Source organism: Carassius auratus, chromosome 22, assembly GCF_003368295.1.
Source record: "Carassius auratus strain Wakin chromosome 22, ASM336829v1, whole genome shotgun sequence".
NCBI classification, from domain to species: Eukaryota; Metazoa; Chordata; class Actinopteri; order Cypriniformes; family Cyprinidae; genus Carassius; species Carassius auratus.
Window position 1 is genome coordinate 29086397 of NC_039264.1, and position 72089 is coordinate 29158485.

Sequence of the window (72089 nt, forward strand, 5' to 3'; positions counted from 1 at the left end):
TACAACAGGAACGTGCTGTAAAAATGACTTTCTCCAGATCAGCATAAAAGCATTATTTATTTACACATCCACTTTAAGTGTACTGCATGTAGACTAAAACGAGCACGGTCTCACTCGTCCTGTAAATATAATTCCATAAATTTGATACATTTATTGTATGCCATATTTGTGTAGCTACATCCCAAACATCAAAAACTTCCGAATATCTGCTGAATGCAAGCGGTTTACACTCCTTTGTGTTAGCCGCGAGGCAAGGATACAGTTTCTGTGCATTTACACCTTTTAGTGTTTTTGAACAAAAACAGCATATCAGTGCAGCCAAACAGAACAGCGAAAAATGCTTGCGTTCAACGGATATTCTCAAAAATGGCGCTACGGTGATGCGGAGATACAGGAGATTTGTTTTTTAATAAAGTATTTATTAGTTTTCGTTACATACAAGTAGTATTCTCGTCGCTTCATAATGTTAGTTGAAGCACTGATGGCAGATGGACTATTCTGATGAGGTCTTTCGAAAGAAACTATATTAACTGCAAAATTGCTAAATATCAAGTTAATAGGGCTTGGGCGCCGCGTTGCATTCTGGGACGTGGCGGTCCTGCTGGCAGCCTCGCGAATGTAAACATCCATCAAGTCGAACGAGAAGAAGCAGAGTTAGGAGAAAGAGAAAAGATGGTAAAATCGTGAAAAGGTTGTGGGATTTATAGGGATACGCTAAATATGGATGCCAGGGACCGGTGTGTGGACAAAATCGGCAACATTAATGGTTTGGATCCATATGAAATTCCCAACAAATAGTGGAGTTCCGACGGAGACTTGCTGCCGCACTTTTGCATTACAGATATCTTCAGCTACCTTGTTTGTTTTGTGAGCGCCTACACTTCAGAATAGTTCCGAAGCTACAAGTCATTGAAGTCTCATGTACAGTTCACAAATGGATGGGTATTTTCCTGTAAAAATCCCGTTTGCTCTTCAATCGGACCGGTCAAGTCTCGGTGTTGTTGTCCTGTCGCTACTCCTTGCCCTTCCAGCGAAACAGATGTTTTCAAAGCATCGTTTTGCTTACTTGAAAGCAACCTTAGCGTGATGTTGGGCTTTTTAAGATAGCGTGGTTGTTGTGAGAGCACGATTTCACGGCAATCTGTAACTAAAGTCACGTGAGACCTAGCTTCACAAATCGCTTAACGTTAGTTAATGCAGCAGTTTTATAGTACGAATTTTTGCTGTCAGCAGAGGGATAGCAACAAAAAGATGAATGTTGAAATTTCCCGTATTTTGGATGAGTAACCCAAGAAATTTCCCTTATTTTCAATGTTGACTTAAGCTATAAATGAATATTCAGATGTTATAGTCTCCGTCGCGCCTCCAAGCAGGAAAGCGGTGTAAAATTAATCCACTCTCATTTTATTTTCCCCATGGCGATTATATGTTGCGCCATTTACACCCCACAATACAGCAACGATTTCCCATGGTTGAAATAGAGGGAGTATGTCTAAACACTGCGCAGTAGCATTAAAGGAGGCATTCAACGTGGCGGCCACGCCAAGTAATGACATCACGACGCCAAAGCCCTATTGTGGTAGTGCTGAAATGACGCTTTGATTACGTTGACTACGAAAATACGTCGATGCGTCACACGGTTTACATTCACCTCACGTGATGGCAACTTCTGCTCCTGGAAAAGGTGAAAGTTCCAGCTTGTCGCAAAAAAGCTAGACCACGATTACCAAAAGCATGGGGATACTTTAAACAGAGGCCAAATAAAATAGTCCTTCATTCCCTTTGCAAAACTGAAGTGGCGTACCATGGCAGCACAACTGATGCACGAGCACCTCAGAAGAAAACATCCTGGCGCTCTCCGACCTCAAAAGGACGAAACATCTGTTCAAGTATTTATTATTACAATTAGTTTAGGGAGGAATTGTGTTCTTACCTGCTGTGTTTTGGACAATAATTAGTTCATATATGCTAGGTAATAGTAATGCTTATCACTAATGGTATACACCGTAAACGTATATTACTGTATATAGGTTACTATGAAAAAAATAAAATTACTGGTTGTTAGAAGCATTATGCAACATGATTGTAAAAGATATGAGAGCTCTTTTCTATTGTAGACGGTCAAGGATTTCACGAGATGATCAACACGTTTTACCCAGGATACACCTCTCCCTCCAGGTCCCATTTGCACTGTATTGGTCATTATTTCTGCACCGTGTTGAGCAGTGCTTTTGTTGAATTTCTACGGCATTTTGAATGCTTTTGAATTAATATGGCATTATTCGTGCCTGATGCTAATGTGTGGTTTACATTTTATTTCTGGCACTGTAAAAAATTTATCAAAAGTTGAATTATACCTATTAGAAGTTGTACTTATTTTTTGTAAAGTGATCCAAAGCATCCATTACCTAATCAAAAAAAAAAAAAAAAACCCAAACACTAGATTCATTTATAAAATTGTTCGAGTAGTCGACCAATCGAAAAAGTCGCTAGTTTAGTCGACAGAAAAAAAAAATCGTTAGTTGCAGCTTTAAATTGTGGAAATGTCTTTATTCATACAGATTTAGTTCAATGATGTGCCGAGTTTAATAAACACGATGTGATTTAAACCTGCTTTTAAAAATCATGACTCACCTTGAAGAGTTACATTGAAGATCGTTTCACTATCACTGTTGTTGCTGCCGAAGATGATTAATTGTAAAGTCCAGAGTCTGTGATTGTGATGTTCCTGATGCTCAGAGATCCAGTCTGATTGTTCATCTTCATTCTGTCTTTGAATCTTTCAGTGCCATTATTACACTGAACATCAGTACAGGAATAACTGAGATTTCCACTGAGTCGAGCGATGAGAACATCATTAAAATACCAGTTAATCTTTTCTTGTAGGTTTATTTTAACACCAGTGTGTAGAGTGACTGAATCTCCCTCCATCACTAACACCGAGACTCCATCTGAACCAGACGCACCTAGAGAAGAAATTAACACATAAATAATACTTTTCTGGACCTTGACACATTTATTTTGCAATCAATGGGACAGTCTCAAGCTTCTAGTTTTCATCCAAAATATCTTCAATTGTGTTCCGAAGACAAAAAGCTTTTTGGGGTTTTGAACTACAAGGGGGCAAGAGATTAAAGACCAAATTTTCATTTTGGGGTTAAGATAAAAATTCTGCACAATTATATGCAATACCATTTTGTAGTCATTACCGGTCCTAGCCCTGTGTAACAATCCTTAGTTTGTAAGAAATTAACCTCACATAAATTAATTTGATTGCATTTGAATTGGAGATTAATCAATGGCTACTTTATCGGTTCCTGGTTCAATTTTTGTGGTCGTTTGCAAGTTTGATAAAGGGTCAATAATTAGAATGCACCAAATTATTCCTTTGTTACTTGATTTGTGATCTTTCCCTTTGAATAATAAAAGCACTGATAAAGTGCATTAATCTAATGTCGCTGATGAGCAACTGACAGCGCTCCAACCGAGTGTCATACAGGCATCGTCACATTGACTGTACTCTAGCCCAGTGATGTTGGGGCAACTATTTGGGGCAGTAATCATATTTTAGGGAGAGTGTGCCACTTTTTATTTAAGTGCATGCACTCAATTGGGAAGTTCACCCTCATTCTGTCAAATTTACTTACCCTCATGCTGCTCCAAACCTGTAGGAGTTTCTTTCTTATGTTGAACAAAGATATTATAGAGAATGCGGTTAATAACAGTTGATGGTCTCCACTGACATCGTTTCTTTAATATGGAAGTCAATGGGGGGATAGGAACAGCCCCCAACTGGTTTATTGACTCATTCAAGTAATGGTTTTATGAAAAATAAAAACAGCAATTGTGATTTTTAAAGATCATACCCAACCCAAAAAGGACCAAAAAGGAACAAGGATAAATAAATAAAAAATGTCCCAGTTATTTTAAATCATATATATGTAATTGCAGGAGAATGGTTGGTATTACAGTTTCTAATTAATTGTTTAAATAATTTTTGGTTTTGTGTGAATTAGTTTACATTTGTTGAATTCTTTTTTTTTGTTGTTAATGTGTAATGCTTTTAAACATTCATTTCGATGTATTCAAGTGTCAAAGATACATTTGCAAAGACAAAAAGATGTGAAAAAAAGTTTTAGTTGTCTTGGATTTCTTTGTTCATTAAGTAGGTACACGAAGTTAAAATTGGTTAAATATATTGCATATAACATACTGCATGATTCTTGGACTGGGAGATCTTTGTCTGGATCTGGGTCTTCATTAAACCTTTGCTTCGAGTAGGGAACTATAAACTACTACTGGTTCTTTTTTAATCGTTTAACCTATGATAATTAAATAAATAAATGTCCTACCGTGCCAAAGAAATGCAAAAACTGCAAACAACCCAACGAAAAGCATCGCTGTCCCCATGTTTCCTCTAAAAGTGTTTGATCAGGTAGACTGCTTTCAATTAATGGAGCAACACTGCTGGACAGAGCTGTGACGTGTCTGGAGATGCCAGCTACACACCTGATTCAGATCAGCAGCTCGTTAGGAACTGTGTTCACATTGACATGCTCCCTAAGCAGTGTTCACTGCTCCCTACTCCCTGAGCAGGGGCAATCTGACGACGTTTACTTCACTTCGGAACATGCATTCATGGATTTGCGCTGCGCAATGTCTTCATATCTCTCTCTAAATAAATACTATTTAAATTCACGTTTCGCACACTTCATTGCACTTTGAATGGAACATATACTAGGTTCACTTCGAACTGGAATCATGGCGGAACATCCTGTGATGCCCACTTCGCAGGGCACTTACGTTCGAATAGAACAAACGTCTGAAGCATAAGATAAACATAAAAAAGTCAGTGGTGGACAGTAACGGACAGGGCCGTGCAGAGACCTTTGGAGGGGCAGGTGCTCAAAGTATAAAAGGGGCACATGGAACAAGGCTTTAAATGGCGCTGTTCAAAATATCAATACAGCTATATATTGTGATGCATTCCTTGCGGATTCACGTATCGATATGAATGGTTATGTATTGATACAGCAGCAAATGCTTTGATGCAAAGAAACAATAGAGAAGACAATTTTAAGTTTAAAATAATAATAGCTCTGGGATTAGAAAACTGATATGTCTTAAATTGTCCCAACCTGATGGCTTTTTCTTCTCTGTTTCAGCATTAATCTATTATTTTAACCATCACTACTACTCTTGCACCTAATCAATAAGTCCACCTTAAATATTGATACAAAACATAAAAAAACTGATCCACTGGAATATAGTGATTAATATTATTATTACTGTTGTAGTTGTTATTGTCTAAAATTGAACACCTTTGCAATGTAAACAAATGACAGGCTACATTTGTTATTCATCTCCTTCACACTTCACTTTGATGTCAGGTATATCATGCATTTTTTATTGACACTGATATTTTTACATTTATTTCCAGAGAGATATTATTGAGTTTACAGGCTAAAGTGGTCTTGCTGTTGAAAGCACTGTTGCTATTGTAGAAAAAATATATATTTGCGTCACATTTAAAATATAATTATATAATTAATTCCTGAATTGTTTTTATTTTTATAATGATAATTCAGAGAATGAGAAAACCTGAATAAGCCTAACCAGTGTTGTGATAATTATTTTTAAGGCACTCAACGTGTTAAAAATTAAATAAGTACTGTAATATAATAAAAGTTTAGTCAAATAACATAAAAAAGACCAGACCCCTCGATGTCTGTGTCTGTGAAACTTTTCTCCTTCAAACAGCTAATGCTATTGTTACTTCTACACTACAGGCTACACACAGCAACATATCTGCATGTTCTCACATCACATCGTTCTCGTAAAATAATAATAAGTATATAAACATCAAAATTACTTCGCTGAGAATGAAACACCACTTACCAGCTGCCACGGTTCTGAAAATATCTTTGAGCAATTAAAAATGCGCGTGCGGCCTGAGGAATTTTCCCGGTCAGGCCCTTACGAAAATTAACCATGGTTTTACTACAAATAAAACCAAAAAAACCATGGTTACTGTAGTTAAACCATGGTAACCACAAATTAACCATGGTTTTGCTATATTAACCATAGTTTAACCATGGTATTTGTAGTAAATCTGTGGTTTTACAAATGGCAGTGAATACGCCAAAAAACCATGGGTTACTACAGTTTTACTATAATAAAACCATGGTTATTTTTCGTAAGGGGGTGAAAGGTCAACATATTGGTCATTTTATTTACGACTAAATTATTATTAATAAATTGTAATAATATTATGATTGGGCGTTGACAAAAGGGTATGTTATTGCAAAAAAAATCGAGGAAATTTTGCTTTGACAAAAGGGCACTTTTGGGGTAAAGGAGCAGGTGCTCAAGTGAACCGGTTCTTTCGGATAATTCGATCAAATAAACCAGTTGAAAAAAAAAAACGGTTCACCGGTTCTTTTGCGCTCGATGTAATGTCATTAGCGATGACTGCTCTTAATTCAAGCCTTCAGTTTACCCGCGCTTATAACATAAGCACAGAATCAGTTCAGAATCAATCATCAAAAGAACCAGTTCGGTTCAGACGAGCTGTGAGTCAGTCTGCTTCACACTGAATCACACATGCGCAGTATAATCAGCTCCATGAGCGCTTCAGAACTCCTGACCTGATATTTAGATATACTATTCTTCAATAAATATATTTGTTTGACAGGGAAGCTGTGCGCAAACAGGAATATATATTATTTTTTCAAAAAAAAGAAAAAAAAAAAAAAAAAAAGCACCCCAGAAAAAAGGGCACTTTCTCTCCAGGAATAAAAAGGGCAGGTGCTCAAGCCCCCTTTGATGTCTATGTGTGCACGTGCCTGTATCACGTGCTCCGACACGCAGAAGCGGTGTCTTATTCATCATGAACAAACTGAGTCTTTTCAAAATAAACTTTAATCGGATCGCGAATCGCATGGAACGATTCGTTTACGAATTAGAATGATCCGATTGCAGCTGTTCTGGAGTCGACCACTCACTGATTCAAATGAACCGTTTAGTGCGAGTCAGTAAGAACCGGGAGATCTTGTGAGCGCGCGTGCGTCTTACGAAAAATATAGTAAAACTGTAGTAACCCATGGTTTTTTGGCGTATTGACTGCCATTTTTAAAACCACATATTTTCTACAAATACCATGGTTAAACTATGGTTAATATAGCAAAACCATGGTTAATTTGTGGTTACCATGGTTTAACTACAGTAACCATGGTTTTTTGGTTTTATTTGTAGTAAAACCATGGTTAATTTTCGTAAGCCCACTGAAATAGATGGGAGGAAAAGAAATGATGTGATGTTCAGAACATGGTAAATACAGTAATTATCAAAGAGGGGAAGAGATGCACCCCGTTTGTCCAGGGGTGTTTTTACAGCCCAGACAAGGTTTGAGAAGGAAAAAAATCATTATCAAAATATAATTATATTTTCCTTAAAATGTTCTTCCTAACTTCAGGCCTTATTATTATGTCATATATAACTGTGATGTTCTGTAAAACAACAAACTTTAAAATGCTTTGTTCATACTGGTGAAAATCAGATGGTCATCTCTGTTTTCTCTCAGGTACATCACAGTGTAAGCTTCACAGTGAACATTACTCTCATCAGTGTAGTCCATATCAACAACAAAAATATATCTTGACTCCATATAGTGGTTATTTTGGAAAAAATCCCAGGTATTTTGAGCAGTAGGATTATAAAAAAAAGTGCTAATATAAAATTAAATTAGCCTATATAAAATTGCAAACATCTATCTTTCAGTACTTTTTTTACTTAAGTACATATAAAATTGAGTACTTTTGTACTTACACTTGAGTAAAATTGAAAAAGGAGTACTTTTACTTTTAATGGAGTAAAATTTTATTATACGTATCTGTACTTTTACTCAAGTTTATTTATTTAATTTTAACTTTTTATTCATCAAAGAATCCTGTAAAAAGTATCACAGATACCAAAATAATATTTGGTAGCACAACTATTAATAGTTCTAATAATAAATCATCATATTTTCATGATTTCTAAAGATCATGTGACACTGAAGACTGGAGGAATGATGCTGAAAATACAGCTGCGCATCACAGAAATAAATTATATTTTAAAGGATATTAAAATAGAAACCATTATTTTATATATTTTATTTTGATAATTTAGAATTATTACTGAAATACAACCTTTTTTGTTTCAAACAGTTCATTGAACAATAATAAATGAAGTACCTGAAGCTGACAATGAAGTAAATGTATAATAATTAGCAAAGATGATTAATTTAGCGCTGTAAACGCGCGTGTGAGGGGCGGAGACGCGCCGCGGAGCTTCAGAAGCGCGTGAGGACCAAACACAGCAGAACGGTAGGAAATTCACTCCTCTTATTATTTCTCTTTTACTATAGCGATTTATTTTTAGATACGTGATCTGAGTCTATCATAGAGTTGTAGAGTTATTAGAGTTATTAGAGAAATAGAGTTATTTTTTACATTCTTTGGTGGAAGTTTTCAGATCGGCAATTCGGAGCCTGTTCGCGCCTCGGTTGATTCAGATCGGGACTTCGGAGCCTGTTCGCGACTCGGTTGATTCAGATCGGGACTTCGGAGCCTGTTCACGACTCGGTTGATTCTGATCGGCACTTCGGAGCCTGTTCGCGACTCGGTTGATTCAGATCGGGACTTCGGAGCCTGTTCGCGCCTCGGTTGATTCAGATCGGGACTTCGGAGCCTGTTCGCGACTCGGTTGATTCAGATCGGCACTTCGGAGCATGTTTGAGATATTTTTTTAATTCAGATCTGGACATCGAAGCAGGAAGTGTTTGTCAAACAGTTCATTGGTGATAAATGATTATTTGGACTTGAGGCTTTTTTTTACCTGTCGATTCAGCATGTACATGGATCCACACACAAAGGTGGACACACTCTAGACTTAATCATCAGTAGGGCTCTAAACTTTTCATCCATTGTTATTAAGGACGTAGTGTCACAGATCGCAAGAGGCGAAGACTCAAGTGCAGGCAGATGGGAAGACTTTATTTATACGTCACCAAAATAAACAAAAACACAACTGAAACCAGAGGAGCGTTCAAAGTTACGAGACATAAAAAGTGCAGAGCAGGAGAGCGCAAGAACTGGAATTGAGGAGCGATGTACCAGACCATAATTAAATACACAGTCTTCTGTGGGGGAACATTTGTGCATAATTTACATACATAGAAAAATTATATCAGAGTTAAATTAATAAACACATTTTAGACGAGAACAGTATATATATATATATATATATATATATATATATATATATATATATATATATATATATATATATATATATATATATATATAGAATTAATCGTAAGCTTAGTGAACAGTTTTGTAGCAGTTTCCCCATTCAAAGAGATAGGAGCTGCACTTGCATGCTTGAGAGGCGTTTCAAAGATGGCCGCCGAGTGACATGACTTGCCTTAAAGGGACTTTTCTATTATTGTTATTGTTGGTTTGTACTCGGCTATTCTTATAGCCATGGGTGCACAAGTGGTCCGCAGGTCTGCATGTGCGACTATGAAAAAAAATTATAATAAAAGAGTAGGGAGCTGGTTGCTGAAGCCACGCCCACCTAGCTAGACAGCAGTGTCAGTAGCTGCAATCCACCTGTCACTCAAGTGGGCACACGCTTAATTATGCAGAACTTTAAGGCTTACTATAATTTAAACGGATGAGTAATAAAAAAAATTCTACCCCCTCACAGTTGTCATGAAGGGCAAAATTAGCTATATAGACTTTTTTTTTTTTTTTTACAAGGATGTAAACACATTTTTATGTGCTGTAAATTTGGGCATTTTAACATTTGCAGCCAGCCTCAAGCGGCCAGTCGATGAATTATAAACAGTTATTGACCGTTCTTGGTCTGAACAGGCCTTTATTGTTATCCACTTTGAACAATCAGTGTAATAATGACAACACAGAACAATGTGATAATAATCAAACATTTGTAAAAGAATGATTAATGTTTAGTACTTTTAAAGAGAAAAGACGAGTTGAATACAACTATTAAATGAAAAGAATGATCCGGAGAGAGAGAGACATTAGTTAATATACATTCAAAGATAAAAATGTTTTTTTTTTTTTTTTTTTCTTAAACAGCATGAAGAGGTCTAACAAGATTTTGGACCACTGGAGTGTGAAATGAGAAGCAGACAAACTGACTACACACAATGATGGTCACAAAAATGTGTGATCTAGAAATGTATCTTCTGCTCTGCTCTTACTTTGATCTTACACTTAATGACTATTTCATTCATTTTTTTTTTTTTTTTTTACATATTGACCTACAGATGTTTGGCCTGTTCATTGTCCTTAAGCTGTAAAAGATGAGTTTAGTCATTGTTTATCTGCTTCCCACAAATCATAATGAAAAAAACACAGACCAACTAAACCACTGACATCAGCTGCATCATGCTTATATATAAAATTTCTGAAAATTATAGAACATTCAGTATAGAACAAGAGGGAAGACAATACATTATATCCACACCAAAATATATATTATGAAAAATGAATGAGGAAACAAGTACATAAAAAAATAAAAAATAAATAAATATATATATATATATATATATATATATATATATATATATATATATATATATATATATATATATATAAATAATTCAAAACATTTTGACAACAGGGTTTGTGTACCTTTAAGTCATTTTTTTTTCTAAAAGTGTGCACCATCTTTTTAGGCAGATTATTGCATTTGGGTTGTTACCCAGCAAATTAAATCAACATATATAATGGTTTCCCTAGTAACAGTAGAACACAAAGCAGCACAGCACCAGATTTTGATCGTGCAGCACTCTTTTATTTAATGAAATGAAAACGTTAGCCTTTTGAAGTTTAATCGTCACATTCAGCCATATCGTAATTCTGGTCTGTCCGTCCCCAAATTTAAGACCCCTTGAAATCATAATCAAGACTTTGTTGTTATATTTAAGACTTTTTGAGGCCTTAAATTTGATACAACTAAATTAAAGACTTTTTAAGACCCCGCAAAACCCTGGACAATTTAAAAGAGATACATAATTTGTACTATTTTTTGTTTTATATATATTTGCAATACTTTATAAACATTTGAGGTCAAATTGACCCCAAGTACCATGAGTGTAAACTGAAAATGAGTATTGTTAGGGATGGCACTCACGATCTGAGGCATAAGACCACAGCGACAGGAAATTCCAGTGGAGGTGAGTTTATTGTGCGGATAGTGTAGATCCCACAACAAAACAAAACAAATATAAAGAAAACAATATGTACAAGTCTCTTTGTTGGATCATATACACCACAAAGATAAATAAAGAAAACAATATCTACAAGTCTCTTTGTTGGATCATACAAGTACAAGTACAAGTACAAGTACAGGCACTTTAACACAAGCTTCTATTGCTTGTTCCCTTGTTCCCAACAAATATAACCCTTGTTTTACTGGTCCATTGAAACACCCCCCCCCCAGCAAGTGACATCATACCCAACATGGTTTCTCCCAATCAGACGGTGTGTCCATCATGTTTAAATAGTTTAGGTTTAAAACATTTCGGGTTTGGCCACTGGTCTATTACAATGAGGTAAGTTATATTTATTATACTGTGTGACTTAATCTTGAATAAAGACTTTAAATCAAACATGTGCATTGTGGTTCTTTATATTGAAAATGAATGAACAAAATACACATCGTACCTCACATCTCTTAAACGCATAATACACCATACATTTGAACAATCACAGGCATTATACAGGTCTGTGTATACTTGATGTCAGTGGCGGCTAACAGACCATGTTAATGATGAGTGCAGTGTATGTGTGTGTGCTAGATATGGTGTACATCCATACAGTCCATTTAGGATCATGGGGTTGTTCCGTGACAAGTATGATGGTTAACACTAATAAAAATAGTTCTTTTATGAACTGTTCACTATTTGAGAAACCAAAAATGGTTCTTCAATGGCATCACAGCAGAAACTCCCTTTTGGCTTTTTTATTTTAAGGAGTGTAGTACATCTTTAAAGCTGATGTTCGGTAGTTGTAGCACCACAAATCATTTGGAAGTGTTATGTAAGCTTAGGTGTCGACTGGGAATGGTTGACTGTGAGATTTGTCTCACTCTGTGCTTTATCAGCTATCAGCAGTGTCTATACACTTTTGTCTGCAGTTTTCATTCCAACTTTTTCCAGCATACCGACTTGTTTCTCACATTCATGAAAGCAGAATTTGTTGTTGAACTCAAATGTTGATGATGTCAGAGTGACTGACACTGGTGGGCGTGTCTTATCTCATTAAAGTGGAGTTGTCTCTTGCTGCTGATTCTCTCCATCAGCAGCATCTCCACTCAACAGCGGCATCACTACATTCACTGAATCACTCACTTGGTTTCCAGTGGAAACTGAAACACAATACAGAGACAATCATTAAAAAGAGTATACAGTACAACTACATATGGATGATGTTACAACGACACAATCTCAAGGACACAAGAGTTCCTAAACATGTTGAAAATAACAGAAAATGAAGGAATTTCCTTAATTCTTAGACTCTATTTATCTTCCAGTTAGCTTCAGGAAATGTGGTATGGAGGGGGACATTAATTAGGGTTTTACTAAATTAGGGTTAACTAACGATAAAAAAGAACATTAGTTTCTTGAAAAAAAAAAAAAAAAAACAATAAATTATTTCCACTAGATGCCAAGGCAACTGTTCTTACTTTTATTAAAATATAAAATGACAAAGTTGATGAAGTAAAGAAATAAAATTTAAATAAACATTTAAAAACCTATATAAATATGTTAGAAATGACAAAAACAGACAACAAAATTACTAAAACTTAAAAAAAAGTTATATTAATGATACACAAAGTGATTCATTAAACTCTTTCAGGTTTATTTTGCTGTCATAACCAGCTGACTGTACATTTAAAAGTTCTTTCAAATCAAAAGAAAAAATGTCCAAGTGGAACACATTCTTAAGACCGACCAATCAAATTCAAGGACCAGCGCGGCTGTTTAAATAAACATACAGTCTGTCGTAGCAATAAATGTTGTTCTACTTACCAGTGACAGTCACATTGAATCTTCTGAATGTGGTCTTTTGGTGGTTGATGATCTGTAGTTTAAAATGTCCAGAGTCTTTGACTGTGATGTTTCTGATAGTGAGATCTCCATTCTGATGATCCAGCTCCAGTCTGTTTCTGAAGTCCTCATGAATACTCTCAGTTCCAGTTAGTTCATCTCTAATAACGAGAAGGTTTGAAGCTCCAAACGTCCAAAGTATCAGATCACCTCTCTGTATTTGAGCTTCAATCTGAAGTGTGACAGATTCTCCCTCCTGCACTTGCTTTGACTTCACTTCATGTCAAAGAAACACAGAGAAACAGAGAAATACAGAAAACTAAATTGAGTGAGTGAATTTTGTTTGTGATTTTAGCATCACATACATTTTTAAACTACTTGTTTCAAGTTTATCTGTAACAGTTTAACAGTATGGAGCGTGAGCTTCACATGTGATATAATGCTGTTTGTTTACAACTTTTTTTAATATTCATTGTATTTTGGTGGTTTTTATGACAAACTATATTTAAAAAAAAAGTTCAAGAACATAATTTTGGTCAATTTAGTCAGTTGCACTCTCAGACACTTGTGCTTCTAGTGAAGTCACTTGCAATCTTTTATATTGAAAATGATATAAAAGAGGTGTGGGAAGTTTATTCTATATGGAAAACTGTTTAACACAAAACTTTGCATGTTGTGTTTATTCTGGGTTCACCTGGTTGCCTGTACATATTAGTTATGTATATTTTATTAATGAAGAGGAGCATATTGGGTTTGATCTTTATAATCTTGGTCCATTATGCCACATTATTCTACATTTTGCAATATGGGAGGAAAATACTATATGCATATTCAATATAATATAAACTGTATATTGAATTAGAAAACTGAATAGCATCTTAATAAAATTAAGCCATATTAAGGGTTTATGTTTTTCTATGTGAGGAGAAAACGAAAGACTTTGAGCACTGCATTTATATTTTTGCTTATCACTGGCCACAGATTTGTGGGTCTCGCCTTTTATTCTACAGATGGCTTGCAGGACGGTTGCCTTGATTTTGCCAAGTAAGACATGTTCCTGGATCAACATCTTCTGATGATCCTGGATCAACATTATTGTTCAAAAATATAGACTTAACCCAATCCTTACCCATAAACCTAACCCTAACCATAATTTATTCCTTAAATCAGAGGGAAATGTTAGCTGATTAACAAGAGTGTAGAAGCACCTAACCCTGATCATAAGCCTAAAACAGATATTTCCTGAAAAGTTATCCCTCAGTTCTGACTGGTTGATTGGAATGATGATCCAGGATCAACAAAGATGTCCAGGAACTTGTTGTATTTGGTGAAATCATGATCACCTTTGCAGGTCCCTGTACGTTATAGTACTAAATTAGTTTTAATCGTTTAGCCACCACAGCTTCGTCTCTATTGGCAACACGCACAATTTGTGTCAATTGCAAGTGATTTCACATAGCGGAGAGTGCAAGTGAAGATCGCAAGTGACTGTGTGATTGAGTTTCTCTTTTCTTGTCTTCACCACCTGGCTACTGTTGTAAAATGTGGAGAGATTCAAACAAAAAGTAATAAATAAATAGAACTTTATAAATAAAGACTGCAAGTGACGTCACTAGCGGAAGCACAAGTCTGCAGCCAGACCCTTTTGGTTTTTCATTGAAACAGAGAAAAACTCTCAGAATGGCACGGTCTCTCTGCTGCACTAATAGTAGTAAGGATTTCTTTTATGTATACACATCCTTACAAATTCAATTTTAGCTGTATTATTTGTGTCCCCTTCAAAAATTGCTCTTGAGAAATGTTATGTTTATTGTCCCCCCAACTGTTAGACGAAAATTTTAACCCATGCGCCCATGAATATGTCATTATGCAACAGGAAGTTCACGCTTCAGACTTTAATGAATATGCTCAGGGCCGTTTGCCAAGGCTATGAGTTAATGGTATTAACAAACATTTTCTTGCACTTTAAGCACTTAATGCATGATCATTAACACACTGGAAGACTTGATATACTGACCAGTGATGGTAACACTGAATCTCTTGTATGTGGGTTTTCTGGTGTTGCTGCTGCTGATCTTTAGTTGATAGAGTCCAGAATGTATGGTCCTGCTGTTACTGATAGTGAGATCTCCTTTTGCATTCAGACTTAGTTTGCTTCTGAATCTCCCATCAGCACCATCTGATGTCTCTCTGGACTCTCCATTGATTTTAGCAATGAGACTGCCTTCACCTTCATACCACCACTCTATCATGTGATCCCTCTGTATTTCAGTTAGACCAGTCGATAGAGTGACAGAATCTCCCTCCATCAGTGACTTTTTCTCTTCATCTGTCACAGCTACACACAGAAACAGAATAGAAATGTGTTCAAGATTTATGGTATTATTATGGATTTATTGTACTTCTCATTTTTAGAACTTGAATGCTGTGGTCAATATGAAATGTATGGAAAACAACAGCATAACACAACAGAAAATAAGTTTGAATCAATATCAAGTGAGTAAATGATTGAAGAATTTTCACTTCTGAGTGAAACGGTTGGAGTGCTTGCTAAAGAAACTATTCAGAAAAGTTAGAGATCAATTTTAGTTTTATTTATGCATGTATTTTGTTAAACAAATTAATGTTCAATTATTTAATTTTTTTTAATTCAGTTCCTTCTCCTAACTGTCCCACATTTCAACTCAAAAAGAGGATTTTTAATTTTTTTTATTTTGACACCATTTTCAGCTAAATGATCAAAACCTTTTCATGTGATTTAGCCTTTCATTTACAAGACAATGGGCCTTAATACAAAACTTTCGAAATCAGGATTTTAAGTGCACATTTTTGAAAACAATACCATTATCATCTCTGTGAAAACTGTGACATCATGCACATGGGTATTACATTTAGTCCGTATGTGTAATGTTTGATCAGGCTCCAGTCCTCCAGAGGGAGCCTTCACCTGAATATTGAACTCTGCCACTTCCTGTTCCTGCCACATCAGTTCCTGTCTTGTCATTTCCTGTAATCGTGTATTTAAGTCATGTGTTTGGTAAGATTTGCATTACACTTATAAGTTTGATGGCTCTCCTGACAACAGTATTGGTTTCCTGCGAAAGTATTCTATCTATTTCTCTAACCAACCTGAAACTTATCATCAAGACCATACAAAGTGTGTGACTTTGCTTACCAGGAAGGCATTAGAGTGGGCTACAGCTGTTTGGGATCAAGACACACATATCCACCAGTCTCATAGTTATTTCACTCAATTGATTTGCGATGTCTTCCGATATCCTGCAGGGGGCATGGACGCAGCAACTCAACTAACTCCGTTATGTCAAGGCAACAGACCAGCTTCTGACTATGCTATCCAGTTTCGTACTCTTGCTGCACAAAGTGGGTTTAAAGATATTGCTTTGAAGTACATTTTTCATTCAGGTCTGTCTGCTAAACTACAAGCGTAATTACTATGTAAAGATGACTCCCTCGACTTCACACAGTTTGTTACTCTTGCTATCAAGATTGACAATCCTTTACGAACTCAACCAAGTCCCAAGTCTAGCTTCCCTTATGTGCCTACTATTACTGCGCAAACACCATGTCAGTCTGGTCCTACTGAAGCCATGCAAATTGGAAGAACTCACTTACTACCTGATGAACGGAGAAGAGGATTACTCAATCAACTCTGTTTCTACTGTGGTGAATCAGGACATCGCTGGTCAAACGGTCCTGATAAACCTGCTGCAAACCCCTCTTCAAGTTATCGAGTGAGTCACATATTCAATACTTTACAAATCAGTTTATACTTGTCGCTTCCCATCATTTTGTCAGTTGCTAATCAAGACTATAATTTCTCTGCGTTAATAGATTCTGGAGCAGCTGCAAATGTGATTCATCAAGATTTAGTTAAGCAGTTGAACATACCTACAACCAAATGTGAACCACCTATTGCTGTTACTGCTGTTGACGATGGTCCTGTCGGTAAGGGTCATATCACTCATCAAACACTTCCCATGAAACTTAGAGTTGGCCTGTTTCACACGGAAGAAATCACTCTCTATGTTATATCATCACCACGAAACAAAGTTATACTAGGATATCCTTTGTTGTCTATGTATGACCCACAGTTTTCCTGGAGGGAGAAGAAATTGGTCAGTTGGTCACCTCATTGTCACTCTCACTGTCTGGAGCTGGCCACCAACCTTCCAGTCTGCACTACATATCTAGCCAAGATTGCATTGTAACTTCCCACTAATGTCCCTATTGAGAATGCTGATTTAGCCGAGGAATTTAGCAAAGACAAGGCCACCAAGTTGCCACCTCATTGCCCCTGGGACTCTGCCATTGACCTCCTACCTACACCTCTCCACCTAAGAGTCGTGTTTACCCACTGTCTATTCCTGAATTCAAAGGCCATGGAAGAATACATTGAAGAAGCCTTATCTTATGGGTTTATTAGGCCATCCACCTCTCCTGAAGCATCTGGGTTCTTTTTTGTTGACAAGATGGTGGTTTAAGAGCTTGTATTGACTATCGAGCACTCAATACTATCACTGGTAAGAATCGCCATCCTTTGCCTCTTATCCCTTCTTCCCTGGAGCAATTATGTGAGGCCAGCTATTTCACTAAATTGGACCTCAGATCTGCCTACAATCTCATCAGAATCTGTGAGGGTGATGAATGGAAGATGGCTTTTCTCACCAGCAGGGGGCATTACGACTATTTGGTTATGCCATTTGGGTTGGCCAATGCACCTTCAATTTTCCAATCTCTTGAATCAGTATGTGATTGTCTACATAGTCGACATCCTGATCTACTCTTGCTCAATAGAAGAACATATCTCTCATGTAAGAACTGTTTTGTCATGCCTGCTCCAGAATGGTATTTTTGACAAGGCGGAAAAGTGTGAGTTTCATGTAACATCAATTTAGTTCTTGGGATACAATATTAGCCATTCAGGAGTTGAGATGGATGACACCAAAGTAAAAGCTCTCACGGACTGGCCCATACCCAGCACAGTCAATGAGTTACAATGATTTCGAGGATTTGCAAACTTCTACCGTAGATTCATCCGTGATTTCAGTACCATAGTTGCACCTGTCACCTCACTACTTAAAGGAAAACCCAAGAAGTTAGTATGGACGGAGTCAGCTACCTCAGCAATCAACAAGCTCAAGTCCAGTTTCACCACAGATCCCATTCTTAAGCATCCAGATCCTAAACTTCCTTTCATTGTCGAGGTTGATGCCTCCGACTGTGGAGTCAGTGCATTCTTCTCATGAAAGTTAACTGAGAAGATGCGCCAAAATTCTTCTCTATTAACAACGGCTCTGTGTAGTAACAGCTGCTCTATGTGAAATCACGCACCTGATGGAATTAACTGCTGATTAGAGAATCGGCTTTACTGACGAGATGCGCATAACGATCGGCCGATCGTGATCGGAGCACCCCTATTATTATCCATCAAGGCTGCTCTTGAAGAATGGAGACACTGGCTAGAAGGCACCCTTCATCCCTTTCAGGTCATTACAGACCACAAAAACCTAGAGTATATCAAGGATGCCAAGCGTTTGAATCCTCGTCAGGCAAGATGGGCACTCTTTTTCACTCATTTCAATTTCAAAGTCACATACTGTCCAGGGAGCAAAAATAGTAAGGCAGATGCATTGTCACGTATCCATGACTCCGCTAATTCATAGATGAGACCAGAAACCATCTTACCACCCTCCATCATCATCGCACCCATCCAAGTGGGATATTATGGAGGAGATTCAACATGCCCAATGCAAAGAGCCATCCCCTCCAGGGTGCCCAGCTGGGAAAATCTATGTTCCAACCAGTCTTCGTAAGAGAACCATTCAATGGGTTCACACATCCGGTGCTTCTGGACATCCTGGAATTAATCGGACCATGGCTTTGGTCAGAAATTGTTTTTGGGGGCACACTTTTTCTGCAGATATCAGTAATTATGTTAGTGCTTGTCAGATCTGTGCTCAGGCACGAACACCTCGACAACTGCCTGCAGGTCTTCTAGAACTGCTACCAGTTGCCCAACAGCCCTGGTCACACCTGTCTATTGACTTTGTCACTGATCTGCCTAACTATTAAGGATTCACCACCATCATGGTCTCCATTGACTGCTTCTCTTATCCTTGTCATCTCATTCCATTGAAAGGAATACCCACTGCCATGGAAACTGCCCAAGTTTTGTTCAATCAAGTATTTAGGATTTACAGACTACCAGATGATATTGTTACTGATCAAGGACCACAGTTCACATCCCGTGTTTTGACAGCTTTTTGCAAATATTCAAACATCAATGTCAGTCTCACATCTGGCTATCATCCTCAAGCTAATGGTCAAATAGAGCGTCTTAATCAGGAGATTGGTAGATACTTGAGATCATACTGTTGCCAGGAACAGGAGAGATGGAGCATATTCCTCCCATGGGCAGAGTATGCCCAAAATTCCCTCACATACTCTTCAACTGGTCTTACCCCCTTCCAATGTGTTCTTGGATATCAGCCCGCTCTGTTTCCCTGGTCTGGAGAGCCATCTGAAGTGCCTGCTGTGGATGTTTGGATTAGAAGAAATGAACAGGTCTGGGACAATGCTCATGTCCGTCCCCAGCTGGCTATTCGATCTCAAAAGATCCAAGCTGATTGACACAGACGTCCACATCCTGAGTATCAGCCAGGTCAAATGGTGTGGCTTTCCACTCGTGACTTACGCCTAAAACTCTCTTGCAAAAAATTAAGTCCAAGGTACAAGGTATCAAGTTAATCCAGTTACGTATCGTTTGGAGTTGCCTGCTAATTACCGCATCTCTCCTTCCTTTCATGTGTCCCTCCTGAAACCGGCCCACGGCCCATTGAGCCCCAAAGCCACAGACAAAGAACTGTCTCCACCACTTGAGATCAAGGGAGCTCCTGCCTACCTAGTCCAGGAGATCTGAGATTCGTGCAGGAGGACGGGTCAGATGCAATATCTCATTGACTAGGAGGGATACACCCTATAGGAGTGATCGTGGGTTGCAACTAAGGACATCTTGGATTAATCGCTTATCAGAGACTTTCACCAAACTCACCCAGATCGTCCAGTCCCCAGACCAAGGGGTTGTCCTAGAAGAACACCTAGAGGTGTTTCTAGAGGGAGGGAATCTGTAATGTTTGATCAGGCTCCAGTCCACCAGAGAGAGCCTTCACCTGAATATCGAACTCTGCCACTTACTGCTCCTGCCACATCAGTTCCTGTCTTGTCATTTCCTGTAATCCTGTATTTAACCCTATTATTATTATTATCTAATGGCATCAATAAAGCTTCAATAAACCTTCAATGAAGTGTTGAAACTTCTATTCGCGGACGCTGATTCTGAAGGGGAATATCTGCATTCGGAGATGAAGGTGATACTGAAAGTGAAAGTATAGCCCTACACCAAGCAAGCGGTGAATCCTTTGCCCAATGTAGATAGTCCTTTGCCCAATGTCAGTGGTGTGAACAATGTTTGCCAGGAACGGAGTGTTCATCGCAAAATTAGCAGGCGTATTAGTGTTGCGGGGAGCGAGGCGGGAGATTTTTACCACGCTAGACATGAAACTTTGTCTTCTGACCGTGTGCCTCTCCGCAATCGCAGTGACAGTATTGTAGTGGAGACTTTGTCTAATGCCACTGGGTATGTAAGATGAGGTTGAAGTATTCATAGGGCAGTTAGGGGGCTATGTGGAGGCAGGGTGGGGAGTCGCAATGACAATGACACTAGTCCGAGCTGTGCACAGTCGGCGCGTGCGCAAGGCAGATCTGGCCGTGTTGCTCGTAGCAGGAGCAGAGGTGGTGTGACAAGGGGCATAGCTTTTGAACTAAACAGGTCTTGTCTACTTGTGTTTGTGTGTCAAATGAATAATATATATCTGCCCCATACATGGAATCAAAGTGCCTGCTGTATGTAGTAAATTGAAAATCTCTACAGCAAAAGGCCAACCGCTTCATGCATTCGGTTTGTTTCTTTAGGAAAAAGCCTCTGGCGCCTAAAAGGTTAAGTCATTTGTTTGTACTGCCACATTGCAAAGTATTGCCAGTTCACTGCTTTACTAAGCGTTCTTCCATTGTTCCATTGTTGATTATTGTTATGACCTTTGCTTTTGCTCTTCTGACTGACGTTTTTGGATTACTGTTTTGGATTTGTCTGCCTGTGGATTGTTTTGCATGTGTTTTGACCCAAGCCTGTGACCTGATCACGAGTTGTGACTATCGTTTGGATTTTATGCTCAGAGCCTTTAATAAAGACCTGCTTATGGAATCCACTCGACCTAAATCTTCCTTACAATATGCACGTGCAAGTTCTTGACAACCCAAACAACAATGAAATTATTAAAAATTATTGTACAAACAATATATAATCATTGTGCAATAAATACAGAGTTTAAACAAAGTTCTAGCATGTTTGGAGGAGATCTAGTTTGAAGTATATTATACTTACTTATTTTACTTTTTAATTTAGAAATCCTGTGGCGATAGTAAAGCAAAGCACCAGCTGCAGCTACAAGCAGCAGAAGAGGAACTATAACACCTAAACAGATTCCTGCTATAGCACCTGGAGACAGACCTGGATCTGGAAGAGCTAAAAACAGACAGTGAAGGTGTTAGTCAATGTGATGATCTGAAATGACTTCGAAGATAAGCTAATCATACCGTGGGTCATCACTGTAAGATACTCACCACTGACCGAAACAAAGAATCGCTGTAAACTTTCACTGCCTCTGATCTGTAATTCATAAAGTCCAGAGTCTGTGATTCTGGTGTTCTTGATAATCAGAGATCCAGTCTGATGATCCAGCTTCAGTCTGTCTCTGAATCTCTCATTATCATTGTATAATGAGGTCTTGTTAGTCTCAATGTCAACTTTAGCTAGGAGAATGCCTTTTTCCACAAACCTCCACAGCATTAGAGCATCTTTGTGTATTTCAGCATCAGGGTTTAGAGTGACAGGATCTCCCTCCTTCACTGATACTGACACTGACTTTACTCTATCCGTATCACTAACCACAGCTGGAAAACAAGCAGAATGTTAATCAATGTCTGTATCTGTAATTTCCACAAAATCTGGAAACTTGCACTTAACAAATGCTTTTTACACACAGACATGTTATTCAACTGTAATTATATATTAGTAATTAGTATTTACTTAAACCAAATAACCAAATAATATTTAATAGCCCAAAGGTAAATGTGAACAGTGTGAAACAAAAAAATAAAAGTCAGGGTTTAGAATCACCAAATTATATCTAAACGGGGCCATTGTTGTATAGAAAGACTTGAGATCCTTACCTGAGATATTAACAATAAATATCTTGGACATTATTTCTTCTCTAGTCATGGTTATTTTATATTGTCCTGAGTGTCTGATTCTAGAGTTTCTGATGGTGAGAGAGCCACTTTTTTGGTCCACTTGTAATCTGCCTCTGAACCTCACATCATCGGTGACAAAAAATGTGGTGAAGTCATTCATTCTTCCGATTTGAGATATAAGAGAGTCTTTAGGACCAAACAGCCACAGTATATTATCACCATTCAGTATTTCGGTAACATTGGTGTGTAGAGTAACAGAATCTCCCTCAATTACTGACACAGACTTAGTTGCATCGGTCTCTGTACCAGACACACCTGGTGAACAAAAAGAAACAAGTTTATGATATATCATTTCGTAGAGAATTCAGACCATATAATGTATTCAGTGCTGTAAGTGGGCTGGTACGCACCGGTACTCAGTACCGCCACTTCCAAATATAGCTCTTGAGCATACCACCACCACCAGGACGTGCTTTTAGTGTACCGGTACGCTCATTTGGACATCTGTTTATTAGAGGTTTTATAAGGGGCCGTTCACATATAGCGTCTATTGTGCGCTCAAGTTCGTCATTTCCAATGTAGGTGCACGGTATTCGCGCTCATAATGGAATCGAGGCGGTCGTGCTGCGCTCGTTTTTTCCAGGCGCGTCCGCTCCGCACCAAGTTAAAAACATCTCAACTTTTCAGAATGCCGCAAGCGCATCACGGGTCATGTGACAAGAACTAACCAATCAGCTTCATCCTTTCCCTTAACAACGATAAAAGCTCAGCCAAGATGAAGGAACAGCTGATCATAGCTGTATATGGATTGCCATTTTGAAATAAATTTAGTAGCAGAGCTACTGCAACTAATTTTTAGTGCTGCAAATCCATTTATCCTTGGCTGAAATTTCCGCGTCTTCATAGAGAGAGCAGGTCATGGTTGCTTAGCAACAGCAGACGTCTCAGGAGCGAAAGTGACCCAGAAGTGTGACATGTGAACATAGACAGTAAAAGAAATGGACACAGCGACCCCATTGGATTCAACGGAGACAAGTGAAGTCAATTAGAATCAAGCACTTCCTGGGGGTCGAGTGTACTGCACAGACTCAAACTGATCTTGATGATGTAGATGTCACGTGAGCAACCTGTAAGTCTTCTAACCGCTGTGCCAAGAGAAATCTGAATCACCCACCGAATCTTCCAGAGAAAGGCGAGTGTGAACCGTAACAAATTTTGGTAATTATTCTGATTAATTATATCCCTTGACTTTATGCCTCCACGTCCCCTCGATTGCCTCGTAGACAGTAAAAGATTGCCTGGGAGATTCTCCTCCTGTCCACACTGTAATTTCTCTACTGTGCACCAGAGAATCGCAGGTTATGACGCTATCGTTAGCCTATTTTTTACAAAAACGGGACCATAACGTAAGATACAAGGAAATGGGGCCTTTCATACATTTTCGTGTTTCTTTAGAAATAATTAATGGACAAATGGAGTCTTTAAACACCTCAGATGAAGTTATACGCTGTCAAAGTGACGCCAAAATGAATGGGAGTCAATGGAATGCTAACAGCAGGTGGGGGTCCGCTAGCTAATGGCGGCGCCCAGAGGTGCTTCAAAAAAAAAAAAAAAAAAAAAAAAAAAAAATTATATATATATAGGCTATAATAGAGTACCAGCACCTCTTTTGGGCCACTTAAAGCACTGAATGTATTAAAACAAGATAAATCTACTCAAGAAGCAAAACTGCATTCATTGTCTGACATCAAACTAAATGTAAGCAATTAGACTTTATTAAAAGTTAAGACAAGCAGACTTTTACCAAAATAGTTCTTTACAGATCAAGATATTAGTTTTTATTAGTTTTCATGTATAAAACAGTCTCTTTATCAATTGAAAGCAACATCACATTTGAATTTTGCAAAGGCCTCGTTTTACAGTATGTTGTTCTCTGGGCTCGAGCCGAGGTAAAGGTAATAAACTTTACTAATTGGTTAAACCGTGTAAATGAATGAAATCCAGAAATAATAAAACAATAAAACTAAACGAAAGTACGCGTTATTTATTTGTATGTGTTATGACTGTGTTATGGATCGAGGTATGTGTGTGTCAAATGTGAATACCGAACTTTAGAGTAGATTTTAGAGTCTACTTCCAGTAGATTATTTTAATGCAATTTACCATGAATTACATGTAAATATTTATAAATATTAGTATCCGCATTTAACTCGTCTTCCGTGTTCATTTCGGTGCACTTGACGCAGAAATTGATTCAAAAGTTGTCAAATCAAAACCGAAAGTAAATGTCGAAAAACTTACCTGCCAATGATAAAAATAGAGCAAGCATTAACGTGTGCCACATGTTTTTGTAGAGAAGAATCTTAATTTCATAAAGATGACCATCAATGAGATTATTCAGTGTTTTGTGCATTGATCAATCTTCGTTGCGTTTGTCATCTCAGAGCCCCACGAACCCCACCCAGACAAAACCACTCAACCCTAATAGAGAGACGTTACACCAGCTGAGTAGTAGGTTACTACATTTCCCAACGATACGTTTTAACAAAACCATTTGCATATGTCATCTTAACACTGTAATAAATGTAGAAATGCGTAAGCTAACACTTCTTGGAACACTTCCGAGTAGCGCGGTCTGTGCAAGTTCAGTGCGCGCCCACTGGCGGTGCGTGGTAGGAAATGCCTTTAGTAAATCTTCATAAGTTGTCATATTTATTCATATTCGCATTCATATTAACCGCCTTCTATTTATGTTATTAACAGTTTGCTTTACTATAATTATTTTTTTGTTAGCGCTATTTATTTACGTATTTTTGGGTTCAAAGCTGAAGGCCTCTACTACTTTTTTTTTATTCTTAATTGAAAAAAAAATAATTTTTTTAAAAATTATTTTTATTTTATTTTAAGAACGATGGAATCAATTCACATTATAAGTGTTAGAAGTGCAGATGTTATCATTCAATCTGTACCTGCTAGTGTATGGTGTATCCTGTTTATGTGCAGAAAATCAACAAAAAAGGAAGGGGGAAATATTATATATCTGTTTTCATATAATTTCACTGTTTCTGCATGCCAAAATAAAGGAAATAAAAAATCATAAATAAAATAAAATAAAATGGTTTTCTTCAAACTCCACTAGACTCTTGTTCTCTATTTACCCAAATACCACTGCGGTTATTTCCATATCATTTTACTGTATCATTCTATCATAATTGCATGCCAAAATCATGAACAATATATAACATATAGAACAAACACCTTTTCAGCATATATATATATATATATATATATATATATATATGCTTGTGCATCTCACCAGTCCTGCCAAGTTCAGTTCCACTTCATGTTTTAAAACTTAATTTGTGCAATAAATTTTCATTACTTTAAAAAAAAAAATGTCATGATGGGTAAACATTCAATACATTTGCACTGAAAAATATAAAGAAAAATATGCTATTTTTGATGAGTTCGGCATGCAATTATGAAATACTGAAAGTGAATGACATAAAAACTTTTTGTTTTTGTTCTTTGTAGTATTTTTCCCCCTCACTTTATGTTGATTTTCTCCATATAAGCAGGATACACCATACACTAGCAGGTACAGATCGAATGATAAAATCTGCACTTATAACACTTGAAACATTAATGAATTTCCTCATTACTAAAAAGAAAAGAAAAAGAAAAGAAGACTACCATGCACTGTCGAGTAGATGCGCACTTGAACCTGAACTTGACGCGCAGACGTGTGACTGCGGTGACAAAAGCGCTTGTGATGTGAGAGGTTACTCACAGCGGATGGAGAACGACCGCCTGTGGATATGGTTAACGCTGTTATTCTGTTCTGTGTGTGCTTGTGGTGTCTGCTTGGTAAGTTATGAGTGCCTTATGCTTTGCTTTTATTATTTTTTATAGAAAAAAAATTGCCTGAATTATGGTGGTTCACATAATAAAAAAAAAAAATAAAAAAAAAAAGACAACATAACACTTTATTCTTTGTACAAACGTAATTGTAGCCACTAGTTTTGCTGGTGAGAAGTTAAGTACAGAACAAGTTTAGTCATTAACAATAATAATGTTTTTGAGTCTTTAGTCTTGTAGAAAACATGTTGCTGTTTGTTCTTCAGATGCGACGCATGAAATGAAGACAGTGTCAGTGATGGAGGGGGAATCTTTAACTCTACACATTGATGTTTCTGAAGAACAGAAATATTTCTTAATTCAGTGGATGTTTGGAAGCACTCGGATAGCTGAAGTCAATAGGCTCATGCAAACCAGCTCTACATATGGTGGTCCTGAAGAGAGATTTAGAGACCGGCTACATTTGGATCAGACTGGATCTGTGACCATCCTGAACACCAGGACCACAGACTCTGGACTTTACAAAGTTACAGTCATCAGCAGTGAGACCAGCTACATGACCTTCAATGTTACAGTTTATGGTGAGTAGAGAAAAACACTGCAATTTACCATGACCATTCTTCATTGGAATAATATCCTTGTCATTTTAATATTTAGAAATATTTCGTGATATGCAGTACATGCACAATTTATTATATTAATGGTTTTAATTATATTTATTTACAGTAAACAAAGATTATAACAGGATCTCTGCTTTATCAGAGACCCCACATAGTTCTTCATCACCAGAAAGTTCTCCAAAGTCCAATTTGGTGTCATCTAGTTGTGTGCTAAATAATTCAACCATCAACCAGACTAACAATATGAACGTTATTGAACTCCATCAACCATGCTCAGGTACGCCATTTCTAACATATGTGTTGTTATGTGTGATTAAATTTTCAAAGTATGACATGTGTCAGGAAGGAAAACACACTCGTGCACTTATGACCAAACACATCCATAGGTGTTGTTTCATGTAACTGTTGATGGGTGCTAAACAACCACATACAGCAATTCAAATAGCAAGGTTTCATATGCATTGCATTTATGCATTTAGCAGAAGTTTTCATAGCCACTTACATTGCATTAAATGTTTGCATTTGATAAACTCATGCATTAATAAAAAAAAGCAATTACTTGTTTGTGCAAATGAGGCTTAGAGCATTTCCTTTTTTTCTTGTGATCTGAAACAAAGTACAGACCGCAGATGTGTGGCAGAGACATGTAGAGGGCTGTGATAGTGGGGGTGTTGCTTACAAAACATTAGTGATCAAGGGACAAAAGATCTTGGAGAAAGAATCAAATAATTACACAGGTTTCTAGGAGAGATGATGTTAAGGATGTGGCTGAAGCCTGAGTCTAGAATTATATTAAACAATCGTAGTTAATGTTATTTGTCTAAACCGGGAAAATATGCATGCAAATGTTAAAACTTGGGGACGTTCTGCCTTATCCCAATGGATGCTTAATCTCATAATCACCCGTAAAACTGGCACCTGTTAGTCTGTTGGAAAGATAGCTAAGTGAATAATTCTGATGAAGTGTTTTCTTTTTTTTCAGACCACATCCACTGTTGTGGTTTTACTGAAGCTGTGATCCGATTGGTCGCCTCTGCTCTTGTGAGTGTGGCTGCTGTTGCTTTTCTGGTTAATGACATTAGATCTACAAGAAGTGGGCTAAAGCGGATGGAAGAGACCAGACATGACCATCAGACCCATGGAGTAAAATCAGACCAAAAGTATGAACTGAGCAGAAGGATGAGCTCCAGATATGTTTGCTAAAATCCCCAAAAGATATTCTTCATTAGTTGCTGTATTCATTGAAATCGATCACACAGAAACAATTAGTGAGCAGTTTAATAAATATTCGGTTCTATAACAAGAGTGAGCTTGTTCTTTGTTTTGTTTCTCTGTGTATAGTGTGATGAAACAATTTAATTCAAATAGTTATTATATTATTTGATCTGATGGGTGGACAAACAAAATACAATACGTTTTATTAATTTAAAGGCCATGCATTTCTTCGTACATGGATTTCTCAGTTAGCTGGATTTTATTGCTGACAATTTGATATGATCCAGAATTGTTTAGAGATTTATTAATGTTGGAAAAATTATCCAACACTGTAAAAACTGTACAAATGCTAAAACGGTTTATGAAACTATAGGACTTTAATGTAACTTTGCTTTCTTGAGTATAATTCTATGATGTCATAATATTGCTATCTTGCCACCAGCCAATTGCTGCACTGCTGATCATGATTTTGAGTATCGATATATATCTGCCCTTTCCAATGAACACAAAAACACACTGTAATTTTGGATGACTTAATCCTATCCACAAACTTGTCTGAAGCACCAAATTAACCAGGGGCCCATTCTTCGTACGTCGCTAACTCAGTTAGCTGGATTTGATTGTTGACGATTTGGCGTGATCTTGGATCGTTTGGTTCTTCGAAGCTCATCCCGGAGCTGCTGTCATAGGGTCTGTAAGCTAAAACCTGCTTGGGAGCAGCTTATTTCATGTAAACAGGATTAGATCGCTTCTTTTCAACCAGAACTGATACTCATAATATGTCTGCTACCACCGCTACTTTATTACAAGAGTATCGTACTGATCCAGGGACAATCATTTAAAATAATAATCATTTTAAAAATTATTTAAAAATAATATAAAAATGCTGTGTAGTCCAAAACAGCCTACTGTATTTATTTGTCATAAAATTATTACTTACATACATACATACATACATAATTGTATTTTGTCTTACACACATGCTATACAGATAATAGAGTCGTGCATTATTTTGAGTGATGACTGCTATTATAAGAGTGGCTTGATGGAGCGCAGGAGATGCAGATAACATGATATTGACCCTTAAGAAACTTTCATTAATGCTGTCACGTAACAAATCTGTCCAAATATAAAAGGAAATGAATAGATAATTTCTACATTGAAATAAAAATGTAAAGACTGCACAACTATAAATTGCGAATCTAAATAATTGGGAATCATGAAAAAAAAATTATAATAAAATGAAAACATGTATCTATTATCTGTTTCATGTATATATTGTAACATTTATGTAGTTTTGTTTGCTTGGCTGTTTCCGTATATAAGTCCAGAAATTTGTCAAGTTTTTCGTCAGGTGTCGTTTTAAATTATATGACGTCATTACATTGCCGTCTTGCCACCAGCCAATCGCTGCACTGCTGATCATGGTTTCGAGTATCCATACATATCCCCTTTTAAGACAACACATGAACGCGCAATTATCTCCGATAACTCAATCCAGCGATACTAATCATACACAACAGGTGTGTTCGAAGAACCCAATTAGCCGGATCATGATTAGCACTATGATATCCTCTTGGATGTGTCATTTGATCTCGGATGTAATAAGCGACGTACGAAGAACGGGCCCCAGATATCAGGCATCTGTCAAATCATCTCAGATGTGTTGAGCGAGGTGAAGAAAGAACCCCTGATTAATTAACATCATTCAAACGGTTGATAAAGAACTCATGATGCTGAATTTGTATCAACCAAGTCGCGAACATACTCCGAAGTGCCGATCTGAATTAACCGAGTCGCCAACAGGCTCCGAAGTGCCGATCTGAATCAACCGAGTCGCGAATAGGCTCCAAAGTGCCGATCTGAATCAACCGAGTCGCGAATAGGCTCCGAAGTCCCGATCTGAATCAACCGAGTTGCGAACAGGCTCCGAAGTGCCGATCTGAATCAACCGAGTCGCGAATAGGCTCCGAAGTCCCGATCTGAATCAACCGAGTCGCGAACAGGCTCCGAAGTGCCGATCTGAATCAACCGAGTCGCGAATAGGCTCCGAAGTGCCGATCTGAATCAACCGAGTCGCGAACAGGCTCCGAAGTGCCGATCTGAATCAACCGAGTCGCGAACATGCTCCGAAGTGCCGATCTGAATAACCGAGTCGCGAACAGGCTCTGAAGTCCCGATCTGAATCAACCGAGTCGCGAACAGGCTCCGAAGTGCCGATCTGAATCAACCGAGTCGCGAACAGGCTCCGAAGTGCCGATCTGAATCAACCAAATCGCGAACAGGCTCCGAAGTGCCGATCTGAATCAACCGAGTCGCGAACATGCTCCGAAGAGCAGATCTGAAAACTTCGACCAAAGAATGTAAAAAAATAACTCTATTTCTCGAATAACTGTACAACTCTATGAAAGACTCAGATCACGTATCTAAAAATAAATCGCTATAGTAAAAGAGAAATAATAAGAGGAGTGAAGTTTCCTACCGTTCTGCTGTGTTTGGTCCTCACGTGCGTCTGACGCTCCGCGGCGCGTCTCCGCCCCTCACACGCGCGTTTACAGCGCTAAGTTAATCATCTTTGCTAATTATTATACATTTACTTCATTGTCAGCTTCAGGTACTTCATTTATTATTGTTCAATGAACTGTTCGAAACAAAAAAAGGTTGTATTTCAGTAATAATTCTAAATTATCAAAATAAAATATATAAAATAATGGTTTCTATTTTAATATCTTTTAAAATATAATTTATTTCTATGATGTGCAGCTGTATTTTCAGCATCATTCCTCCAGTCTTCAGTGTCCACATGATCTTTAGAAATCATGAAAATATGATGATTTATTATTAGAACTATTAATAGTTGTGCTACCAAATATTATTTTGGAATCTGTGATACTTTTTCAGGATTCTTCGATGTATAATTTAATTTGATTTTTATTATTAGAATTATCAACCGTTTTGCTGCTAAATATTATTTTGGAACCTGTGATACTTTTTTCAGGATTCTTTGATGAATAAAAAGTTAAAATTAAATAAATAAACTTGAGTAAAAGTACAGATACGTATAATAAAATATTACTCCAGTAAAAGTACCCCTTTTTCTATTTTACTCAAGTGAAAGTACAAAAGTACTCAATGTTTTATGTACTTAAGTAAAAAAGTACTGAAAAATAGATGTTTGCAATTTTATACAGGCTAATTTAATTTTATATTAGCACATTTTTTTTATTTTATATATTTTTGTTGTTGATCTGGACTACGTTGATGAGAGTAATGTTCACTGTGAAGCTTACACTGTGATGTACCTGAGAGAAAACAGAGATGACCATCTGATTTTCACCAGTAAGAACAAAGTATTTTAAAGTTTGTGGTTTTACAGAACACCACAGTTATATATGACATGATAATAAGGCCTGAAGTTAGGAAGAACATTTTAAGGAAAATATAATTATATTTTCATAATGATTTTTTTCCTTCTCAAACCTTGTCTGGGGTGTAAAAACACCCCCCAGGACAAACGGGGTGCATCTCTTCCCCTCTTTGATAATTACTGTAGTTACCAGTACCGGTTATGAATAAACATTCATGTCTGTCTACTCGTCTAGTTAATAATTAATCCTAAATTTCGACATTAATAACTTACTTTTAGCAACATCAGACGCACGCGCACTCACAAGATCTGCCGGTTCTTACTTCTGTAGACTCGCACTAAACGGTTCATTTGAATCAGTGAGTGGTCGACTCCAGAACAGCTGCAATCGGATCATTCTAATTCATAAAAGAATCATTTGGTGCGATTCGCGATCCGATTAAAGTTTATTTTGAAAAGACTCAGTTCGTTCGTGATGACACACAACCGGAGGCTGCGGTTTCAGGACCGCAGTTCTGGGACCGCAGCTTTAGGACCCTAGTTTTTTGTGACAGCGCCACCTACCGTACTGGATCAACACTGATTAAATCCTTGTTGAGTTTTAATGACGAAGTATTATAAGTGAATCTAGCCTGCACATTAATTAAACTTATCAGATGACAAGAGCATGGTTGATGTAAGGTTTGTAAGATTTACCTAGTGTGAATACTAGCTTAGTCGTTGTTTTACCGTATTTATGTATAAAATATCTTTCATAATTAAACTGCACTGACTGCCTAGTTGCACTGTGTAAGCCTGTTGTTTTTTCCATTGTTTTGCAATGATGAATGAGGCGTTTGACAGTTTTAATAGCTTGTTACAATTTGGCCTAATCTGCAGGTCTACTCCACATACAGTCCATTGATATCATGTGTTAGTTTCTGTCATGTTCTGCATGGCCAATATGAAGTGATTTTATGGATTTGGTTAGGCTCATTGTAGGTAGGACAGATGATTAAAAAAGGCACTAGGGATATTTTCATGATCTCAAAATATTCTAACAAGTAGGCTCTCTCTTTTTCAAGATACAAATAACAATCCAAAAAGGGAGATCCCTGCCCGAATTGAAGAGATGTACCACATGCTGCAAGGACTTATATAATATAATATTCCAGTTGAATATGTTAAACAAATATTTCTTATTTATCTCTCTCTGTCTCTCACTCTTTTCCTCTAGAGTTGAAGCCTAAAGCCATTCTATCCATGCAGCAACTGATGGAAAAGGGGTTCGCTTTGGTGCTGTTGTGATGTTGTCGCAAAAATGACATATGTACAGTACAGACTAAAAGTTCATCAAGCCTGCATTTATTTGATCAAAAATACAGAAAAAATTCTAATATTGTGAAATATTATTAAAACTTAAAATAATAGTTTTCTATTTGAATATACTTTAAAAAAAAAATTATTAATGTGATGCAAAACTGAATTTTCAGCATCATTACTCCAGCCTTCAGTGTCACATGTAACATCCAGTCTATCACATGATCATTTAGAAATTAACACATCCTTGCTGAATAAAAGTATTCATTTTATTTAAAAAGAAAGAAAAAAAAAACTGACCCCAAATTACTGACCAGTAGTGTATATTGATATTACAAAATATTTATATTTAAAAAAAAACATAGTTTCTTTTTTTTTTTTTTTTTTTTTTACTTTTTATTCATCAAAGTATCCTAAAAAAGTATCACATGTTCTGAAAGAATATTAAGCAGCAGAACTGTTTCCAACTTTGATAATGAATCATCATATTAGATTGATTTCTAAAGGATCATGTGATAATGATCCTAAAAATTCAGCTTTGTATCACAGAAATAAATTATAATTTAAAGTATAATACATTTAAAAACAATTATTTTAATAATTTAATAATATATCACAATATTATTTTTTTTTCTGTATTTTTGATCAAATAAATGCAGGCTTGATGAGCAGAAGAAACTTATTTCAAAAATATTACAAATAGTAATGTTTCCAAACTTTTGGTCTGTACTATTTTATATATATATATATATTATATAACATTCTTGAATCATTCTTGTATCTTTTCTTGCCTCTCAACAACTATTAAAATATTGGCTGTAATTTAGTGACTCCATACGCTGATTCCAACTTTAACTTACCTGATAATGAGCTAATTCACCTTAAGGAGGTTAATCAATATACTGTATAATTCAAGAGACTGACTAATTTTACAAAATTGATATTTCATTTATATTTTGTGTAAATTCATGTTTAAATGTAAAATTGTGACTCAAAGCACACTTAGTAATTAACCTCTGCTGCATTTTGAATCAAAAATAACATTTAAAAACAAATACTACTGAGATTAATATATTGATGCTATATACAAAGTAACGTGACTGCAAACTAAACCAACCGGTTACTAGAACTGCGGTCCTGAAACTGCAGTCATTGCTATATCGTCCAGTAAGGTAGGTGGCGCTGTCACGAAAAACTAGGGTCCTAGAACTGCGGCCCAGATCTGTGGTCCTGAATCTGCAGCCTCCGGTTGTGCAGGAACATACTATTGGATGAATCAGACACCGCTTCTGCGTGTCGGAGCACGTGATATATTATAAGTAAAAGTAAAAGTTACTCAAAATAAAACTACATAAAACTAAGTACAGATACTTGAAAAATGTACTTAAGTACAGTAACGAAGTAAAGCTACTCCGTTACTGTCCACCACTGATCCTCAATGACACCTGTCAGGATAGTAGTACACAGTGACAATAAACAGGAAAAACAGTGGGCCGAACGATGATCAAGTATAAGATTGCATATACAAAAAAACTCCAAAATGAAGCAAAGTTGTGATACTCGAGCCATATAAACACAAACAAGGGCTCAGATGATCTTACAGCATCTTTTTGACCCAGGAAAGGATGGATGCGATCTACTTGTCCCGTTCCAGCATTACAACACCCTCACACACCTGGTAGTGCGATAACAGAGTCTCAAGCAGCTGCAATTGATGCTCAGACAAGACTGCAACATCAATCATCTGTCTGGTACCCCTCAAGAGCAGGAGGAATAACAGCTTCCAATATGCATGCCGTTGTGTCTGCTAGTGTTGAGAAACCAGCTACATCTAACCCCAAAAAACAGCAATCCTCAGCTGTGCTGTGGATCAGGCCTTACCGAATACAGACTACTGGACAAGACTTCTAAAGAAGGCACAGGAGTTCTTCCACAAAGCTTTACTACCTGAGCTAATGTCTTTATACTCGACAAGTCTCCACAAAAAGGGCAGGAACACGGGCACATAAAAAGAACATAAAAAGACTCTGATGCATCTGCATATGGCTGAAGACCTGGATGACATAGTGACTTGTGACAATGAAAACTGTGCAGTCAGTGGTTCCTCCTCAGCTGTGTGGGACTCTTCAGAAACTGAGTCATGGCTTTGTACCTCCTGTATTCACTGACACATTGGAGCAAAAATGTGGATCTCTTTAATACTTGCAATATATATATATATATATATATATATATATATATATATATATATATATATATATATATATATATATATAACTTGCATTGTTATCTAAAGGTTACAGGTGTTATATTCTACACCTGCTGTTTCTGCACTACAGTTGCACTGCGCTTTTAACTTAACTGTTTTTCTATTTAACGTTTTACTTGTTGCATTACTATCTCTTTTCTTGGTTACACTGTTGTTGTATTTGCACTACAGCTGCGATGGACTTTTATGTTCTGTATAGTGTTTTCTTTTTTTTTGTCTTTTATTTAACTTATTGCCTTACCTGTGATCTTGATACTTGTTTACTGCATTAACTTTTTATGGGTTAAGGCTACACTGTCCCTTTATCTACTTTATATGTGTTACTGTACACACTGACAAATGCACAAATAAAGAGATAAAAATCTGATAATTTTAGTCATTTATTATTGTAACAGATTGTATGTAATATGAATAACCCTTATAAGGCAGTATATGCTGTTCATGGATAGGTAACAGTTAGATTATATCATGATCTCTATCAGATATTTTTGTGAGTTCTGCAATCCCTCCTCCCTTCTCACTCCTTCTGTCTCATGATATTTAACAGTAACAGCTTTAATGTAAGGCTTTTAAATTGATTAACCACATCCAAAATAAAAACTATTAATATAACATTTTTATATATAATTATACATGCATGTATAAAGAAGAAATATTTACGCATTTATATATACACATGTACATATTTCTTTTATATACCAGTTTCTTTGACAGCCCTAATTTTTGTTTTAATATCAATGCTGGGACACATATTAGTCAAGGCAAAGCATATGGAGTTATGTATAGAAATGATAGTTCCTTATATAAGTATAATCTAAGCCTCAAACGTCATGCCCATGGACCTTTGGCTAAACGTCTGATGCATATGGGACACAAAAGTGGAAACACTTTTGGCAAATGAAAGATGCTCTAGATTCCAGACCTTTAGCCATCAGTCTGAAGGTCTGGCTATTTGAGACTAACATAAATCCTTTCATTATCACAGTTGGGATTATCAATATGTGTTATTTTGTGCTAATGTACAAGCTGTTCTGTTCTTGGTTGGTTAGTTTGGCTTGCGTCAGACTGGCTGGCGCTAGGAGCTAGTAAACCTCACTAGCCTGATCTCAAGAGACACACTAGCGACTGATGCTAGTGGAGCAGTCTTTAGTCTCCTTGTTAGTGCGTCTGCCTCCCATGCTGGAGACCTGTGTTCGAAACCCACTCAGAACAAGAACGAGGTGTAGCAGTGAGGACCCAGGAGAGAGGGGTTATACTGGTGCCGTGACCCGGATAGGAGTGAGGTTTAGGGGGGTGAGTGAAACGGAGGCCTGCAGGTAGGGGCAAATCAGTGGTAAAACCTCACTGACCTGATCTCTAGCTGTGATTCCCACTTCCAATCACTGAACATTTAATATCACTCTGTAGTTGATATAAATGTCCTCCTTTCCCCTCTCTATCCCAGGAAATCACATCAGCTCTACCCTTGCACTTAGAACATAACTTATTTGGCAGCGCTTCCTGAACACTATAAACAATTTCATAAAAAGGGAAAAAATGAAACCAATAGTTCAGAAATACAAATATACCTAAGAAATTAAAATTACGCAATGTATTTTGCTTGTAACCACATGACCAAACATCACTCATGCATTCTCTCCTAATTCAAATTTCAAAATAAAAGCCTTGTAAATTTGTACCATTGGTTAATAGTAATTTCAATAATCTACTGTAACAACATTATACTTGCCACATAGGTTCAAAATACTTACAGTTTAAATGACTGGTAATTGTATAGGTTGTTTTATTGCCCAATCTTTAATATTATTCCCCTATACCTACCCAAAGGGACTGAATAGGGACACTATAAGTACAAAAAGTTATGCTGTCAATTCTATTTACTTATGCTGCATGTGGTCTTGGAAAGCTGTAATCTAAAGCAGTGGTTCCCAACCCTGGGGTCGCGACCCCCACTAGGGGTCGCTAATAATTTTCGAGGGGTCGCCAGTCGCCAATAATTTTTTTTTTTTTAAACAGCACGATAAATTAATTCTGATTAAAATAATTCTGAAAAAAAAAATGTAAAAAAATTAAATATGACAAAAAAAAAAAATCCTTAACGCCGAGAATTTTGCAACATATCGCGAGAGTGGGAAGATACAGACGTAACTTCGAAAAAAAAACGAGGCAAAGAGAAAATATGGCAAAGCGGCGAGGAGAAGATAAAAATGAATGCGCTAAAAAGAAAACAAGGCCTTATTTAGACAGTTATCTTGAATTTGGTTTCATTGAAGCGATGGACAAGGTGAGAATTGAGTGTGTAATCTGTGGTGAGAGACTAGCGAATGAAAGCATGAAGCCCTGCAAACTAATGAGACATCAGAGCACCAAACACCCACAGACGGTGGGTAAACCTACAGAATTTTTCCTGAGGAAAAAAGAACTTGTTATGTCAAATAGACCCCAGAACATAATAGATGTTTTTACAAGAGCTGGAAATGAAAATAGACAGGCAACGGTTGCATCCTTCGAGTGCGCTCTCTTAATTGCCCAATCAAAAAAGCCACACACCATCGGGGAAACTCTGCTCAAACCCGCATGTGTAAAAATGGCAGAAATAATGTGCGGGGCACAGGCAGCTTCAAAACTAAAAACTGTACCTCTGTCTAATAATACAATAAAGCACAGAATCGACAGAATGGCAAATGATGTTGAGAACACACTGATTGAAAAGTTAAAGATGCACCCATTTTCCATCCAACTTGACGAAACGTCTACTGTGGCGGATGAAGCAGTCCTCATTGCATATGTGCAGTACATTGATGACTCCGAACTAAAGCAGGACATACTTTTGTCGACTAATTTGTCTACAACAACACGAGGAGAAGATATTTTCCACGCGATTGACACGTACTTCACAAAGAATCAGATTCCCTATAATAATTTAGTCGCATGCTGCACTGATGGAGCTGCTTCAATGATGGGAAAAAACAAGGGCTTCAATGCACGTTTGAAAGAAAAAGCACCCTACTGTCTTGTGTTTCACTGTATGATACACCGTCAAGCCTTGGCCAGCAAACACCTCTCTGATGAACTTAATGAAACAATGAAGACAGTTGTAAAGATCGTTAACTTTATAAAAGCCCGCCCGGTAAACAAGCGAATCTTTGCGGAGCTGTGTGAAGATGAGGTGCATCAGACACTCCTCCTTCATACCGAAGTGCGCTGGCTATCAAGAGGCCAAGTGTTGGTTCGTTTTATTGAACTAAAAGAAAAAATAAAAGAGTTCCTGAAAATGAACAATCAGAAGCTGTTTGACGAAATGACAGATGCATTTCTCATCAGAACGTCATACTTGGCGGATATTTTCAGCCTCTATAATGAAACAAACAAGCGCATGCAGAGCGCGGATGCAAATGTGCTGGAATGCAAGGAAATTATTGACGCATTTGTGCATAAAGTGGACTTTAGGAGGAATAAGCTGATGAAACGAGACCTACACCATTTTCCATCACTTCTTAAACAGACCGGGGGAAATTTGCCTGAATCCTTGAGCAAGGAGTTCATACTTCACATGGAACGGCTACAGAAAGAGATGACGTCACGGTTTTCGGATGTTGATGAACATGTCGCTAAATGCGCATGGGTAATGGATCCATTCACTGCGCAGGAGGAGGACGTGGAGTATTTACAAGCGGAGGACGAGCTCTTCGATATCAAGTCTAATTCTCTTCTGAGGAGATTCTTCAATGAACACGGGTACAAACGGTTCTGGCTGGTGAAAGGACCTAACGTCGCACCCAAGCTTGCGCACCATGCTACAACCAGACTCATCCTGCCATTCGCCACAACATACCTGTCCGAGACTGCTTTTAGTTCTCTGGTAACCATCAAAACGAAGGCACGCAACAAGCTGGATGTGCACCATGACTTTCGTATGGCTGTCACGAAAATCATGCCTAATATACAATCTCTAGCCCTGGATATGCAGGCCCAGACTTCACATTAAATAGTCACATTAAAACAATTAAATAAGGGCTTTAATTCAACCAGGAACAAGAGAAAAGGCATGAAAAAAACATAACTTACAATATGTAAATATTTATTATGCAGTGGTTATTGTTGTGTTTTAATTGGTGAATGTTTTTAGTTTTTAGAATGCAAAACAAAAAATACATTAATTCTCTGAATAAGTGATATTCATGTTAGTAAATTTTAATTTGCTTCTGTTTGTTCATCAGTTAAAAAGCACAGGCTGAAAACAAAAGTCGGTCATTGTGAACCCTTGCATGTTGTTACACGTTTAAGGTAATAAGTGAAATGGATAGATTTGATATTTACGCTAACAGATTAAAATGTGCTGTTATTTGCTCAACGGGTTTAGGAAAATAAATGGAATCTGTTGTTGGAAAAACTCAGTAGTTGCAAGTTGCAGTTAATTGTTTGCATTCTGGTGTTATTAAAAACTTAAACAACTGACAGTCACATTAAGCTGATGTCTATACTGGTGTATTTGAATGGGGAGGGGGGGGGTCATGGGGGTCGTTAAGATTTTTCAGTGTTAAAATAGGGGTCTCTTGAAAAAAAGGTTGGGAACCACTGATCTAAAGCCTGGTAATATAGTAATAGGTACCTGCTTTAAAATAAAATAAAATATTAAATGGTGGCTATTACCAAAACACATTGTTCCCTTATACCTACACATACATTCTTAATAAGTGCAATATAATTAAAGAAACATACACCATAAATTCATTATACTTACGTAGTTCTTTGCAGGTTATAAAGCATTACCAAAAAATATTTGATTGCTGTAATGGCTGTGTGAGGCAGTAGATTAAAGGTAATAATGTTGTAAATAATGTTCAGTTTGTTTCACTTCATAAGACCTCAATGTATCATCAAGAGCCCATTATTAATTTTGTTTTGCCTGTATATGTTTTGACTCTCAGAGAGAAAATAGCTGTTTTCATGCATTATATGAATCATCAAGGACCAAAGTTTTAACTAAAAAAATCTCTTTAATGTTCTGCTGAAGAAAAAGTCACCTACATCTTGAATGGCCTGAGGGTGAAAATGCACAGCAATTGTATTTTTAGGTGAATGTCCCATTGATCATTATTATACTGACTTGAGCTACTCCCGACTGACAGAACTAGCAATATGTCAATATTAAATATTCCTTCTCATTATGAATTTGTCTGATATATAACTTACATTATTAACATCAACACTATAACCTGAGTGAAGATCTCATACTGTAATGATAAAGACAGATGGTCATTAGGAATGTGTCTGATCTATAACTAACATTATAAACACTGGCGTTATTTTCTGAGTGAAGATCTCATAGTGTAATAAATGATAAAGACAGACAGTCATCATGAATGTGTCTGATCTATAACACAAACTATTGTAGTGTTGTTATCTGAAAGATACAGTATGACATCAGTGTTATTTTAAAGTAGGGTTTGATTCCTCACAATGATCCTTAACCTCCCAGACAGCTGATAAACAGTCATCACTTCAAAAGTATTGAGTTAGTCACCACTGACAGTAAAAGAGAATCTCTGTGGCATATATATATGGGCGATGGATGATTTCAGAGCACAGAAAGCCCAGACAGACTGCAAAGATGCTGAGGATCCTGCTGCTGAGTGTGCTGGCCGCTTTGGGTAAGAGACCTTTCTCTTTCTGTAGAGATGTCCACTGAATAACTTGCATGTTGTGTAGATTTTGGCAAGTTAACAAATGCTTATGTAATCGGATGTCAAAAAAATGGAATCTAAATGGGTTCAAATTAAAATCCTAGCATGTCTAAGTGTGCTTTTGTGTCCAGCCCTGGCTGAGCCCAAATATCTGGAGGATCTGGCCCTCGAGGAGAGGGTTATTGGTGGAGATGTGGTAAAGCCCAACTCCTGGCCCTGGCAGGTACAATATCTTTAACAAACTCGGCTGAAATCCTCTTAAATCTCACTAACAAACCTTTTTTTGGTGATTTTCAACTACTAAATGGACATTGTTAAAGCAGGTTAAGGTGGTTAAGCTATATTTATTCATATGGTAGAATGTTTGTTGCTGTCCCACTAACCCAGCTAACAGAAAATGTTCTGTTCTAATGAGGTTATGAACTGAGGTTATGAACCAGAACGTTCTTCCAGTAACATTAATAGAACGTAGTTAAAAGTTATCCGGTCTGTAATGTTTGGAAATTGTTAGCACAAAATATGTATTGTATCAATATGTATCATTCATGTAACTATTTTTTTTACATATTACTACATTTTAGAATGTTTAGAGAATATTCAAAAGTAACATTCCCATAATGTTTGCAAAGTGCTAAAATGGAACGTCCCATTAATGGTTGTATGACCAAGAGAACATGTTTTTAATTAAATTCAAGTTTATTTGTATAGCGCTTTTTATGATACAAATCATTGCAAAGCAACTTTAGAGAAAACTTAGTTTCTACAATATGTAGTAGTCGCTTATCAGTGGTCACTCTCAGTTTATTTGCATATGGGAGAAATGCTTGGATAAATTCATTAAAGACAAACAGAGATTAACACTATTAACAGCAATTATTATATGTTTTTAACAATTGGAGGTTTTGAGCATTGAGAAAACACTCAGAAATACAACAGTTGAACCATTTAATTTAGGATTAAATTAAAGCACTCTCTTCCACCTTTGGAATGAACAGCCCATTTTGAACATGCAACACAACAATTTGGAATGAAATGAGGGAGTTTCTACAGTTTTTCCTCTCACATTTTCAAATTCTAACTAAAATCACTGTGTCTTTCTCAGATCTCTCTCCAGTATATGGAGGGTGGCTCCTACTCTCTTTACTGTGGTGGGTCTCTGATCAAACCAGGATGGGTGATGACGGCCGCCCACTGCGTTGAAACGTAATGAATCTGTGGTGTTCTGTATCTAGATGGTTTAGAAATAAGTGAAGTGACTGCCAAGCATGGTAACTCACGCTCACAATGTGTCGTCTGCATTTAACAAATCCAAGTTAGCGGACACACATTAGGAGCAGTGAGTAGAAAATAACACAAAACACCTACCGGCACTGGGAATCGAACCTGCAGCCTTTGGGTTACAAGTCCAACTCGGTAACCATAAGGGCACATCTTCCAAAATGTATAATCTAAACTTGGCAAAAACTGAGACAGATAAAATGAGTGTGAATCTGAAGTGACTGTACAGTAGGGTGTAACATTTTAGGACTTCCTCAGTCCTCATTCATAAAATGAAAAGGCATCATGGCTCAGACTAAAAGGCTCCAAGTCATTGGACAAAATGGCATTGCCACTTTCATTTTATGAGATCTGAGGATGTCCTAAAATGGACAGCATATGATTGTTTACTTTCACACCACTGTCACAATTCGCCCTCTGGCGGCGGTTGTGATTCACTTTCAATGTGTTTTCAATACTTTCTAAAACTTGTAATTTGCCTGATTTTATAAATTTATTTCCATTAACTGGGACTAGTCCCTGGAAATGTTGTGCCTTTAGACAAGAGCTAATGGTGCGTAGCCTAATAGATCAAAAAGTATACTCCTGTTTCCTGACTGTACCTGTGTTTATCTGAACGCGTTTCCTGTGCAGCTCAAGAAATTGGCGTGTTGTCCTGGGTGAACACAACATCACCATCCACGAGGGTCCCGAGCAGTACCTGAACGTCAGCGATGTGTACATCCACCCCAACTGGGATAGCAACAGTTTGTCTTCTGGGTGTGTAAACATTACATACACAACATACATGACTGTGGTGACAACTATAAATAAAATACTCTGCTATATGGACAATTACACAGTTGACTTTAACGCAACACAAAGAATAGTTCTGACAATGACACATCCTACTTAAAGGTACAATCAATTAAAAGTTGCTTTAATGTGAAATATATGACTGAATATCTCAACAATACTTGACTGTACATGTAGAAAAATCTGTTACCTCCCTGTGATTTCATTGTCTGACCAAATATTATTGAGAACACCTATAACTTCTTGCTAATTAAGCCCTAGTCTCAGTGTGCACACAAACGGATTCACCAACTACACGACAACACTGAAACCAGTGTTTCTGAAAACCTTCACCTTGGCAGGCCTTTACAAAAAGGTTCAGTTTCAGTGACCTGGTACCTTGCATCAAAAATGACATTGCAGAACGTGCCGTCTTTTCTTTGTTTTTCAGATATGATATTGCTCTTCTTCGTCTGTCCACTGATGCCACTCTGAACTCATGTGTGCAGCTGGCCACCCTGCCACCCTCTGGACAGGTTCTGCCCCACAATGTTACATGTTACATCACCGGCTGGGGGCGCACATCAAGTCAGTTTGACTTCAAATACCACAAATCAGCCTTGATGTTGCCTGAAGTCATTGGTATTCAGTAATCCTGAAATCTCCCTTGTTTCACGGATGTGATCTTCATGCAGATGGTGGGTCGAGCTCTGATGTGCTGAGACAGGCCCCTCTGCCTGTGGTCGACTACAATACCTGCTCTCGTAGCGACTGGTGGGGAAGCTACGTGAAGGATAACATGATTTGTGCTGGTAACAGCACCCAAGCTGGATGTCATGTGAGAAACACTGACCCTCAAACAGATCATAAACTGGTTCCTGTGAGAAGTTACTTGGCGCCACAGTAAAATGTCTCATTTTGGCTCCTGTTGTGTTGTTTTAGGGTGACTCTGGTGGTCCTCTGAACTGTCTGGTCAGCGGTCAGTACGTTGTCCATGGTGTGACCAGCTTTGGGTCAGGAGCAGGTTGTAGTACCTACAAGAAGCCAACAGTCTTCACTCGAGTGTCTGCCTACATCGACTGGATTAATGGCGTAAGTGCATTTCATTTGCTCATATTGTCTATATTATAAAGTAATTATGAGTTTACTTTAGTATCATCTTGTCTTATTTCATTTCAGATCATTGGATAAACAGAAAAAACATCTTCCATTTACATCTACAATGTGCAAAAGTACAACAGACTCTGCATCTGTTCTCTGACCACTTTTTTTAATCATTTAATCTAGTTTGATTATTAATAAATTAATAAATAAATTACCTAATGTTGTGACAAAATTCTCCCATACTCATTAAAATATTGTGTAACTATGTGACTATTTTGTGTGAAATATTTGTGTAGACCCTTGAATGAATGACTAATGAATGAGGTGGATCAGACATTACTTCCTTACTGTTCACAAGACAACTAGTCGTTTCATACCAAACAGCTTTGAAACATGCCACACAGCTTCTCCTGCTCAGCACATGGTCCCAGAAAGAGGAAAGCTGGAAAGTTGGTTCTCCCTCTTTATAGTACTTGGACTCATGGGGTTTGTAGTCCAACACATTTGTAGTACTAAACAAGTCTATTACACAGGTGCTGGTGATATAATTAGAATATCATCAAAAAGTTCATTTCACTAATTCCATTCAAAAAGTGAAATTTGTATATCATATTCATTCTTTACACACAGACTGATATATTTCAAATGTTTATTTCTTTTACTTTTGATGATTATAACTGACAACTAAGGAGAATCCCAAATTCAGTATCTCAGAAAATTAGAATATTGTGAAAAGGTTCAATATTGAAGACGCCTGGTGCCACACTCTAATAAGTTAATTAGCTAAAAACACCTGCAAAGGCCTATAAATGGTCTCTCAGTCTAGTTCTGTAGGCTACACAATCATGAGGAAGACTGCTGACTTGCTGACAAGGAGGACAAGACACAAAAGGTCATTGCAAAAGAGGCTGGCTGTTTACAGAGCTCTGTATCCAAGCACATTAATAGAGAGGCGAAGGGAAGGAAAAGATGTGGTAGAAAAAAGTGTACAAGCAATAGAGATAACCGCACCCTGGAGAGGATTGTGAAACAAAACCCATTCAAAAATGTGGGGGAGATTCACAAAGAGTGGACTGCAGCTGGAGTCAGTGCTTCAAGAACCACCACACACAGACGTATGCAAGACATGGGTTTCAGCTTCGCATTCCTTGTGTCAAGCCACTCTTGAACAACAGACAGCATCAGAATCGTCTCGCTTCAAAAAGGACTGGACTGCTGCTGAGTGGTCCAAAGTTATTTCTCTGATGAAAGTAAATTTAGCATTTCCTTTGGAAATCAGGGTCCCAGAGTCTGGAGGAAGAGAGGAGAGGCACACAATCCATGTTTCTTGAGGTGCAGTGTATAGTTTCCACAGTCAGTGATGGTTTGGGGTGCCATGTCATCTGTGGTGTTGGTCCACTGTGTTTCTGAGGTCCAAGGTCAACTCAGCCATATACACGGAAGTTTTTGGAGCACTTCATGATTCCTGCTGCTGACCAACTTGATGGAGATGCAGATTTCATTTTCCAACAGGACTTGGCACCTGCACACAGTTCCAAAGCTTCCAGTACCTGGTTTAAGGACCATGCTATACCGGTTTTTAACTGGCCAGCGAACTCGCCTAACCTTAACCCCATAGAAAATCTTATGGAGTATTGTGAAGAAGAAGATGTGATATGCCAGAATCAAGAATACAGAGCTGAAGGCCACTATCAGAGCAACCTGGGCTCTCATATCACCTGAGCAGTGCCACAGACTGATCGACTCAGTGATCAATGAATGAATATAATATACAAGTTTCACATTTTGAATGGAATAAGTGAAATAACGTAACTTTTTGATGATATTCTAATTATATGACCAGCACCTGTAGAGCCACTACCAATACTACCTCCACCCCATTACAATTATAATAGGTGGTCTCAATACGGCAACATCAAAACTAATCCTGAGTAATAAAACTGAAATAATCAAAACAGTAGTAAATATGATTGCATTACTCACCGACTGTGATAATGTAATATAGACTATGTTCCTCATTTTACACTTATTAAATGAAAAAATGTAGGCTACACCAGTTTGATAAGCTGTAACTATCCAATCCTTACATGGAGACTCTGGTGATAAATGAGCAAATATTTAATAAACTGTTCTCTTAAAACATAATAATGATCATTTATAATATTCAAATAGTTTATTTAAAACAGCAGACTGATACATTTTTTTCACACTCTGTCATTAAAAACAACAGCAAATATGATATACTTAAAATGCAAACGTGCAAATAAAATGCAAAGGGAGTAGTAAGATTCATATGCTATGGGAGTATTTTTCAAGTTAAATTTCCAATTCTAATGAGTTCAAATGAACCAAACCCTCCAGCTGATACACACTTTGTTTTGAAGCAAAACAAGGTGGATGAATTATTTGACATTTTGCACAGTGTAGTATGCAAATACAGTACATTAATACAGTAGGCATAAAAACTGACAGTATAGCACATATCTTCTTCACACTGAATCTGGCCATCTAATACAGGAAAAAGCAATGTTGACTGTCCTGAGAACTCATGGTAGTTTTGTTTTATGTCTGTGTAAATTCATGGTTAAATGCTGAATTGATTGTTTCCATCTTATCGTCACAAAGCATTTATCAAGACAACTAAATTCTCAAATAGGTTATTGTTAAACTGAATACAAATAATGTATAGATAGTTAAAAAGTTAATAAGTGGCATCTAGTGGTTTAATAGCCACGAGTTTCTTTCAGAAGCTTCACTCCAGAAGCACTTCAGCCCATAACCATAAAGCAAGACACTTATTATAACAAACATGCTAAATTATGAATGTAACATTATTCCAGCTGCAGGTAATGTTAGTAACGTTCTGATCTAAACGTCCTAAATTATATGTGCTTCTAGTAGCAGGTATGTTATTGTCTTCACAACATGTAAAAAGTGCTTTACGATTAGTAAGTATTTTAGGTTACAGCTCAAGTATGGACATAGTGTTGCAGATCCATGAACCACTTGGGATCCTCTCCAATCACGTGACCTTTTTCCATCTGTAGGGTAAGAGTAGAGAGAGAGAAATGAACCTGTTACAGCTACAGGAAGACCTGCCATCAGCCAGTGATCACCCGTCTGAATGATTTCTGAGGGAAATTCCATTCAGTCAGTGAAACGACTAGCGGATGAATACAAAGCTTTGTTCCCCTATTGTTTTTTTTTTTCATCATAAGAGCAGAAATAGCGTTATATTTTCTGATTTAATGGTGATTCATTGTTTGATATCTGAATAAATGGCATGAATCAAGCCGCATCACACACATACAAACACACATCAGCAGTGATGATATCTCATAATGCTAGTAAGCTACAGTGTTTTACCTCCTCCTTGGAATTTTGACAGATGGCAGAGCTTATTTTTCATCTTCTCTCCTTTTAAAAATAATCACACACAGCCAATTAAATGTTAACTTTGCATAATAAAGACAGTATTTTCCTCTCACTATAACAGCTGTTTGTAATACTTGCCCTTTGCGAAGCGCCTTCATCAAATCACAACTGTCGATAATGCCCCGGAAAACAGTCACGCGTATCCCTGAAGCCAGACCTGAAACTGAAACCTTTCGAATGGGAGCTTGCACCGCGGCCCCTAGAGGACAGTAAAGGATTCACATGAACTCCTGGACAAAATGCTTCAAGATGTGAGCTCCTCCATGTCTTTATAATGCTCTTTATACACCCTGTCGCACCTGTAGTGATGTCACAGACTGTCTCTGGTCAAAGTCAACATCACTGTGGCATGTGGATACGCACTTCAGACACCGGTCAAAAACTCAATAAAGTGCCATTAAAACTACTGTCAGTTTAAAAATGATGTGTTCTCAGATTCTAATGACTAATCAATACTCACCAGTGACCGTGAGACCGAAGCTCCTGATGACGCCGAATCTGCCGCTGTTGATCTGGAGATGATAAACTCCAGAGTCTGTGTTCGTGGTGTTTTTGATGGTCAGAGATCCGGTCTGATTCACCTCCAGTCTGTCTCTGAATCTCTCATTACTACTATGACCCTGTTCATCGGTCCAGATCTTACACTGGTCAGCAGTGATTTCAACGATGAGAGTGTCATTGAAATACCACCTCATCGGATCAATTGGTTTTTTTATAACACCGGGACCTAAAGTAATATTTTCTCCCTCCTTCACACTTATTTCACCTCGTTCAGCTGCAGAAACACCTGAAACACAAAACAACAGCTGCTGGAGGATCTTCAGGGGGTGTAAAATAACTACAAAAAAAATCATGCATATTCTTTTCCTGAGAAATTCAGGAGAAACTAAATTGACAGTTAATATCAAGTTAACTTTGGATATGTCTTTGCTCATATAGAAGTAATTATGTTCTGTTGGATGATACAGGTTAACCGAATAGTATAATAAATACAATGATGTGACTTAAACATACAGTATATAACCTGCTTTGAAACATAATAACTCACCAACAACGGTAACATTGAAGATCTTTTCAGTATCACTGCCGTTGATGATCACTAGTATATATTTCCCAGAGTCTGTGATTGTGATGTTCCTGATGCGCAGAGATCCGGTCTGATTGTTCAGCTTCAGTCTGTCTCTGAATCTCTCAGTGCCATTATTACACTGAACATCAGTACAGGAATAACTGAGATTTCCACTGATTTGAGCGATGCGAGTGTCATCAAAATACCAGTTAATCTTTTCTGTGTGGTTTCTTTTAACCTCAGTGTTTAAAGTGACTGAATCTCCCTCCATCACTGACACCGAGACTCCGTCTGAACCAGACGCACCTAGAGAAGAAATTAACAGATAGTTATAAATGTCTGGGGAAAGCTGGACAAAAATATACAAAAAATACAACGGGAAATTGCTGTAAAAATTGTAATTCTACAGATTAAAAAAACAGCATAAAAACAATTCACACATTCACTCAACAGACAAACGTACATGTTATAATGGAGGTTATATGGTATTTATCGTACATCATGATAAACATCACACAACACACATCTCTTGACTCATATATTGCATTCATTCAAACAAAGGAGTGATCATTGCATATTCTTTCACACACATATGAAGATTATACATGGAAATTAGCACATTAAAATAACAATACACATGATTCATTATTATATTTTAATTTATTTTCACGTGAGCAGTAGCAGGATGGCAGTTGGGAGAGTCGGGACTAGGAATAATCATCTAATAATATAAAAAAAATAATAGTACTGTAGTCCAATTTTACTTAAAAAAAAACTTCCCAGATTATACTTACATTAAGTAATGTTTATACTTGATTATATTTACTGAAGTAAAACTTTCAATGCAGGTATTTCACTTCATCAGAGTATTTTTACAGTGCTTTAAACATTATTAAGTTAAGGGTCTTTATACTTCGTCCACAACAATATTTAATGAGGTCAACGTTACCCTCCTTGTGGTTAGTCAGCAAAAGATCAACAAGCTTGTTTTCTTTGCAGCCATTTTTAAAACAAGATAAGCATTAGATCCAGGTACGTGCACAGACATTCTGAGGGGCAGGGGCTCAAGTGAAATAAAGGGCACTTCTCATAATTACGTATTTCTTTTTCTTTTTTGAAACAAAAAAGTAGATATATTAACGCAACACTGACTTCCTTTAAAAAAAAAAAAAAGTTAATTAATTTTTTCTTCCTCAAACTCTAATTTTCAAAAGATGTCTACAAAATAATCAGTTCACACAGAAACCATGGTCTCCTTAGTATTCACTAGGTTTATAGAGCAGCAAAGGAAACCATCCCACAATGTGCTATGCTACTAGTTTCAAGTATTTAGAATAACCAAAATAACTGCATCAAGCAGAGGGGTGTGTTTTACTAATAATTTGTTTTTTTTGCACAAGGCACTACATCATTTTAGTTATTTTGGTGTTATCAGAACACATAACACTTTTAAATCAACACAAATATTCACTCTAAACTGAAGAGGGTTGTCGCTGCTATTTTGTTAACTTTGCATCATGCTGCCTGCCTGGCCCTGCACTGTAAGCATGATTACAATTAATTGTTTAAATACTTTTTGTTTCACAAGCAAAATAACTTTTTAGCTTCACACAACTAATCATCAGAATACTGAATTGCCTTAATGTTTTAATCAAATACATTAATATTATTATTGCTATGCATGTACACATACACAATAACTGATGGTGACTGACAAGGACTTAGTTTCACATTTGAGGGAGGACTGTATCATCACCATCATCAAATAAAACCTTCAAAATCCACATTTAGATGGAGTTTGTTTACTACACTCAAAAAATATTCTGTGGCTTAGTAAATATTTAACTTAATTAACTTAATAAAATCTCTGAAAATCTTACTTGATTGTTTGAATTAAACTTACCAAAATAATTGAGTAAAAATTAAATACAATTTTATAAAAGCCAATGTCATGTATGTATTTGTGGTTGTATGGAATACTATTTTATAAAGGTTTAGAGGAAATAAAAAAAAGTTCATAATTAAAAAGTTAATTTATCAATATTGTTATTTTTAATGTTAACTTATTTCTACTCAGTTTTATTTATTAATGTACAGAGGCAGTTACTCAGATTTACTACATTTTTTAGAGTGTAGCCTATCCTCCATCTGTTTGCATCTGTAGATTTCTTCTAGATTCACCAATTTAGATTTCTAAATTTCAGGGGGAAAGACTCTTGATGCAAGTCATTAACTAACTGGGGACGTTCTTATTTTATTAACTTATTTTATTACACGGCTTGGTTCAGGGGCGTAGCCATCTTTTCAGAAGTGAGGGGGACAGAAATTGTATATATATATATATATATATATATATATATATATATATATATATATATATATATATATATATATATATATATATATATATACACACACACACACACACACATATATATATACACACACACATTGCAATATAAAATATTACAATAGAACATTTCCGTAATCTAATTGATCCAAAGTACAGCAAAAGTTTTAGAAGTTTTTACTATATTTAAAATAACTATTTTCTATTTGAAAATATTTTACAATTTATTCCTGTGATCAAAGGTGAATGTTCAGCATCATTACTCCAGTCTAGTGTCACATCCTTAAGAAATCAAATCATTCTAATACGCTGATTTGCTGATTATCAATATTTAAAACATGAGTACATTTTTTTTTTCAGCATTCTTTGGTGAATAGAAGGAACCAAAGATCAGCATTTATGTGAAATAAAAAGCCTTTGCAACATTATACAGTATATCATTCAAAAATATATATTTATTGGAAAATAAATGATAGATATGAATACTTTTATTTAGGAAGCTTTAAAATCTTAATAAATAACATTTTGAAGTATATTCAAATAGAATGCAGATATTTTAAATAGTCTAGTAAAAATATTTCAGTTTACTGTTTTGCTGTACTTTGGATCAAATAAATGCAGGCTTGGTGAACAGAAGAGACTTGACTGGTAGTGGATATTATAGGCAACTTGAATTATTCTCTAATTTCTAGCTTTAATTTGCTTAGAAATATATAACTGCTTGACAATAACAATTTTTTTTTTTATATAATACAAACATTTATTTATCACATAAGAAGGCAGAATAGTTTCAATCAGGGGCGGACTGGCCATCTGTGTGATCTGGAGAATCACAGAACGGCCGGTGTCCTGACATTTTATCCTACCCTGTCAGATTTTCCTACGCGGGTTTACTGCGCACGCGCACATCAATATCGCGTCCTTTGTCTCATGCTAAACAACGATATTTAATGTATCTGCATTACTGTAAGGGTAGGTTTAGGGCTGGGGTAGGTGTAGACTTTAACAAAAACGCAATCTAATTGGTAGAAAATATTATTTATTGTTGGTTTCCTGTAACTGTATCCCTTTTAGCTACAACCGCGAATATAACACATAATTACTGTATTTGCAGTACTGTAAGGGTATGATAGGGTTGTGGTAGGTGTAGACGTTAATAAACCATAACTTTACAGTAGAATTTTCGTTGTGGAATTGTACAACCCACTGTTTTGGTGGGAGGTAGGAAAATCTGACAGCGTAGGACAAATCGACAGAACACCGGTACTCCAGGACGGCCGGTGAGGTGTCCTGACATTTTATCCTACCCTGTCAGATTTTCCTACGCGGGTTTACTGCGCACGCGCGCATTACTGTAAGGGTAGTTTTAGGGCTGGGGTAGTTGTAGACTTTAATAAAAACGCAATCTAATTGGTAGAAAATAATATTTATTGTTGGTTTCCTGTAACTGTATCCCTTCTAGCTACAACCGCGAATATAACACATAATTACTGTATTTGCAGTACTGTAAGGGTATGATTAGGGTTGTGGTAGATGTAGACGTTAATAAACCATAACTTTACAGTAAAATTTTCGTTTTGGAATTGTACTACCCCACTGTTTTGGTGGGAGGTAGGAAAATCTGACAGCGTAGGACAAATCGACAGAACACCGGCCGGCCGCCAAGCATGCAGTCATCACCGTTTTTTTCCCCCACTAATCTGTTTTTACACTCCAGTACTGTAGGTGGCAGCAATGCGCTGCACTGGCCGTGGCCGCCAAGTAAGGAGAAGAAGAAGTGGAAGAGTAGGAAGAAACCAACAGCAAAGACGTTAACGTCAGATAGAAGAAGCATAAACAAACAAACAATATGCATAACGCGGCCGCGGGTAAAAATCAGAAAGAAAAGGGTGGGGCTGAGAAGGCTAGAGAAAAAAAATGTGGAATTTAGATACTGAAGCCGCTAAATGTCCCAAACTAACTGAAATATATAACAGTATTTTCCAGTAGCAGCACCTCTCATATAAATAACAGTGAAGAAGTGAGCCAGACACCTATGCAGCATCATGCCACCAGAGATGATGATGAGGGACAGAAAGATGAGCTGGTTCCACAGGCAGATCCAGATCCAAGTATGGAACATGAGAGCAGAAAGAAAGTTACTTGCTAGAGATGATGTTAGGAAGTGAGATTCAGGTTGCTAAAATTTTTTAATGATTACAGTAGTTAAAAAAAGCCAAACTTTTAGCTGTAAAATGTAACATGCAGTAGCTAATATTAAGAAATATGATGTGCTTTTACTTTTAAAAATGTTGGTAACATTACACTTATTATTTACAAATTTTGAAGATTTTGAATATAGAAGTTAAATTTGTAATGGTGTATTTTAATTTAGATGTGGTATTAAAATCTGTGCAGTAAGATTAATTACTGCATAAATTAAGATTATCAAGTAATAAATTCATTTTAAGACAGCATTGAATAGATTGTATAATATACTTTTTATAACAGCAAGCATAAACTATTCCATGCTATCTTGGAATAAAACCTTTTTTTTTATTTATTTTTTTTATTTATCCATTCCATCGTTTGTTTATTCAGATAAGAGCTGAGACCAAGAGCAGAGAAAGACACCCACTCCAGCTCAACATTTAGTCAACATCAGTGCTATTGCTATAATTTGGATGGTATAGTATCATGAGCCACAATTAAAGTCTCATGACACTCATGCTAGGCATTATTTTTGTTGTTGTCGAGTTTACATGCACCGATTGCTTTGGGCCGGGCCTAGTCAAAGTCCAGGGCCGTTTTTTAGTCCCAGTCCGTCCCTGGTTTCAATACTGTAATAAATATATGTCAATTAGCACTGTTTTGTTGATATACTGTATTTATCACCTGCTGGAGATTACTTGAAAAAACATATATTGTCGCAATCGTATATTAATGTCTTCATGTTTCCAAAAATTTAAATTCTTCAGTCAAAACAACTGTTTTCAAACAGTGCTAGCTGGACGCTGTTGCCCATATTAGCAGTTTCCTGATATGACTTTCTGCGCGAGAGCGCGCTTCGGCTTCGAGGATGAATGAAGAAACACACTGCAGGAGTGTTTAGCGCTTCTGGGTCCGAATAAAATATCAGGTCATGCGCAGACTATCCTGTCTCTTTGAGTTTAAATCTATATTTATTCACACCAGCTCTTGAAAACATGTATGGGAAAACATTTGACTGAAAAAGTGCGTGGGACGAATTTCCATGATTTCATAAATTCCCCCGTGTCCCCCGCGTAATCTACGCCCCTGGCTTGGTTGATCTCCAATGTAGAATGCGGTCTGTTATTTCTTGATAACAGACCGCTGTGCGGAGTATAACAACCGTTGCCATGAAAAACAGAGCGTTGCTATGGACTCACAGGATTCTAACCGTAGAGACGGAGCGTACTATTTTCTTTAGCGGAAGCAATACAATCGGGTTTAAATCAATAAACTCCCTTTTAATATTTTGTGTCAAATTATTTATTTATTTGGTAGGTAGCCAGGTAATAAGCAGGAGGATAATGTATAGCGATTATCCTTTACACAGATCTAGTCTAGTAGCTCATGAGGCGTGCATGCTAGCAAAACACAGGTTAACTAAGTTATATTTGCCTTTGGCTAATCAGCAGTAAATTCGAGCATTATTCGGGGCACTGGTATTTTAATCTTTTGTTCATCACCAGCTCCACTCACCTCAGCACAAGCCAAGAAAAACACTGCTGGGAGGGGCTGCTGCTGCCTGCAGGTGTGTGTCTGTGTATCTGATGTGTGCCGATGTGCGCCGCTGCGCGCAAGGGGGGAAGGGAGTTGGGGGGGATTGGTGGTCAATGAGCTGACCTGATATTTAGATATACTATTCTTCAATAAATATATTTGTTTGACAGGGAAGCTGTGCGCAAACAGGAATGTATATTATTTTTTCAAAAAAAAAAGCACCCCAGAAAAAAGGGCACTTTCTCTCCAGGAATAAAAAGGGCAGGTGCTCAAGCCCCCTTTGATGTCTATGTGTGCACATGCCTGATTAGATCTACGTCAGAGCGCCCACAAATCTTTCTATAGCGTTGTGAGCAGGGAGGTCAGACCCTTCCTGTGTCAGATATTTCTCAGACTCTTTGTCTCTAACGATTAGACGGTGACTAATGGGGCAGTCTATTTTCATCCCCTTTCAAGTGCTCTCTCTTCTTTCCAGTGTCATAAGTCATCCTCTTGTTTTGTTTTCTTTGATAGCAGAAACTTTTCTTGCAGCCTCACAGACATCTAGAGTTTGGGGATTTTATCAACAAATTAAGAGACCGTTGTTCCAACTCTTATCAATGTTTTGAGTTACTTTGGCAATATCTGATGTTTTTTCTTTTTCTTTTTAGCCTGTAATTTTGGTAGAGCACAGCATGGATGTGACAGGATATAGCTAGTCTTATTGGATCATTTGGCAACACTGCAGATAACCTCATGGTTTTACATCTTTCTCTTGCAGCCAAAGAACCCTGAACTGTTTCTATCACTGCGAAGAACACATTAACACTACAATAACACAGTGACAACTAGAGGTCACTTACAGCAAGTACTATTGTCCATTACAATCGGTTTTATTTCAAGAAACCTCAGTGAGGCAACAGGTGCATCTAAATAAATTAGAATGTGGTAGAAAAGTTCATTTATTTCAGTAATTCAACTCAAATTGTGAAACTCGTTTATTAAATAAATTCAATAAATTAAAAAAGGGAATTTTTGGCCTTCTGGAAAGTATGTTCATTTACTGTACATGTACTTGTTAGGGGACCTATTGTTTTAATTACTGCCTCAATTCGGCGTGACATGGAGGTGATCAGTTTGTGGCACTGCTGAGGTGGTATGGAGGCCCAGGTTTCTTTGACAGTGGCCTTCAGCTCATCTGGATTGTTTGGTCTCTTGTTTCTTATCTTCCTCTTGACAATAGCCAAAAGATTCTCTCTGGGGTTCAGGTCTGGTGACTTTGCTGGCCAGTCAAGTACACCAACACCTGGGAGGAGTGTGGCCCAGATCAGTCAGGTGATATGTGGCCCAAATCAGGCTAAGATCTGGCAGTATATTATGTGACCCATGATAAACAAGATAAATACAATATTGTATGATAATGGTTAAATGATCACATACATTTTAAAGATGTGTAGCATTGTTCAAATGTAGTCTTTGAAATAGCAAGTCAAAACAGAATGAAACATATCATTTAAAAATTAAGCAAATCAGTCAAGTGCATTAAACTGCACTTAATTATAATTGTAATAAATAGTATATTATTATTCTTGGTACAAATAAGAGAGAGAGTATTTAACCGTTCTCATGTAATATTCATCTGGTTTACAATGGGACACACACTGATCTATAATAGAGAGTGGGGGCACATAATTTTTATTAGTATGCTGTCATGCACAAGCATATAAAATAAAATAATCATGAAAGTATTTTATTTTTAATTAAATCCTGTATCCATGTGATACTTGCTGTGAGGAACAGATCCAAATTAAAACCACATTCATTGGCGATATTTATCTCCTTCCTCTGTAGCTATGGTAACCATTTAAAAAAGTGCCATTAAGAAGTTTTACAACAAGTTTTACGGCAGCGATATCAAACGCTCATTGGCTCTCGCCGGTTTCTTCAGAGATTGTGACATGTCGTGTTTCCGCTGATTCGTGTTTTGAATGAGAAACGCACGCCTTGAGGGAGTGGAACGGGATAGTATTTTCAGCGTTTAACAACTTAAATTATGCCCTGCTCCTCACACTACTGTTTTATTCTGCCAGAGTGGACTGTATCTGAAATGCATCGTCATTTGGACTACTGTGGTACTGCTCTGTAATACATTATTATGATTAAGTTGTGTCTATCTGTTACGTTTCTCTTATAGACTGTATACTTTATACACTCACTCTTTATTGGTTGATTTGTTCTTTATAAAAATAAATAGAAAAACCAATGCAATACGTTTATTTTATTGCAAAGTTACATGATGTGTGGCCTCTGGCTTGCTCAGTTGGGGTCACTTCATCTACAGCGATATCATTGACTTGATTGCAAATAAATGCACAGACACTATTTAACTGAACAGAGATGACATAACTGAATTCAATGGTGAACTGCCTTTAACTATCATTTTGCATTATTGAGACACTGTTTTCCAAATGAATGTTTTTCAGTTGCTTTGACGCAATGTATTTTGTTTAAAGCGCTATATAAATAAAGGTGACTTTGACAATATTAATAATTGTGATCATAGTAATATACAAGGTAATAATATGAAATATTAAAATTCCCAGACAGCAATATAGTGTTGATCCATTCGGAAATCCATTCGGGCCGGATCTGGGCCGACACTGCTTGCTGTCTGGGTTGGGTCTGGGCTATATAAGGCTCAGGTGTGGCTCAGATTTGGGGATTCTGGTTTACTTAAGACTGAGAATTGGCACCAATAATAAAACCTTTTTTGGGCCAGATCAGGGCCAGCTAAGGCTTATTAACTGGCTGAGATCCAGGCCGGTTATGGCCCATGTGTGGCCCGAGTCTTTAATCCAGTTCTGGGCCACTTCATTTTTTGCAGTACTTGGGCCGAGAGAAAAGTCATTGTGTGGCCTGGATCTGGGCCAGAAGACCTTTGCTATGTGGGCAGTCAATCATCCTCGACAAAAAGCCATTACAGAAGCAATAATCTCTGATCTGAGCATTAATTTCAACATGCCCTGGTCTATTACTGACAACAAACACTTCATTCACTTCCTACCCATTATGGACACAAACTATACTGTCTCTGTTAAAATCAAACAAAAGATTGCATTCAGCACATTTTTCCAGTTCATCTGAACCAGATCAGACCCTGTGAAAGAATTTGAGGTTGGGCCACCTACTGCACCAAACATACACTATTATTACCAAAAGTACTGGAAGAACTAGACTGGTCTGCAGAAAATCAAGTCCTAATCCCAGCTGAACAGTTCTGGTGTGACTTTAAATGCAGACCTTGAGCCAAAAACTCATTACCAAACACCAATATCACAGAAATTACTAAAGTAGTCCTCTTCGTTAGAAGGGGTTGTCCCAATACTTTTGGCAATATACTGTAATGTACAAGCCATGAGTTTGACTACTGTAATGTACAAGCCATGAGTTTGACTACTTAATCAGTTATATTAAAAGAAATGCTTCAATGGGGAAAACTCCTAAAATAACAAATAGGATAAAAGGGTTTAAAAGTGAGACTGACCAAATTGTCTGGTTCAGTTTACAAGTTCAGTTTCACTTAGTGAAATCATGCAGTGGGATAATTTTGCCAGAAATGCAGAAAAAAAGACTTCATTGTGACAAAACTAAATTGGAATTTGACTTTCCCATGGCTATTTTGACTTTTGGTCCCTGGTCAGCATTCTGAAGCCTTTTGCTGGTGCCACTGATCTCACAAAGGGAGAGGAAGTGTTGTGATTAGGCATAAAATACAACATTTGCCTGTGGATTAAAGACTTCTTAACACAGCGGCCACAGTCTGTACGGATGGGCTCACATCACTCCTCAACTATGACACTCAGCACAGGAGTGCCACAAGGCTGTGTGCTAAGTCCATTTCTCTACTTACTGTATACTGATGATTGTACACCATGTCATCATACTAACATCATTATCAAATTCGCTGATGATACGACTGTGGTGGGATTGATCAACAGAGGCACTGAGTATGCCTACAGAGAGGAGTTACAGAAGCTAATGATATGGTGCATAGAGTATAATCAAGAAAACAAAAGAACTCATAATTGACTTCAGAAATAGACAAGATGTTCATACACCATTGTACATTAATGGAGAGAAGGTGGAAAGAGTGTCTAGCTTTAAATTCCTGGGAACACACATCTCTGAGGACCTCTAATGGACAATAAACATCATGGCTCTAGTCAAGAGGGCACACAAGCGAGGGCAATTTTTTTCCTGGGCATTTTTTAAGAATTCCCAGGACGATGAACCTATCACAGTAGCTTCTTGTGTTATTCTATAGATGTTCTACGGAGAGTGTACTCACACATGGCATGCTGGTGTGGTATGGAAGTAGCTCTGCAGATGACAAAGATGCTCTGTAAAGAGTCACAAAGGCTGCAGAGAACATCACAAACCAACAGTTACCTGCTCTGGAAAATATATTCATTACACGTTGCCTGAAGAAAGCACACAACATTCTACAGGATTCACATCATCCCGCCCATCATCTGTTTGAACTGCTACCTTCTGGAAAACACTATAGGTCACAACTTTATCATTATATTTCTGCATGTTTCATCCACCAGAATGCAGTATTGGAGAGTGAGCATTTGGGTGTTTTGAGAAGAGTTGCGTGAAATCCATTCGGGCTGGATCTGGGCCGACACTGCTTGCTGTCCGGGTTGGGTCTGGGCTATATAAGGCTCAGGTGTGGCTAAGATTTGGGGATTCTGGTTTACTTAAGGCTGAGAATTGGGACCGATAATAAAAGCTGTTTTGGCCCAGATCAGGGCCAGCTAAGGCTGATTAACTGGCTGAGATTCGGGCCGGTTATGGCCCATGTGTGGCCGGAGTCTTTAATCCAGTATGGACCATCATTTTTTTGCGGGACTTGGGCTGAGAGATAAGTTATTCTGTGGCCTGGATCTGGGCCAGAAGACGTTTGCTATGTGGGCAGTCAACCATCCTCGACAAAAAGCCATTACAGAAGCAATAATCTCTGATCTGATCATAAATTGCAACATGCCCCGGTCTATTACTGACAACAAACACTTCATTCACTTCCTACCCATTATGGACACAAACTATACTGTGTTAAAATCAAACAAAAGATTGCATTCACCACGTTTTGCCAGTTCATCTGAACCAGATCAGACCCTGTGAAAGAATTTGAGGTTGGGCCACCTAACGCACCAAACATACACTATTATTACCAAAAGTAGTGGAATAACTTGACTGGTCTGCAGAAAATCAAGTCCTAATCTCAAATGCAGACCTTGAGCCAAAAACTCATCACCAAACACCAGAGATGTATAGTAACGAAGTAGAACTACTTCACTACTGTACTTAAGTACTAAAAGGCGGTATCTGTACTTTACTAGAGTATTCTTTTTTTCTCCTACTTCCACTTTTACTTCGGTACATATTTTCGCTGAGTTTAATACTTTTACTCCGATATTTTTTTTATGTGCTGCATCGTTACTCGTTACAATTATAATAATGTTACGAATCATTCCATTACAAACCACTGCCAGAACTGTAGATGGCATGTTTGATGAAGCTGGCACATCATTGAGCGAAACAAGCGATTAAGAAGACTGCGCGTGCTGACTGAACTGCTGTGAAGAGAGAGATGAACACCGAGCCGAGCCAGATAATGACTCGTTCACGAGTCAAGAACCGGTTGCATCGGTTTTCGGATGACCAGTAACGTTAGTTCTTTCTGACAGTTCGATTCAATAAACCAGTTGAAGAAAACAGTTCACCGATTCTTTTGCGCTCGATGCAATGGCGTCATTGGCGTTGACTGCACATGGGCTCATAACATTAACACAGAATCAGTTCAGAATCAGTCACCAAAAGAATCAGTTCGGTTCCAGACGCTCTGTGTGTCGGTTTGCTTCACGCTAAATCACACATGCGCAGTATCATCAGCTCCTCGGTTCACGAATCGGACAGAAACGGTTCTTGACTCGTGAACGAGTCATTATCTGGCTCGGCTCGGTGTTCATCTTCAGTTCTCTCTTCACGTCAGTTCAGTCAGTGTACTGTTTGAGTCAATGAATTACTCCGGGATATTGGTTTGTTTGAACTCAGAGGGAGTGTCAGACACATTAAACAAGTTAATAGCTTAATTCATCTGTGGATTAATGCGTATTGGAGACGCGAACTGTTTAAAACGATTCAGTTCGATTTGGTGGACTGTTTAAAAAAGATCCGGTTACATCTAATGATTCGTTCGCGAACCAGATATCACAAAATGCTTTGTTTTAAACTGTCTTACAACAGACACGGAAGAGAAGACAATGCTGAATAAAGTCTAGTTTTTGCTATTTTTGGACCAAAATGTATTTTCGATGCTTCGAAAAATTCTAAATGACCCTCTCATACCTGTCAAGTATCCCGTTTTGGCCGGGAAAGTCACGTATTTTACCCTTCTTTCCCGCCGTCCTCCCGTATTAGTATTTTCCCGTAAATCTCCCGTTTTTTAATTTTTTTATTTTAACCTGCGTTATTAATAAAATAATAAAAAAAAAAAATCCAAATCTGAGCTCTGTCACTAGTCTCGCGATAACTGCCACCTGTAGTAGCCTGTCGCGAGGGGTGTGTGAGGTCAGATGACATGAGTTATAACCAAGGGGCAAGGAACTCGACCGGAAGTTGAAGTCGGCTGCGTGCTGCCATCTTGTAGCAGAACTTCACTTGTGTTAGCATTCCCATTGACTCCCATTCATTTAGGCGTCACTTTGACAGCGGATAACTTTACATCTGAGGCGTTTATAAAGATTCTGTTTGTCCATTATTCATTTCTAAAGATACACGACAATGTATAAAGGGCTCCATTACCTTCTATGTTACATTATGGCCCCGTATAAACAGTTTTTGTAAAAAAATAGGCTAACGATTGCGTCATAACCACTCGGCTCGCTGTCGCATTACCGTACAGACAGGTGGAGAAGCTACATTTTAAAATACTATACAAAATAATTAATCAGATTACTTACTCCTGCTCACTCACGACAAAGAACTCCCCGCTCAAGCTCGCCGTCTCTGCAAGATTAACGATGGCAGTTTGCACGCACAGCTACTAGAACATTTACATCTGTCAGACAGGTTGCTGACGTCGTCAAGCTTCGTCTGAGTCTGCGCGTCAGAAACGGAAGTGCTAAAAAACGCTAAAACCGGGCTTCATTTGTCTCAATTGAGTTCCAATGGGGTCGCTGTGTCCATTTCTTTTACTGTCTATGGTTATAACGCGGGAAAAACAACAACAAAAGACAAAACAGAGACGGATGATGGATGCTACGATAGAGAGTTGAAGGCACACCATCCCAAAAAACCAAAACCCTTGTGTAAATACCGTGATAAATGGGACAGCGAATTTACTTTTTTAAAGAATGCAAAGTTTGCAACAAATTTGTACAACAACTCACTAAAAGAGTAAAAGAAAAGTTATGTGAAATGAAAAGAAAAACTGTAAAAGAAAAGCAATATGAAATTAAAACAATGTGTGGAATGAAAATAAAATGTAAGTGTAAAGACAAGCAATGTTAAATTAACAGAAAATATGCAAATAAGCCTTTAAATAAATGCTCTTCATATATACCCGTTTGTGTTTTCATTTGGGCTATAACACCTGTCTTAAAATGTAAGGGATACTGGAGCTTTGTTGGGGTGGTGGTACTGCTCGAGGTGGGCGCCGGAAAATTTCCCTTATTTGCAAATCCAAAACTTGACAGGTATGGACCCTCTGATGTCTTACGGGTTTGAAACAACATGAGGGTAAGTTATTAATGACATCATTTTGCAAATTGGGCTAACTAACCCTAGTAACCGTTTTGTGTTTACAAGAAGTTACAGTCAAAGGAATTGTGATTGTCCTTTAGGTTAATCATTTGAAATAGTAAAAACAATATGTTCAAACTTTTGACTACTTTCTTTAATAGCTACATAACACAATACTTTCTACTTTTACTTTCAGTACTTGAGTAGTAAATTTTAAAATAGACTACTTGCAATACTTAAGTACAAAAAATGTTGAATACTTTAGTACTTCTACTTAAGTGTGGTGCTTAAAGAGCACTTCTACTTCTACTCAAGTCACTTATTTGATAGAGCACTTGTACTTTTACTCAAGTATGGTTCTCTAGTACTTTATACATCTCTGCCAAACACCAATATCACAGAAATTACTATACTACTTTTGTGCCCTCTTGAATGCCCAGGACGATGAACCTATCACAGCAGCTTCTTGTGTTATTCTATGGATGTTCTATGGAGAGTGTACTCACACATGGCATGCTAGTGTGGTATGGAAGTAGCTCTGCAGATGATAAAAAATGCTCTGTAAAGAGTCACAAAGGCTGCAGAGAACATCACAAACCAACAGTTATTCATTATATGTTGCCTGAAGAAAGCACAGAACATTCTAAAGGATTCAATCATCCCGCCCATCATCTGTTTGAACTGCTACCTTCTGGAACACACTATAGGTTCACACTAAAGTTTTTATCCAGAAGCTGTTACCCTGTTGAACTCTGAGATTTAAAAACAAAAAAACAAAACAAAAAACCCCCCTACAACACCTTCTTGATATTCAAGAGCATGCATTTATGACAATAACATATATGCACTCTATATTTATCACTTATTTCTATTTTCCTTTTGCTGTATACGTTGGAAAGTCTATAATTTCGTTGTATGTCTCTTTACAATGAAAATAAAAAGATGAATTGGAAGAAAGGTAAGAGAGAATAGAAAGGAAGTTGAGTCATAAAGTTAGAGTGATGTGCAGTCTGTGGGATGAAGAAAGGATTAAACAAAAAATATATAAGAGAATAAGTTCAGCATTTAAAATGTTCCGCTTATTAATTTATTTTTAGCCTATTCGCTGTTGCTTTTGTAATAGTCAGATCTTTAACATATTGTAGAGTTATTTTTTTTAATCAATATTCTGATTTCTGAATATTCTGATATAAAGATTTCATCAAATTTAATGTCAACACAACATGTTCTTTCAGTTATTTTGAGTTTAACATGAATTGAGATGTGAATTTACTCATGATTTATTTTACTCGTAACCAGTATGGGTTATATATAGCCTATGTTATCAATAAATTATATATCATATATCATAAATCATATATAGCCTATATTATCAATTAATCACGAGAAAAAAAAAAAAAAAATGTCCTACCTCGCAAAAGAAATGCAGAAACTGCAAACCAACCAACGGAAAGCATTTTTGTCCCAATGTTTCTTCTCAAACGTGCTTCAGTAGGCTACTTTCAATCAATGGAGCAGCATTATTTTTGTAATTCAGAGTTGTGACGTAGGCTGTCTGGAGGTGTGTGTATCGCTGTCAGAAACCACGCCGTCTGACTCAGTCTCGGGCGGCCACTGGACGTTGGCTTAACGTCTGATGACGCATAATATAATTTAAAACACACATAAGCGGAAACACTCTGGCAGTTTCTCAAACAGCTGCATTCTGCGGAGGTCGCATTTGTAGGCTGCATACGTCATAAAGGATCTATATTTTTAGAATATTAACAGTTACTTTTGCCTATTATTTTTAGTAAAAAATGTCTACAGTGTTTTAGAATCTGTATTTCTTTTAGAAGGATGTAGGCTATTATACACGAGAATAATGCGCGAGAAGCTGCTAATGATCTGAGACGAGCGCACAGCATTCAAGACACCCAGTAGCGCATTTACATTGAAATACAATGGAAAAGTAAAGCAGTGGAATAATAATAATAAAAAATAGCGTTCTGGGTGAATTAACCTATTAAATGCTATTTAGCAAATACAGATTTTGCATAAGTAAAAAAATCTTACACCCAGGAAATACAAATGTGAGCAGTTTTAGACGGCATTTTTACTACATATATACAACCACAACCACCATAAATACTTAATTCTGTCTGCTTTACAACGAAACAAGCTCATTACCACCGATTCCCTGACATAATACAGGTCCTTCTCAAAGAATTTGCATATTGTGATAAAAGTTCATTATTTTCCATAATGTAATGATAAAAATTTAACTTTCATATGTTTTAGATTCATTGCACACCAACTGAAATATTTCAGGTCTTTTATTGTTTTAATACTGATGATTTTGGCATACAGCTCAATTCCTATCTCAAAAAATTAGCATATCATGAAAAGGTTCTCTAAACGAGCTATTAACCTTATCATCTGAATCAACTAATTAACTCTAAACACCTGCAAAAGATTCCTGAGGCTTTTAAAAACTCCCAGCCTGGTTCATTACTCAAAACCGCAATCATGGGTAAGACTGCCGACCTGACTGCTGTCCAGAAGGCCATCATTGACACCCTCAAGCGAGAGGGTAAGACACAGAAAGAAATTTCTGAACTAATAGGCTGTTCCCAGAGTGCTGTATCAAGGCACCTCAGTGGGAAGTCTGTGGGAAGGAAAAAGTGTGGCAAAAAACGCTGCACCACGAGAAGAGGTGACCGGACCCTGAGGAAGATTGTGGAGAAGAACCGATTCCAGACCTTGGGGGACCTGCGGAAGCAGTGGACTGAGTCTGGAGTAGAAACATCCAGAGCCACCGTGCACAGGCGTGTGCAGGAAATGGGCTACAGAGAAGCAGCACTGGACTGTTGCTCAGTGGTCCAAAGTACTTTTTTTGGATGAAAGCAAATTTTGCATGTGATTCGGAAATCAAGGTGCCAGAGTCTGGAGGAAGACTGGGGAGAAGGAAATGCCAAAATGCCTGAAGTCCAGTTTCAAGTACCCACAGTCAGTGATGGTCTGGGGTGCCATGTCAGCTGCTGGTGTTGGTCCACTGTGTTTTATCAAGGGCAGGGTCAATGCAGCTAGTTATCAGGAGATTTTGGAGAACTTCATGCTTCCATCTGCTGAAATGCTTTATGGAGATGAAGATTTCGTTTTTCAGCATGACCTGGCACCTGCTCACAGTGCCAAAACCACTGGTAAATGGTTTACTGACCATGGTATTACTGTGCTCAATTGGCCTGCCAACTCTCCTGACCTGAACCCCATAGAGAATCTGTGGGATATTGTGAAGAGAAAGTTAAGAGACGCAAGACAAAACACTCTGGATGAGCTTAAGGCCGCTATCGAAGCATCCTGGGTCTCCATAACACCTCAGCAGTGCCACAGGCTGATTGCCTCCATGCCACGCCGCATTGAAGCAGTCATTTCTGCAAAAGGATTCCCGACCAAGTATTGAGTGCATAACTGAACATAATTATTTGAAGGTTGACTTTTTTTGCATTAAAAACACTTTTTTATTGGTCGTATGAAATATGCAATTTTTTTTAGATATGAATTTTGGGTTTTCATGAGCTGTATGCCAAAATCATCAGTATTAAAACAATAAAAGACCTGAAATATTTCAGTTGGTGTGCAATGAATCTAAATATATATGAAAGTTTAATTTTTATCATTACATTATGGAAAACAATGAACTTTTATCACAATATGCTAATTTGTTTAGAAGGACCTGTATATTGATTTCGACCTATTTAACAGATGCATCATTTGAAGTTAGAAAAACTTGAACAGCAACAAACAATAACAATACAGCGAAAAAATTAACAAACTACGATCATCTAAAGTACAAATTTCACTAATCTAATAGAACATATGCAAAAATGAAAAATTAAATGCATAATATATATATATATATATATATATATATATATATATATATATATATATATATATATATCACAACTTTATCTCATCCACCAGAATGCAATATTGGAGAGCAAGCATTTGGTTGTTTTGAGAAGTTGGATGAGCAATAAAGCTATAGTGAGCACCATTTATTAAAATACCTGGAGGTGAGGGATATAGAAAAATTGTCATATTCATTCATGTTTTCTCTGATCTATTTTGAATGAAATATGGGTGTGAGATCAGTGAACCACTGACTGCACACTGACCTTGTCCCGTCTGAAACCGTTTCAGCGTTGACCAGTGTCGTCGAGGAAGGTCGAAGTCAGGAGGACAGAATCATCGCTCCATCCCGGATTGGCTGTCATATCCTCTGACTGTGGATCCAACCAGACAGGTTTTCTCGATGACAGGTGATTTCTCTAATTTCATTGTTCTAACTTCATTTCAGTGTTTTATTCACAAATTACAATAAGCAATGATGCCTTATTATAAAAAAATATGCATAAAATTGGGTTCTTTACTCAAAGCTTTTTTAAAACTTCTACTGTCATTTGGAGTTCGTTAAGATGAAGTGCATCTATGAAGCTTCTTGGCTTGAGCAACTTTACTTTTCTAAAATTGTCACGAACATGCAATATTCCAGTTGAAACCATTATTACAGTATGTCTAACACAACTAAAGAATAATTGTAGTTTTACGTTGTTGTTTTTTTAACTGTATCTAGAGGACAGAAATAATTCTTTATTTTTTTTTTTTAAGATCAAAGGCTAATTTAAGTGCTTCGGCATGAACACACATTCAGATATGATTCAGTTCTACATTCACATCCAGTTCACTTCTGGTTCACTTCAGAACATATCTTTAGATAACATTTAAGTTCACTTAATACAGTAGACAAAAGGTACAACAATCACAATTTAAAAGTAAAATAAGTAGTTGATTAGTTTCAACAACATAAGTGTCGGATGCATTGATGGTCAGAGATGTTTCTGAATCGTCTCACACAGTCGAGAAGGTCAGGTGTTCTGACCCCAAAACTAAACATGAATATTTACCTGGTGTTAATTGTTACATAAGAGAGCACATACAATGGTTAGAGAAATACTGCTGTGGTAATATATATATATTTAAAAGCCATATATGATCTTGTTTCGGCCCAGATGCGGCCCACATCTGGCCCGTGTGAAATCCATGTGTGGGCCGGATCTGGGCTGAAACTGCTTGTTGTCTGGGATGGGTTCTATCAGTACATTTCCCAGTTCATGTAAAACCAAAGGACACGGATCAACTCTTACTTTCTCTGGACGAATTCCAGAAGCTCAAAAAGGCCAGAAATATGTTGCATTGTTGTAGCTGGAGCTCAAATATTGATGATGTTAGTTTTGCTCATTCACTAGATCCAGATTATCTCCATTAAGCAGCGACTTCACTACAGTCAAAGATTCATTTACTCCATTTTCTGTTGAATCAGTCAGAAAACACAGAGACAATGACTAATTAATAGAGAAGATGAACTGATCTGATCTGCATGTACTCATACTGTATATGAGATGTCAAAACTAAGATTCAACACACTGTACAAAATCATCCAACACACTACCAGTAGCACATTTGACTCATTTGATAGGTTAGATTTATACAAACTCTTCATTTACATGCATTAACACTGTGTTTGTAATATGAATGAATCAGCAGAATGAAGCCACATCACACTCATCAGATCATGATATTGTTTTAAAGTTAAAGATATTCGGCACAAACAACAGAATCTTACCGTTCATCTCCTCATCCTCTGATACCATCGCCACTTCGTTTGGTCACAGCAGCACACAGACGCAGAGAAACACGAAGAACATGTTGCCATTAGATCAAGTCTTTCTCGAGAACATATCACAAAATAGTGATTTTTGTTGTTCAAAAAAAGAACAAAGAAGCAGAGTACATACACAAACAATACAATAGAACAACATAAGGCTATAAATTATATGTTCAGAAAATAAATGTTCAGTTTAACGTGCGTAAATTGACAATATATTAAGCTACTGTTGTAGCCTACAGTAGATTTAGCTATGTCTCTATGTAGTAATAATAATACGTCTCTATTAATAATAATAATTATGCCTAGACTGTAGCTTGTTTTTCACTTTTTTGTTGTAAAGAGATTATCTGATTAATATCTCATTTTTTTATATTCCTAGACTTATTTGTTGCAGTTTTTTATACAGTTATATTGTAAAACTAAAATACCTTTTTTAGTTCGCGGTGTTCGATTTTTGGCTGCATTTGAAGTTCTTTTTCGCTTAAGAAAATAAATAATATTACTGTCAAATTCATGTCAGATAATACAAATACTGCAATAAATACAGTAGTTCACCATGTATTTGGTCATGTTTTATTAAGGGATACGTCTGAAGCACACCAAAAAATATTTCTAGCAATTTACACCGGGCTAGTAGTATATGCAGCTGTATATACAGATACACACTCAGGTATCGGATCAGTACTCGGTATCGGCCGATACCCTGACCCCAGGTATCGGAATCGGTATCGGGAAGAGAAAAAGGGTATCGGAACATCTCTAATGATAATTAATTACGCAAAGCAATGGTGACCTCAGCAAAGAAATATACATTAGTTTACATTGCTAAAAATATAGTTATCTTAAAACGTCCTGCTCTTTATTTTCTTATTCAGGCATGTTTTCTTATAACTGTAACCTGTCAATAACTTTAAGTAGTACCATGCTATATACTGTATGGATATATGTGATTAAAAATGAAATATCAAAATCTCCAATGCTAGACATTTTATATTATTGCCACGGTATATACGGTCAGATTTGTATGAGGCAGAACTGCGATCATTAATACACAGACTGCAGGGACTCACCTCTGGCAAAAACATCAAAACTCTTGTTCTTGCACTTTCCGGCGCTTCTGCTGATCTTCATTTTATAGAGTCCAGTGTGATCTGTTCTGAAGTTTGTGATGGTCAGAGACCCGGTCTGCTCGTCCAGCTTCAGTCTGCCTCTGAATCTCCCCTCCAGAACATCATCATATGTAGCCATCTCTCCGGTCCCTTCTTTGATTTCAGCTATGAGATTCTTGTCTCCAAACATCCACCGTATCTGATCGCATCTCTGGATTTTAGAGTCAGTGTGTAGCGTAACATCATCTACCTTCCTCACTGGCAAATACTCCGCTGTATATCAGAGCAGCACATAGAAACAGAGAAATGAGGAGATTATAACAAAGCGTCGTAAAGCTTGCAACTGTTATAAGGTAGGGGGCGCTATTATGCATCTTCTGCAGTAGTACAGCATCTCTGGATCCAAAAACAAGCAAAGAAGCAGAAACTAGTAGTAGAAGGATTTTTAATGCACGTAAGCTAAAGCATTCATCAGATAGCATTATTAAATATGCCTAAAATTACAGAATCAAATGTCAAATCCACAAAGAAGTATATAAATATGTATAATTTAGCAGTGTTGATGGACTCATTCTACTTAATCTATGTTTTGATCATGGTTCTGAAATGCAATTTTTGCACCTTACTTTTCTGTCATTGAAAATTACCCGCATTTAAGTGCTGAAAAGACAATATTGCTTGAAGTGAGAATACAATGATTTCTTGCCTTTGTTTATAACCAGAGGCTCTGTTCTTTCTTTATATGTAGGCTAATGTATATTCAGATATCCATACTACAAAATATTCTGGATAATTTTATGAAAGTGTTCAAAAATGCTCCTGCTTATTGCCAGCTTTAGGAAGAAAAAGAAATCTCAAATTACAGTAACACACTATTATATGCACATTTACATTTAGAGTTCAGTTTAGTGTAAATCTGTAGTAAATCTGTTCATGCTAATGTGCATTTTAAAAGACAGTTACTTACCGAGCATAGCAACCTTGAATTTCTTGTATGAGGTTGTTCCCCGGCTGATGATCTGAGCTTTATAGGCTCCAGTGTGTTCAGTTGTGATGTTACTGATGGTCAGAGATCCAGAGTCTTCCAGCTTCAGTCGGTCTCTGAATCTCTCATCAGCAACATCATGCGTCTCTCTGTTCTCTCCTTTGATTTGAGCTATGAGAGTCTCTTCAACTCCAAACATCCACAGAATCTGATCATCCTTCTGTATTTCTGAATCAATCTCTAGTGTGACATTCTTTCCTTCCTCCACTGAGATCGTCCTCTCTGCATTTATTACAACACAACACAGAAAAACAGTGTTGTCGTTAGATCAAGTGCGTGCATGCGAGCAGCATAGCTCGTTGTTACTTCATAAAGATAATTTAGATTATCACAAGAAACTTCATATTACTTTCTCAACTTTAGTTTGATGACTCAGAGACAAAACCATAAATCCAAGTGAGCTTTATAAAGAGACAGAGTGATGATCTAAATAAAAGCTGACGGAAAAACTCATAAAAGTGAATCAGCAACGGAATAGTCTTTATATAGTTCAATGGGAGATTTTCAGACTTGAATCACAGACTTCTAAAGAAATGATCTAAAGAACAAACTCTGAAAGGGAGGGTTCACCCAAAAATTACATTTTGAAATTAATTTACCCTCAGGTCATCCAAGATGCAGGTGATGTTTTTCTTCAGTAGCACATTTTTAGCAGAAACTGTGGTCCTTGGTGATTCAAGTCAATGCATGCAAACATATAAAGGCAAAACTAAATTAATTCCCTGATCACACATTGAGGTCTTATGAAGTGAAACAACAGGTCTATGCAAGAAACTTGAAACCTGTCCACAATAATATTTTAACACCATTTACTCGATTTTTACCTGATGATGTAAGTATGATTGAAAATTCGATGTTGATTAGAGGTAATAATGTGTTTTTTTGACTCTCAAGAGAAATAGTAGATGTTGTCATGCATTATATGAATCAACAAAGACCACGGTTTTATCAAAAATTTTAAAAATATATAAATATCTTTAATGTTCTGCTGAAGAAAAGTCACCTAAATATCTGATGGCCTGAGGGGGAAAAAATAGACAGCAAATTTTGGGTAAACTATCCAATTGATAATTAAAATACTACAAACTCACCACTGAACCATCAATATCATGTGGCTAGACCCTCCGCCCTTTTTGATCTGGCATTCGTAGAATCCAGAGTGTTCAGGACCAGTGTTCCTGATGGTCAGAGATCCAGTCAGAGGATCCAGCTTCAGTCTGTTCCTGAATCTCCCATCAGCCTTACCCTCATATGTAAAGATCTCTCCGGTCTCTCCACTGATTTCAGCTATGTGAGCCTTTATAGAGCTGATACCTCCAAACAGCCACTTTACCTGCTTATCTTTGTTTAATTCAGTATCAGAATTTAGAGTGAGATCATCTCCCTCCATCACTGATATAGTCCTGTCTTCATTTGTGCCAACAGCACATAGAAAGAGACAAATACAAAAGCAAAGTTAGATCAAGTGTATGCGAACATCAGCGAACAACTACCTGACTTTCACACTTTCACATGTTTCTGATATGATTAGTCAATTAATGTTAGCTGGTCATTTTGTGTAAGGATAAAAAAAAAAAACTGTGAAATTTGTTTTAATGTGAAAAGTTCATTTTTTGGCTAATTAAGCTTTAAGCAACTGTTTAAAATGCATCTGATAACTCTACACAATAATCTAGAAACAATGTGAATGAACACCACAACAGCTGAAGCAGCAGACTTTGCAAAACACAAAATTTGTCATTGCCAAAACCTTTGGCCACCACTGGATCCCCTGGTTTCATAGACAAGGCTAAAGCCTAGTCCTAGACTAAAGTATAAATCTGAGCTGTTTCAACTGAAGAAACCTGCACTGACTGATCTTGAAATATATCATTGCCTTTGTTTTGTCTCAATATGCACACGAGTAATGTTTTTTCTAAGGCATGTTAAT

At 37.2% G+C, this 72089-nt stretch overlaps 6 protein-coding genes across 6 annotated transcripts in view; 3 read left to right on the forward strand and 3 right to left on the reverse strand.

The window, feature by feature from the left end:
• Positions 1 to 10701: 10701 nt before the first annotated feature.
• LOC113040278 (uncharacterized) lies at positions 10702 to 25096 on the reverse strand. Its single transcript, XM_026198617.1, has 7 exons — positions 24755 to 25096; positions 22433 to 22768; positions 21824 to 22153; positions 21585 to 21725; positions 15141 to 15461; positions 13106 to 13399; positions 10702 to 12441 (listed from the first exon to the last, which is right to left on the reverse strand). Exons 1-7 carry the CDS (start codon positions 24864 to 24866, stop codon positions 12335 to 12337), a joined length of 1641 nt encoding a protein of 546 aa, XP_026054402.1. The 5' UTR covers positions 24867 to 25096; the 3' UTR covers positions 10702 to 12334.
• A 1162-nt stretch (positions 25097 to 26258) lies between these two features.
• LOC113040709 (uncharacterized) lies at positions 26259 to 28211 on the forward strand. Its single transcript, XM_026198977.1, has 4 exons — positions 26259 to 26320; positions 26578 to 26892; positions 27038 to 27208; positions 27914 to 28211. The coding sequence occupies exons 1-4, from the start codon at positions 26272 to 26274 to the stop codon at positions 28132 to 28134; spliced, it is 756 nt and encodes a 251-aa protein (XP_026054762.1). The 5' UTR covers positions 26259 to 26271; the 3' UTR covers positions 28135 to 28211.
• Positions 28212 to 37758: 9547 nt separating this feature from the next.
• On the forward strand, positions 37759 to 39069 carry LOC113040568 (protein ZBED8-like). The gene has a single exon (XM_026198872.1). It carries the CDS (start codon positions 37759 to 37761, stop codon positions 39067 to 39069), a length of 1311 nt encoding a protein of 436 aa, XP_026054657.1.
• A 1597-nt stretch (positions 39070 to 40666) lies between these two features.
• On the forward strand, positions 40667 to 44194 carry LOC113040710 (elastase-1). The gene is made up of 8 exons (XM_026198978.1): positions 40667 to 40735; positions 40900 to 40991; positions 41871 to 41971; positions 42680 to 42805; positions 43272 to 43408; positions 43516 to 43658; positions 43763 to 43912; positions 44000 to 44194. The coding sequence occupies exons 1-8, from the start codon at positions 40696 to 40698 to the stop codon at positions 44009 to 44011; spliced, it is 801 nt and encodes a 266-aa protein (XP_026054763.1). The 5' UTR covers positions 40667 to 40695; the 3' UTR covers positions 44012 to 44194.
• Positions 44195 to 46097: 1903 nt separating this feature from the next.
• LOC113040279 (uncharacterized) lies at positions 46098 to 63837 on the reverse strand. The gene is made up of 6 exons (XM_026198618.1): positions 63704 to 63837; positions 48408 to 48734; positions 47820 to 48146; positions 47438 to 47558; positions 47291 to 47341; positions 46098 to 46965 (listed from the first exon to the last, which is right to left on the reverse strand). Exons 1-5 carry the CDS (start codon positions 63747 to 63749, stop codon positions 47323 to 47325), a joined length of 840 nt encoding a protein of 279 aa, XP_026054403.1. The 5' UTR covers positions 63750 to 63837; the 3' UTR covers positions 46098 to 46965; positions 47291 to 47322.
• Positions 63838 to 66316: 2479 nt separating this feature from the next.
• LOC113040281 (uncharacterized) overlaps positions 66317 to 72089 on the reverse strand; it is an 8337-nt gene continuing 2564 nt past the window's right edge. The window contains exons 5-9 of the mRNA XM_026198619.1: positions 71251 to 71566; positions 70082 to 70381; positions 69076 to 69387; positions 67961 to 67993; positions 66317 to 67645 (exon numbers count right to left, since the gene is read on the reverse strand). Coding sequence (XP_026054404.1) covers positions 67563 to 67645; positions 67961 to 67993; positions 69076 to 69387; positions 70082 to 70298 — 645 coding nt within the window. The 5' untranslated portion in view covers positions 70299 to 70381; positions 71251 to 71566 and the 3' untranslated portion in view covers positions 66317 to 67562. The remainder of the gene's footprint in view (positions 67646 to 67960; positions 67994 to 69075; positions 69388 to 70081; positions 70382 to 71250; positions 71567 to 72089) is intronic.

Bases quoted from the DNA above. Each gene is read 5' to 3' on its own strand.
- LOC113040709 (XM_026198977.1), top strand. From the start codon at position 26,272: ATGGTTAACGCTGTTATTCTGTTCTGTGTGTGCTTGTGGTGTCTGCTT. The intron at 26,321-26,577 runs GTAAGTTATGAG...TTTGTTCTTCAG, and splicing joins GTGCTTGTGGTGTCTGCTTG to ATGCGACGCATGAAATGAAG. The intron at 26,893-27,037 runs GTGAGTAGAGAA...ATTTATTTACAG, and splicing joins CTTCAATGTTACAGTTTATG to TAAACAAAGATTATAACAGG.
- LOC113040710 (XM_026198978.1), top strand. From the start codon at position 40,696: ATGCTGAGGATCCTGCTGCTGAGTGTGCTGGCCGCTTTGG. The intron at 40,992-41,870 runs GTACAATATCTT...TGTCTTTCTCAG, and splicing joins CCAACTCCTGGCCCTGGCAG to ATCTCTCTCCAGTATATGGA. The intron at 43,659-43,762 runs GTGAGAAACACT...GTGTTGTTTTAG, and splicing joins GCACCCAAGCTGGATGTCAT to GGTGACTCTGGTGGTCCTCT.
- LOC113040568 (XM_026198872.1), top strand. From the start codon at position 37,759: ATGGCAAATGATGTTGAGAACACACTGATTGAAAAGTTAAAGATGCAC.
- LOC113040278 (XM_026198617.1), bottom strand. From the start codon at position 24,866: ATGCACAAAACACTGAATAATCTCATTGATGGTCATCTTTATGAAATT. The intron at 22,154-22,432 runs GTAAGGATCTCA...CTTGTTTTCCAG, and splicing joins ATTTATTGTTAATATCTCAG to CTGTGGTTAGTGATACGGAT. The intron at 15,462-21,584 runs GTAAGTATAATA...TTCTGTGTGTAG, and splicing joins TAAATTAAAAAGTAAAATAA to CTGTGACAGATGAAGAGAAA.
- LOC113040279 (XM_026198618.1), bottom strand. From the start codon at position 63,749: ATGCTTTCCGTTGGTTGGTTTGCAGTTTCTGCATTTCTTTTGCGAG. The intron at 48,735-63,703 runs GTAGGACATTTT...TTTCTTCTCTAG, and splicing joins TTCTGCATTTCTTTTGCGAG to GTGCGTCTGGTTCAGACGGA. The intron at 47,559-47,819 runs GTGAGTATTGAT...ACTGTCCTCTAG, and splicing joins CTTCGGTCTCACGGTCACTG to GGGCCGCGGTGCAAGCTCCC.